This window comes from Phoxinus phoxinus (assembly GCF_949152265.1).
Source record: "Phoxinus phoxinus genome assembly, chromosome: 24".
Taxonomy (NCBI): domain Eukaryota; kingdom Metazoa; phylum Chordata; class Actinopteri; order Cypriniformes; family Leuciscidae; genus Phoxinus; species Phoxinus phoxinus.
The window spans coordinates 24,698,194-24,764,514 of record NC_136899.1 but is presented as its reverse complement, the minus strand read 5'-3'; the positions used below and the strand labels follow the sequence as shown (position 1 = coordinate 24,764,514).

At 38.5% G+C, this 66,321-nt stretch overlaps 4 protein-coding genes across 5 annotated transcripts; 2 read left to right on the top strand and 2 right to left on the bottom strand.

Annotated features, from left to right (window-relative positions):
* Positions 1-5,647: 5,647 nt before the first annotated feature.
* On the bottom strand, positions 5,648-9,237 carry ly86 (lymphocyte antigen 86). 2 transcript variants are annotated; one of them, XR_013796364.1, is made up of 6 exons: positions 8,979-9,207; positions 8,082-8,168; positions 7,871-7,999; positions 6,976-7,028; positions 6,527-6,886; positions 5,648-6,033 (listed from the first exon to the last, which is right to left on the bottom strand). XR_013796364.1 is itself a non-coding variant. In XM_079602184.1 (5 exons), the coding sequence occupies exons 1-5, from the start codon at positions 9,097-9,099 to the stop codon at positions 6,803-6,805; spliced, it is 474 nt and encodes a 157-aa protein (XP_079458310.1). In that variant the 5' UTR covers positions 9,100-9,237; the 3' UTR covers positions 5,789-6,802. The 2 variants fall into 2 exon arrangements, 1 of the variants encoding a protein (XP_079458310.1); XM_079602184.1 differs by having other exon boundaries at positions 5,789-6,886; positions 8,979-9,237.
* Positions 9,238-13,265: 4,028 nt separating this feature from the next.
* Positions 13,266-23,676, top strand: LOC306992268 (coagulation factor XIII A chain-like). The gene is made up of 15 exons (XM_079600960.1): positions 13,266-13,314; positions 13,487-13,644; positions 13,743-13,925; positions 14,064-14,315; positions 15,070-15,188; positions 16,529-16,636; positions 16,751-16,928; positions 17,065-17,203; positions 17,398-17,501; positions 17,583-17,671; positions 19,586-19,739; positions 20,398-20,676; positions 20,790-20,953; positions 21,797-21,933; positions 22,233-23,676. The coding sequence occupies exons 2-15, from the start codon at positions 13,515-13,517 to the stop codon at positions 22,369-22,371; spliced, it is 2,175 nt and encodes a 724-aa protein (XP_079457086.1). The 5' UTR covers positions 13,266-13,314; positions 13,487-13,514; the 3' UTR covers positions 22,372-23,676.
* A 4,760-nt stretch (positions 23,677-28,436) lies between these two features.
* Positions 28,437-37,517, bottom strand: LOC306992267 (coagulation factor XIII A chain-like). The gene is given in 16 exon segments (XM_079600959.1): positions 28,437-29,347; positions 29,616-29,752; positions 31,145-31,305; positions 31,419-31,697; positions 32,841-32,994; positions 33,352-33,440; positions 33,522-33,625; positions 33,815-33,953; positions 34,193-34,370; positions 34,480-34,587; positions 36,010-36,105; positions 36,109-36,128; positions 36,472-36,723; positions 36,846-37,037; positions 37,127-37,290; positions 37,463-37,517. Coding segments are annotated over 15 exon segments (2,193 nt in total). The 5' UTR covers positions 37,263-37,290; positions 37,463-37,517; the 3' UTR covers positions 28,437-29,199.
* Positions 37,518-48,801: 11,284 nt separating this feature from the next.
* On the top strand, positions 48,802-65,989 carry f13a1a.1 (coagulation factor XIII, A1 polypeptide a, tandem duplicate 1). Its single transcript, XM_079600961.1, has 15 exons — positions 48,802-49,019; positions 52,289-52,440; positions 54,137-54,322; positions 57,626-57,877; positions 57,966-58,084; positions 58,163-58,270; positions 58,518-58,695; positions 58,801-58,939; positions 60,653-60,756; positions 61,681-61,769; positions 61,904-62,057; positions 62,140-62,418; positions 63,208-63,368; positions 63,462-63,598; positions 65,336-65,989. The coding sequence occupies exons 2-15, from the start codon at positions 52,317-52,319 to the stop codon at positions 65,472-65,474; spliced, it is 2,169 nt and encodes a 722-aa protein (XP_079457087.1). The 5' UTR covers positions 48,802-49,019; positions 52,289-52,316; the 3' UTR covers positions 65,475-65,989.
* The last annotated feature ends 332 nt before the right edge of the window (positions 65,990-66,321 follow it).

Here is a 66,321-nt window from a genome sequence, read left to right as displayed (position 1 = left end):
ACAGTCGTAGCGTCTCTAATATGTTTAGGCAAAGTAATAGTTGTGTAAATCTTTGCAAATTATCTCTATTAACAAAAATAATAAATTGAATATCTATCAAAAATTAAAAGATTGCAAATAAATTAAATATATCAATACAAATTATAAGCGCATCATATCTGTATCAACATTCATATCATCAGAACACTGCAAAAAATGTTTTACCGGTAAGTAAAGATTAACAATATTTCCGTCTTTTTACTTAAAATTGTACATTTTATGAATTGTGTGACTTGCAATTTCTTTGTAATTATTTGTAAAAAAAAATTGCAGTTTCTGAGTTAAAGTTGTTTCAAAGTACAATCCACTTGGATGTTTAAGTCATTACATTAAACTGACTTTAAAGATGAGTTGGATATTGTAGCATATAACTTATTTAAAAAAAATGAATTGCTTAACTTATTTTGATGAGTTAAAGCAATGTAAAAACAAGTTGTCATAACTTATTGATCATATTTTTTTACAGTGTACAATATTCAACAAGCATCAAAACAGACTAATGTGCAAAGAAAGGTAATACAAAGATTTAAAAAGATCTTTGCAATTTATCTGTATTTACAATATCCCATGTGACTCACAAAAATGTTAATGAAACAATAACATATATATATATAAACAATAAAAATATTATTATTATTATTGTAAATCTTTGCAAATTATCAACATTAACAGGCCTATCTGGTTTGGAAGACTCATTAATTCAACATCAATAATAAAACAAATACTTTTAAATTAACAAAATATAAAGAATACACATTATTATTAGTTGCACTAGTCTATTTATATTTAGTGTTTTATTGGCACCACAAATAACATAATGGAAAACAATGTAAACAAAAAATACACAGATTAAATGACAAAGAACGAATCACTTTAAAGAATAAGCATAAGTTAATAAGTTAGCCATAATTTGGTAACATGTAACAGTCTGTAATGAGAAATACAACTTTAAATGGCTCAAGAAATGCCCTATGATGGTTTTATCAATCATAATAAGGTTTTGTCTGTTAATTAAAGCTGCAAATTCCTCCTGACGCTGATATCAGGATATTAAAGATACATCAACTCCATCCAGCTGAAGAAAACACACGCTAAAACCAGTCTAGGCTGGTTTAAGCTGGTCTTAGCTGGGCCAAGCTGGTGTTCAACTGGTTTTAACTGTTTTTTTAGCTTGTCTCCCTGCTGGTCAGCTAAAAAAAGTGTCCTAAACCCCTCTAAAACTCAGGCGGTCCGACTGGCCGAACCTGCCCGATTACCCCCGTCTCTGTCCCCTCTCACACTGGATATTACAATTCACTGATTCTGTAATTCTGATGGATTAGTACGCGACGCGACGCCATTTTGTGTCAGCTGATGTGTTTAAACAAGACAAAACTAAAATATGTTTTGTATTCGCCCTCCAGCAGAACAGTTCTGAGTGTGTCCAGAGGTTTGGTTCATGGGTCAATGAATAACTCGTTTGAGAAGTTTATCATTGGTTGTTTCAGTGTTCAAGCAATCTTTGCGGACCGCCTCCAAAAAAGAACAATACTTCAGTTTCACTGCTCAAATATGTTAATAAGCGATTAAAGCTATGGTCCGTCTCTTTCATTCGCATGTAAACCACACGATGGACGACAGGTTGTCCTGAAAGGCCTACAAATCTACACAGCACACAAAGTAAGACAAGATGCAGCGAGACCTCCATCTCCAAACTAGCCGAAACTTGAGAATGATGTTATTTATTGACCGTTGCCTAGGCTTCCAAATGCAACCCTGTTGCTAGGGAACAACCTTTCACAGCAACAAAAGGTTTCCTTTATCCTCAGTGAACGAGCCTGAAAGAATACCTCAGCAGTGCAGTCTGCGGACAGCAACTCAGAGCCATCCCGGCACGGTTTACAGATGAAAAGCTCATAGTCAGGGCCTGTGCTGGACGGGTGACGGCTGCTGCTTTATGATGCTCTTTATGGACGAGAAACAGCCGTAAACAACATGATTTTTGCACTATTGCACTCCGATTTGGAGCAATAATTGACTGAACGTGGCAAAATCAGCATATCTGTGTTTAAAGCAGTTCTTCAGTGAGCACATGTGTGTTCGCAGGGTTCAGCTTCTCCAAAGACACGGGTGGCTGGAGAACAAGTGAAAAAACAGGTTTCCTGAAGGATGAAGGTCGTTTGTTGTGTTGTGTTGCTCTCTTCGTGTTGCTGGATTCGGTTACTGTGGGCGCAAACAATTAGTCCAGTAATCTGTTTATTAATAAACACCATTATTGATTCAAAAATGTCTTGGATTCCCAAAGTAATATTTCAACTAACCTTTTTTTTTTTTTACGGTTCCATGGATGTTAAATGTTCTTTATGGAACCACGGATGCCATTAACCTTTATTATTATTATTTTTAAGATTTGTTTTTATTAACAAAAGCTCTTACAATATGTGTGTAGGAATGATCCACAGTTTGATACATTGAAAGTCATGTTTTACTAAATAAATATACACAAATGTATAATCTTACAGACACACAAGGATGATGATTTTCAATTTTGAACATCAGAAGAGAAACCAAGAAAAGAGAAAAAAAAAGAAACTAAATGAAATCAATACAAAACAAAAACACAAATATTACACAAACTCTTCCCGTGTGGTTCTCTGTTTCCTTTCATTTAAATATATCCAAACAGTCCCATTAACCTTTATTTGTCTAAATGTATAGACATTTATGTATTTATCAGCCACTGAAACGTCTGTGAGTCGTCCTCGTTGTAATATACAGTTGCCTAGTCAACATTTGAAGTGGATCAAAACCTTTCATCAAAGTTATGCATGAATTTTGAACAATACCGCTTCTTGTCTTAGGACAACTTTGATGAACTTTTTTGATCCACTTGAAATGTCGACTAGATAAAGTGACCATGCTTATTAAGCGCATGTGTAATCACTGTTTGATGCTTTACAAAGTTAAACTGTTGTTGACTTTTCAACCTGTTAATCAAGGAAACTATTGTGCTAAAAAAATGAATACTTTACCTTAAATAAAGTTAAAGTATGTAGTAGGTATAATAATATCAGTGTAGAAGTGTAAATGTGCTGTTTCAATACGACTTTTTACTGTATAAAGTATACTACTTTTACATGTACTTTAAACTTTGAGTACGCAAGTTTTTTGTTTGTAGTGTAAAGCGTTTGTAAAGACTACACATTTTTGTTAGTTTATGAAAGTACACTTTGTAGTATACTCTCATTAAACTATAATTTAGTAGTTTTCTTAGTTTAAGTGAACATAGCGTTACACTTATAGTTTCTTTTGACAAAACTTATATTGTTTTTGCACTTTAAGTATAGGCTAGTATTTTCTTATTTAGGTGTTTAATGTTTGATGATCACGTTATTTTACATTCTATTATTTTACATCAGTTTACATCAAAAGTATTTAATATGCTACCAAACACAACTACGAGCCACTTAATTACTTTTAAGTATATCTCGATCAAAAGATCATAGGCCAAATATACTTACTTGTCTCAGTATAAGTGCAATTTTAAATATATTTCTGAGAAGACTGAAAGTATACTTTCTTATTTTAAGTTTAAAAGAATAGCACACTCGACTAAACTTATTTTTCGTAAAGGTTTATTCTTATCATTTTGTTTCCAGGCCTATAGTCTCTTTAAATGGCTCAACACTTTTAAGTTTGATCTTTCTAAATGTGTCATGCTAATGCTAGTTTGACCACATGCAATAGCCTAATGGCCTCGCTTGTTTTACGGATTAAAACAGCTCTGTGATGACCATTAGCTTGTGTTTTCGAAATAAAATTCCCAAGCTGGCCTTACATTTTCTCATTTCAAAATGAGAAGAGTTTACTTTCTAAATGCACGTGATCAGCGATCGCGCAGTCTTTCCTTCTTCATGAGAATATAAGCAAGTAAATGTGAAATGAGGAAGGAGGATCTCATCTCTGAGGACATGAAGACACTTCACACAACCAGATCCCTGTTTAATATTGCATGCATACATTAGGTCTGTATGTCTCCAGATTATCAGGTCACATCACTCCTCATGAATATTCGGCATGTGATGAATGTGTGTGTTATCATCATTAAAGAGCAGAAACTTTGCGGTTTGTGTTGTTTGCAGTTAAATATGGTGTTTAATTAATATTTTGTGAAACTTTCCAATTTTCACTTTAGTTAATTGCATCCGTTGATTGCATCAACTTTGTTTCCATGCATTCACGGACAACATGTTACAACACAATACAATACAACATATAACAATACATATAATGTTTGTTTGTTTTTAAAGGGAAATCCAGAGGAATAGTTCAATAGCAGAGATGTGAGAAGATGTGACTGAAGCCGCAGAAATGAGATGTTAATGTCTCCATCTCTTGGTGAAAGTCAGAATTGCATGTGAAACTTCTGTGTGAAATATATTTAGTGTACTGGCAAAAAAAAAAAAGACGAAAAAAAAAAAAAAATCCCATTAAAGCACCCATGTAGGCCTGTCCCCAATTTATGGTATATGTTTTTAGTTATTTTTAGTATATGTTAGCCTTACCGTTATCTATAAGGTAGTGTGCTCCAAACCAATGCCAAAATTCACATTTAGAAGATATAAGCATTCAAAACATACATATTTTTGATGATATATGGCGTATGCATAGCAGGAGAAGGTCAGGAAACATTTCCAAAGCAGTGTCAGTTCCACCCTATCTCAAACTGTGCATTGTGTTTCATAAATGATATAATGGAAATCATCTTTGCAATTTTTTTTTTCTGTCTAGCTATAACTTCAGAGCAAAAATAAAATAATAATAATAATCACAATAATAATAAAGCATTTTAAGCATCCTAAAAATATAGAATTAAAAAATAAATCCATAATTTGAAGAAATTTAAAGCTTTATTGAAAATAAAACATAATAATTAGGCTATATTCACTTCACACAGGCTATTAATAAGCTTTATTTTAGGCAAAACTGTATGGAAGTAAAACAATGACAAATGTTTTTGAAATAAACAGGCTTGTTTTCATTTGTTTTTAATCCGTTTTTATGAATGAATGAGTCTCTCACCCGTTGTTCTACAGTAATAATAATAATAGCTTCTTCATCAAGAGCCGCGTGCGCCCCCTGCTGGCGAGGACGACTAACAGCTGGAGATCATCAGTCGGCAATCCACTGATATTCCTGCAGTTCCCGGATCATGTCAAATGTTGAATTTTCTGTCGAATTTGAACCACTGAATTTGTGGAAGCGAATTTGTAAAGCGAAATAAAATGGACCGAAAATTGTCTGTAGAATATTATAGGTTGTATTTTTTAACAGAATTAATATTATGGAAGTGAAATCTGAAAGGTGAATATGGAATTTGTAATAATGAAAATTTCTTTGAAATGTTTTGAATTGAAATACTCACAGTATTTAAATATACAATTTAAATATAAATTCAAATAATAATATTAATATATTATTAATGTATTATATATTAATATATATTAATACCATGTTATATTTGAGCCCATATAAATGCAAGCCCTAAAAATACAATGCATTAAAAATCAAGCAGGGTTTTATCAAGTAGTGCAATTCATTAAGCTTTTTTGTTTCAAAAACATTTGTCATTATTTTACTTCCATAAAACTGGCACAGTCACAATTAATGACAAATATTTTCAAAAAAATAAATATTCAAATGTTTGGATTTTTCACTATTTGTATATCTTTCAACTTGTAATATAGACTAAATCTTTTTTTCTTTTTTTGGCATGAAACAGACATGCCTACTCTGACAAGCATCCGAACAAATGACTTGTTCAAGACTTGATTTTGATGGTTGTGCTTTGCTATTGGCTGATCTCATGAGTGACAGGTTATAGCCCCGCCCTCGCCATCAGATAAGAGAAGAGAAGCTGCAAGAGGAACTTATTCTGATTCAAAATGATGAGGAACATGAATTATAATGATGTTTACGGGTAAAACATTTAAATACAATAAATACTGCAATATTCTAGCCTGGCTAACGCCAGACCCAATTCTCGTTGAGACTTGGGTCTGGGAACCACATGTGCATTTTCTCGTATTTGAGGCGTGGTTTACGAATGCCCGGCGCCGTTTATTGGGTGCTAAGAATGTCTATCAAATGCGCCTGTACGCTCATAGCCAATCGTTTCCATTATACCAGATGACGTATGTAGAGACGCCAAAAGCTGCTCTTTTTTCAAAATAAACTTGCGTTCTAAACTACTTAGAACAATATCTAAGGCTGCATCAAAAGGTAGCTTCGCGTGAATCGCGTCTGGTGCCATGTTGAATCCATAGATATAAACAAACTGCTTAGTTGTGTCGCATGTCGTCATCGTCTTGCTGCTCCCTCCCCGTTCTGTGATTGGTTCCCTAAACGAGGCGAAAATCTGGTCCATGGTCTCCAGACTGCCTTTCAGCGTGAATAAAATCGCGGTGCGCAAAGCCAGTTTGGGGAAACCCAGGCTAGCAATATTCACAAAAAAATACGAATTGTTGATTTTAATTCCATAGTGACTAATGGATTTCCATAGGTTTTTTGACAGATTAAAGGTCTAACAAAGGCGAAACAACATAATTATGAAATCATCTGAAAGCATGCTGACATTCACTCAATTCCCATTTGAAGAAACAACAATAATGTCCCAAAGAGGAACAACATAAATAACTTTGATTAAACAGCTTTGCTGAAATAACGTCTGAGCTCAACATGAGAAAGCACTCAGCTGAAGATCAGGTCCTCCAGTTTTGAAGGATCACTGGATGGAAATAGTTGCATTCACGCAGACAATCTGGAAGCCATCTTGGTTTATTGCACGTAGGTTAAGATGAAAATCACCCTGTGGAAGAAACATAATGCAATAAAGACGTTTCATTCCCACGCTCACGATCAAACCATAGATGTTTAAATGAGATGTAAAAGCCAAACCTTTAGAGGAAGGTCAACTTTTGACTTAAATGATGAATCTATGGTGATGAGTTCTGGAGAAATTAAAGTTAAATAAATTGTTCCTAATAATTTCATATTGCATATCATCAGTGTTGGGGAAATGCATTACAAGTAACTTGAGTACGTAATCAGATTACTTTTTCAAGTAACTAGTAAAGTAACGCATTACTTTTAAAATTTACATCAAAATATCTGAGTTACTTTTTCAAATAAGTAACACAAGTTACTTTGTTTTCCCATTTATTGACTGACAGCTCTCCTGTCCTCATGTTGAAACGTGTGTGTGTGTGTGTGTGTGTGTGTGTGAACATGTTTATTGTAGTTCTAGACTAAATGTGAGCATTTACTCATCTCACTTGCACAAAAAAATATTAAATATTCCTCAAAATGAATAAAATCAGTGAAATGCAGAATCAGAATACTATGCAAACCTCCAATAACTAAATATGTTAAATAAAACATACATTTTTATGCATTTAATCTCACTTTATTGACCAATGTATTGCCTCTGACCTTCGATGATTCAGTTTAATAAGCAGAAATGACTATAAATAGATAGAAAGGTTTGCTTGTTTGCTTTCCTCTACTGTACACATTTCCTTCAGCCGGAGGATTATTATTTAACTTTTGCTGAGAAAGGATCTTTATATTTGCCCAAAAGTAGAACGTTTGTGTTATAAAAAAAACAAGCTCAGCCCAGGTGGGAAAAAAGTAACGCAAAATTAACACAACGCATTACTTTTCTAAAAAAGTAACTAAGTAATTGCATTACTTAGTTACATTTTAAGGGAGTAACGCAATATTGTAATGCATTACTTCTAAAAGTAACTTTCCCCAACACTGCATATCATAACCAAAAGCTTCTTGTGCTCACCTCCTCTCCTGCTTCCACAAAAAGTGAAGCGTGGGAACCGAGGAAGACAGAGGGGTTCGTCCCGACCGTATACATAGACGTCTTTTATCAGGAGCTCCAGTGATAAGTAAAGCTCGTCGATGGACTGTCCTGTAAGAGGACACACAGTCACTGCGTCAAGGCTGGATTTCATTCATCTGAAATTATCATATTAATAAAGATGAAAACTCACTCAAAATAAAGGCCAATCTGATGTTCATGGGATCGGTCAATCTGTTAGGACAAGGCAGGAAAGTGAACCCTACATCCTGCAAAGGGTCTGACACAATGATCAGAAAAAAAAGGCAATTTGAAATACATTTTAAGATAAACTCAGGGGTTTGAATTGAATATAAGAAATCATGAGTTGATGTAAATGATTGACATCTCTCAATCAAACAACATTCAGAAATGTGCATATGAGTTTATAAACAACTCAAAAGTTTGGGGTTGTGAGATTTATTATCACCAAGGCTGCATTTCATTGATCAAAAATACATTAAATATAGTAAAAAAATTAAATAGCTGTTTTATGTGAATATATAAACTGTCATTTATTCCTGTAATCAAAGCTGTCAATCAAACAACAGAAAAATAACAAACATTCAAAAATGTGCATATGAGTTTATAAACAATTCAAAAGTTTGGGGTCGTGAGATTTATTATCCTCGAGGCTGTATTTCATTGATCAAAAATACAATACATATAGTAAAAATGTAAATAATATTTACTATTTAAAATAGCCGTTTTCTATGTGAATATATAAACTAATTTATTCCTGTGATTAAAGCTGAATTTTCAGCATCATTACTCCAGTCTTCAGTGTCACATGATCCTTCAGAAATCAGTATAATATGATGATTTGACGCTCAAGAAACATTTATGATTATTATCAATGTCAAAAATAGTGTGAAAACCATGATACCTTTTTATTTTGACTAATATAGTTCAAAAGCACGACATTTATTTGAAATATTTGTAACATACTTTAGTGTAACTTTTTAACAATTGAATACATCCATGCTGAATAAAAGTATCAATTTCTGTTAAAACATCTCACTGACAGTAGTGTGTGTGACACGGATCTCACCGCAGCTTCTGTACGTCACCGTGAGTCTGTCTGAGCTGCACACTGTGTGAAGAGGCCATTGGAGATCCTGAGAGTAAACCCAATTCATCTGAACAATACTCAGAATCAGAACCAACAACATATTATCACACAGACGTAACTTCAGCCGTTCAGCTGCTTTAGACCCAGAATCTGACTAACTTCTCATGAATTGTAGGTGAAATACGCGGAACGAGGAAATAATGTCAGCGTGTCACAAGTTTCACTTCCCCGTGTTCACAAACAAGGTTTTACTGACATGATCTTATAGACACTTCCTGAAATCCAACTGAATATTGTACCTTTTATATATTTGTAATTTTTGGGGAATTATTTGTAGATTTTGAGACGACGAGTGTTTTACTTCCAAAAGGATGCGTGGCACCATTAAGCATGTCATGGGAAACGTAATGGTATTGGGGATTGTATATGTCTGCAAGTCTTCCAGTGAAGCTCAACCTTGGGAGGAACTTAAGGAGGATTGGAAAGAAGTTGCAAAGCTGAAAAGCATGCATTAATGGTAAACGTAATGGTATTGGGGACACAGGTGTTGGGAAGGAAAGTGGACTTTGAAAATGGACTTGGGGATCCTGCTGAACACAATGTAGCCAAGAATAGAGGATCTGTTTTGAGATCAAATGTGTATTTTCCAACATGATAATGATTCAAAATTGTCTTCAACTCCTCAGTCCCTTGACCTTAAAGCCTTTAAAAACATGTGATACATCATGCAGGTCTTACAATGAAGCTCAACTTTGGGAAGAACGTAAGGAGGATTGGAAAGAAGTTGCAAAGCTGAAAAGCATGCACAATGCCCAGCAGGAGAACGGCTGCTGTAATCAAAACACGGGAGAACCAATAAAATATTAATAACTAATTACATATAGTCAATGTACGTTTTTTTCCCTTGAGATTTTTGTTTTCTGTGCCTTTTTTTGTATAATAAAATAAAACACATATTTAATTGTATGCTGGAGTTTGCCTTTCTTATCAAATTATTTTGTCAGTTATTTTTTTGTCAAGTATTTTGTCATTTTAACTCAACAAAACATACTCTTCATATTTTGATTGTTTAATAGAACCTTAAGTGTCATTAAAAGCAAATATTGTGCAAATATCCTCTCCGGACATCACTTTTGGCCATTACTGTAGGCCCATCCATCCATTAAATCCACAACCAAGTAAAGTCACACACATCCCAGCATGTTGTTGTTGTTCCAAAACACTTTCTTAAAGCGCCCCTGTGGTGATAATCAAGCGCTTTTAATGTTGTTTATATGTTTATGTGGTGTTTTTAATATGCTTTAAGTATTTTCTCCTTAAAGGAGAACTCCGGTCAATTTTAACATTGAGCTCAATTTTTAGTAAATTTGGAGCGCTGTCAATACAGAGAACAACGACAAAAATCGGTGTTGCCTACACCGTGTTATCCTATTTTTAAAATGTGCATCCTATTGACTTGAATGGGGCAAGTTTTAAACCTGCTTTTAGCCTCTTAACATCCTTAATGTTTCATTACAAGTGCCCAGCCATGTTGAGTGATTCCTTCAAAGTGAACACGAGTGAATCTGACTGCAGTAGATGTGAAAGATATGAATAAAAATGATGTTATATCAGCCAGCGCACAGACCTGTATTTAGTTCCTGTTTTCGGTCGAAGTCCAAAGTAGTCGATTGTCGAGTTCACGCGCGTGATCTAAGCAACTAAACCTATGCGCTTCAACTCGACAATCGACTACTTTGGACTTCGACCGAAAACAGGAACTAAATACAGGTCTGTGCGCTGGCTGATATAACATCATTTTTATTCATATCTTTCACATCTACTGCAGTCAGATTCACCGTGTTCACTCTGAAGGAATCACTCAACATGGCTGGGCACTTGTAATGAAACATTAAGGATGATAAGAGGCTAAAAGCAGGTTTAAAACTTGCCCCATTCAAGTCAATAGGATGCAAATTTTAAAAAGAGGATAACACAGTGTAGGCAACACCGATTTTTGTCGTTGTTCTCTGTATTGACAGCACTCCAAATTTACTAAAAATTGAGCTCAATGTTAAAATTGACCGGAGTTCTCCTTTAAAACTGCAGTGAACCAAAGACAGTCTCAAAAACACGGTTTGAAATCGCTGGTGTTTCTGACGTCACACACTACCTTGTAACCAATCAGATCAACGTGTGATCGTCAACCAGTGGATCTCTGAGATGAGTGAGTGAGTGGAGGCGGGGCTCATTTGCATATTCATAGAACGTGCTATACTAAATGAGGCAAGGCTGTCGAGTTACATTCAAGATATTTTAAGGCATGAAGAATTTTTTTTCAAGGGACCCTTTTTTTAAAGGGGTGCAATGTCCATTTTTACAAGATGTAAAATAATGATGTCCGATGCCCCCAGAGTGTGTATGTGAAGGTTTAGCTAAAAAAACTGCGCAAATAATTTTTTATAGCATGTTAAAATTGTCCCTTTTTGAGGGTGAGTAAAAACACGTTGTTTTGTGTGTGTCCCTTTAAATGCAAATGAGCTGCTGCTCCCGGCACAGGGGGCGGAGCTTCAACAGCTCGCAGACACGCACTAAAATCTCAGAAACTGTTCTGCCTTTTATGTTCAAACCGAAGTCGGACAATAATGAAGAGAGTGACAACATGTAGAAGCAACAAGACGTTTCTGAATGCCTAGTTGATTAATTTATGTAGCTGATGTGGAGTTAACTATTTTCAAGTAGTGAACCGGGAACACTTCCCATAAGTCCTGATGTACTCGTTACATCAGAAGAAGGATGGCGTCTTACGCTAATTTTAGTTTCTCTGTTTATCCCAAGTTTTACAGCAGTCCGTCGGATCCAGGCCGTATCCAGACCTGATGAAGGCCCTGCGCCTGGACACGATGACAACGCAGTCATAAACGCGCACACCTGTAGACTAAACACGTAATACGCAAGTGTAACGGAGGCCAGCTAGTAGTCGCGGTGCGAGTAAACCTCACTCCTCTGACCTCAATAGGCGCTCTAGCGACAGACGCTAGAGGCTGCAGTCTTTAGCCTCCTTGTTAGAACGCCTGACTCTCATGCCGCAGACCCGGGTTCGAGGCCCGCACAGAGCGGGGCGAGTAGGTCCCGGGTGGAGGGGTTACACGTGCACGCCTCCAGCATTTTCACAGGCTTGCGTTTATGAAGTTTGCACAGAGAAAAACATAAAAAACATTTTTTTTCAAGGTTTGCGTTAGAGACACCAGACACTGTTGTTGTGCGGATGGGCGGGCCGGAGCGCGTTAAGGGTTTTCTGATAGAACGGTGTCGTGTTAGCGGTCCCTAAGTTAATGACTAATGATCTTTGCGCCGGATGTGAATCAATCAAATCTAACTTTAGCTGGAAAATAACTTTATCTCTGTCAAAAGTGAAATCATATTCAACCACCCCTTTACATATGTCATTTTGGTGATCAAAGATTAATTCGAAAGGATAAAATGATTGACTACAGTGATCTAAAGCTTATTTAGACTGGTGTGATAAAGCTTATAATTCTTGACCAACACTTGTTGGCTGATGGAGGAATTGCTATATGTGAAGAATTGTTTGGTTTAAAAATGCAAAGGTCATATGTATTCATTTGTATTTACACTCTTAATGATTTCAATCTCAATGCATTTTTGCTGTAAAATGTCACTATCATTTGTTTAATTGAGATATGTCAATAATTTATGTGAACTGTTGATGATTGATTTCTGCAAATCACATTATTTTATTTTATTCTCAATGCAAACACCTCATTTCAACGTACTGTGTGTAAATCTTATCATTAACGCTTTGGATATATCTTCAAAAGACCTTAAGGACTCACTTCATAACTATTAAACATCATAGGAATTGCTATGATACACACTCTAAAAAATGCTGGGTTGTTTTAACCCAATTTTGGGTAAAATATGGACAAACCCAAACGTTGGATCAAAAATGCAATTAAAAAAATTAACCCAATGGCTGAGTTTGTCCATATTTGACCCAAAATTGGGTTAAAACAATTTTTAAAAAGCTAACAAACAATTTTTTTAGAGTGCATGAATGTTATAATCTCATCTATATGTTATTGTCTGGAATAAGCTGCTGTCATCAAGAATCAGAAGCAAGGTCACAGAGTTGTATGTCGGACTGACCTGATCTTGGGATCATCTTGACTTCGGACGCTCTGGTCCATGGATGTGTTTTTCTCCAGTGGAAGAGGAAGTCCTGAGCCTTTATTAATCAGCATGAAGCTCTTCATGAGCACATCAGCCTGGAGCCTCCTCACCTCAGCAGAACATCGACTCTTCTACACACACCGTGAGTTCAACGCTTTTAATGACTGAACTCTTTAGCATTAATACAAAACTTTGGTTGTGTTTTAGTTGTGCTTTCCTCTTGCCATGTCTCACCTGATAGATATAATATGTTTACCAAATGGGCAGTCTATAATGTCAATAGATTTCTAACATTAAAATGATCTGTCCTCCAGAAAAACATCAAAGCATCTTGTATACATCATGTTATTACAACCCAACCCCAACTCGGTAAGCGGACGTATTCCCTTTGCCAAATCAAATTTAGATGAGTATAATCCATCTGAGTTTGTGGCTTTTGATGCTTCGAGGCCAAGGGGACCCACGGATGAAGGTAAAGTCTTACCTGTGTTTGCATTTAAACATGCCCTAACCAAAAATAACTTACCACAGTCCGTCAGCAAGTCTTTTTTTCTTCTTCTAAAACACAAGCTGCAAGTCTGTCAGTATTGAGCGTTGACATGCGTGTGACGGAGAACAAAAAAGACCACAACACTCACAAGTACGTGAACTCCAACCTCATCGTGCGCAGGAATAAAGAGTTCACCATCATCATCAAATTTAACCGGGACTTTAATGAACAGCAGGACAATGTGGAGTTGGAGTTCCTGATTGGTGAGCTTCTGCATCCAATAATAAATATCAATACATGATAAAGTACATCTGTAATGAAGAAGCAGTACATTACATTGATACATTAAATATATCCATAGTCTAACACAGTTCATATCTGCTGTTCTGCTCATTTCACAGGCAGTTCGCCTGCTGCAAACAGAGGCACCTACATCATTTTGCCCATCGGTAAAGAAAAACCTGAAGTGCGCTGGAAGAGTCGTGTGGTGGAAACACAAGGGAATTATGTGACCGTGGGCGTAACACCAGACGCCAGCTGCATCATTGGCCGGTTTCGAATCTTTGTTGTAGTTGTAAGTGATTTGGGAAAACAGCGCACTGCGAGGAACACTGACACCGATGTCTATGTGCTGTTCAACCCTTGGGACCCCGGTGAGTAAAACAGTAACACTAAAGCAATAAGCCCTGTGGAGCCATGGTTTACAGTGATGAAAACCCCCTTAGCTGTTCTAAATACACTACTGTATAAACCATGACTTCACAGGGCTTATTGCTTTTATAAAATGGTTAGCCTATAAAAATATAATTAGAATATTGATGTAATGAGGTCACATGTCTATGTTTGTAGAGTAATTTACAACGCCTTTGAACGCGGCTCAACCAATAGAAATCAAGAGGCCCCTTTTTGATCCTACATTTGATCTTATGATCATTGGTGAAATTGTGAGCAACTGAATGGTTTCAGATCCCCGCCTTGTAAACGGCACCTAATTAATGTCATTAACATATAAAACAGCACCAGTCAACGTCCAAATCCTTTACTTGAGAACGGCGAGCGGCAACAATTGCTTAGATTTCCAAATACTTTCATGTAGCTCAAACACCAGGGAAAGCAAGAATTGATAGGAATGTGAATGTGTGAACCTTGAAATGCAATGTAAGTTGTTTTGGATAAATAAAGTGTCTGCCAAATGCATAAATGTAAATACTCTCCACCACAAGGAAAAATGTGTACATTTGCTTAGACCCTGACATTGCACTAAGCACTTTTCCACGTCAAAAGCGTTTTTGTAAATATGGATGTTAGCGTGGATTTTAGTGCACACATCCAGCAAACGTACATTTTTTGAGCACTGACCTAAACAAATGCTTATGAAGGATGTATATTGTATGTTTGTCTACCCAGCGGATCAGGTGTACATTCCCAGAGGAAGCGACAGACAGGAGTATGTGATGAATGATGTGGGGATCATCTACAATGGAGAATTCAATAACTTTACCTCCCGTTCATGGAACTTTGGACAGGTTGGCAGTAATCCAGTTTTTTTTATTTTCTCCTATTGAGCTCATGTCCATATGCCATCACTAAACTCTTTCCCTGCCAGAGGTTTGTGTTTAAGTTGCCAGTCAGTGCCAGCACTTTTGATCATATTCAAAAAAAATTATAGATCCCAGAATATTTTATTGTATATGTAAACATTGAATACTTCAAAAGAAAGAACAGAGCTTCTGCTTTCAAACAACAACAAAAAACATTTTATTCTAAGCTTCTTTCAACACTTGAATGTGTGTACATTTAATTAAAAAACAACAATTCGCACAAAAAGCTGAGACAATCAAATTTTTATCAAAGACTTCATCTGGATTGGATTCAGAACAATGAACAAAACATAAACTTAAAAATCGTGCCTTCGTAGTACACATTCCAGGGTATGAAGGCATCAAGACACGTCCGAATGCAATGTTAGCTTCACGTCCTCTCTCCTGATATGCCTTCATCTGATCGATTTTAGAAGGCAGCATAGATGTATCCTTCGCTACCTTTGAGCCCACAATCCTGTGCTTTCCAGTTTGTGACGGCTGAGCTAAAAAATACAAATTGTGAATGCTGATCAATCTGTGTAAATGTAAAATTTTCACCGTTTTTCACTTCTGATGTCATTTTCGGCGACAATATTCATTTAATATTTGTTTAATTCTCACCAAAGCTCATTAAACTGTTACGCTGCCTCAGAAGTTTCGTGAGGTGCCTGTGTGAGCAAACGCTGCCTGCAGAGTCATTGCTTATTAGGCAGCGAGGCAACAAGTCAGCTGCCTAAGTTTTCAGATGCAGACATAGATGGAGTAATTCAAGTCCATCAACAGTCCCAAAACCTAATTAGCTGATCCAGATGTGTTTGATTAGTAAAGCTGAATCCAAAAATCGCCCGCTTTTCACCACTTGTAGTGGTGTCCGAAACCATAGTGGACGTTATCGAGTGCACTCATCCTATCCCACATTGCGCCGACATAACAAGTGTACAGCCGATGTGCACTCAACGGCTGTCCGAGTTCGCTCACTCATTTTCATTCACTCCTTCAAGTGAACTGTATTATTGGACTGACGTAGGGAATAGCGATTAAGGTTTATAGGGGGCAATTGGGACTGTCCATTCATTAAACGATAAGCTGAAAAAATATTCACATTAAATGTGAAGCCTCTCCTCCATTGACATCCATAAAAAAAAAACAGCCTCTCCTCCACAGCATTACACTATTTTCTGCTGACCTTGAAGGCTTGCCTTAAAGCCGCTTTGGCTAAACTCTGGCCCTCCAGGATCAGGATTTGACACACATTAATTAACTTCTTATGTGTTTTCCTGTAGTTTGAAGAGGGGGTTCTGGATGCCTGTCTTTTTGTTCTGGATTCTGGGAAAGTACCACTAGTTTTCCGTGGAAGTGCCACTAAAGTTGTTCGGCAAGCATCAGCTCTGGTATGATTTGATTATAGTAATCAAAGTGTGAAATTTTCCACAAACCCATTTTACATTAATACACATACATATAATACATGTTGTTTATTTAGGCTTTTTGGTCTTATATTTCAGATGAACGCCAATGACGATGATGGTGTCCTGGTTGGCAACTGGAGTGACGATTTCTCCGATGGCACATCACCGACTGCCTGGACCGGAAGTCCTGAAATCCTGCTCAAATATGCTAAAGAAGGTGGTGTGCCTGTGTGCTTCGCTCAGTGCTGGGTGTTTGCCGGCGTGTTGAACACTCGTGAGTATGGCCACTGCGCGTTCTTTGGGGAGTCCGTTTGAGAACTTTTTCTTCATGATAGTTTAAAACATTTTCAGATTGAAGTAATTTTAGGCTTGTGACATTTAACACATTTTACCTCGTATTTTCCACCCAGTTATGCGCTGTCTCGGGATCCCAACACGGGTCATCACCAACTTCTGCTCTGCTCACGACAACACGGGCAAACTGAATACAGACATCGTGCTGGACGAATTTGGGAGATTTGACAGAAGCCGAACAAAAGATTCAATCTGGTGTGATTCACAAATAGTGTTATATTCAAGTGGTCCTTACTTCTATACTGGAAAAAATTGGTTCCTTGGTTAATATAATTTGCAGTTTTATCTCAGACATTGCATGATTTTTTCAGTATTGAGTTATTGTACTATAAATCCAATGTTATAAAACTGACAGGTTGATTAGTAATACAGTTTAGTTTTTCTTAAAGGAACTTCCACTGCTGGAATGAGGTGTACATGAAGAGGCCTGATCTGCCGGAAAAATTCTCTGGCTGGCAGGTGATCGACTCCACCCCTCAGGAGACCAGTGATGGTATGATCCTTGCCATGACTTATGGCACATCATAAATATACCTTAAGTTATGTACAAGTTATTTTTTCTTCTCTCATTCAGGTCTGTATCGATGTGGCCCAACGTCTGTCAATGCCATCAAAGAGGGAGAGCTCAGCTATCCGTTCGATGCAAGGTTTGTCTTTTCAGAGGTAAGAAAGATGTAATTTAGGGATGTGCCTGAAGCCTAAATCCAATTTTGGAAAGGCACGGGAAATGAATAGCGTATTCTATGGAGCCCCTAAAGGGACATAAGGGGACAGGGACATGGCTTACTGCGGTAGTCGGTTTGATTTCACTTATTACGTGAAGATTGTAGGAAGAGATGATTGACAGGACGTTGTCGAAGGATTTGGTGCACAACAGATCTTATCTTGTAAAACGTGTGGTCAGTACCGCCGCTCCCTATACACAGAGTACGCATGATCACACATTAGAAAGCATGTGAAAATAGAGACACCAGCCACCAGTCACATGTTTGCCGGGAGCCAGAGCGCCTGACATCAAAAGCAAATTTAAAAGTGTTGGCTAACGCTAATCGTAAACTCTCTAAGCTTAATATTCACGTCGGCACTAATGATGTTAGACTTTGCCAGTCGGAGATCACTAAAATTAGCATTAAAGAGGTGTGTGAACTTGCAAGTACGATGTCAAGCACTGTAATTTACTCTGGCCCCCTTCCTGTCCGCAGGAGTGATGAGATAGTTAGCAGGTTGTCATCACTCAATGGCTGGCTGTCTAAGTGGTGTCCGCAAAATAATATAGAATTAACAGACAATTGGAAAAGTTTTTTGGGCAGACCTGACCTGTTGAAAAGAGATGGTATTTATCCCTCCTGGGATGGTGCTGCTCTTCTCTCTAGTAATTTGGCACATTCCACAGTCCTAGAGCTCAAACATGACAATCTGGGGCTCAGGTCAGGAAGCAGATAGACTGGCTTAACCGACCGTCTGCTAGCTGTCTCACGTCACTGAGGTCAGATAAATCCCATCACATAGAGACTCTTTCACCTAGATATCATCATGTATAGACTGTGTCTGTTCCCCGAATCAGGAAATTTAAAAACTTCCAAACCCATCTATGGGTAAAAATGTAATTGATCTTCAACATATAAAAAACAGATATAAAACAAATGAACAAATGATAAAGCTCGGGTTGCTGAATATTCGATCCCTTACTAATGATATGATTACAGATTATAACCTAGATGTGCTGTGTTTGACAGAAACCTGGCTAAAACCAAACAATTACATTACTATAAATGAGTTCACCCCCCAAGATTACGGTCATAAACATGAACCTCGTCTGAAAGGCAAAGGGGAGGTGTTGCTGTAATTTATAGTAATATTTTCAGAATTAGCTGGACAATAACTTTAATCTAGAGCTGCTGTAAAGCCAAAACAATCGCTGTTACTTCAATTTCCTATTATCACTGTAAAGCTGCTTTGATACAATCTATATTGTTAAAAGCGCTGTATAAATAAAGGTGACTTGACTTGACTTGACTTCAGTCAATATTAGGTAGATATGTTTTTCACTTTAGAATCCAAATATGTAGTAACACTTGAGTCATTACTAGTGGGTTACCGTTACCTTTTATTATAAATTATGCTATTCATGTTAATTCTGAACCTGTACCTAGTACTTATCTGGGAGGTATGAAAAAATATAGTAGTTACTGATTAGCTAATACTGATTAGCTAATAGAGTGCTATTACTTACTAATTTGTTAATCAGAGTTTCTTTTTAGTTAATATTAGGTACTTGTATGCTAATAGTGTGTTACTCACGTGTTCCTTCCTGTGTAGTTATTCATTAATGAAGGAACAGCATTCTAAAGTGTTACCAAACGTTGAAAAATTATTTTCCTCCCATCTAATTTTTTTTTTCATCACCATGTAGAATACGTCCTTTCCTTTCCGAAAATAGTATTCAGATTCTGTCACATCCCTAATGTCATTTCTTGTTGATATTTATACCTTTAGATTTAATTTACAAGACATTAAAATCTTAGCTATACTGTACAAGCAAATGGACATGAAAAAATAACTTTCTCCTGTCTTCAGCTGAACGGTGATGTGATATACCATCGGTCTGATAACCAGGGAAAACTGAAGGCTATCTATGTGGACACTGCGTATATTGGAAACCTCATTTTGACAAAAAAAAGAGGCAGTAGCGTCTATGAGGACATCACTTCTACCTATAAATATCCAGAAAGTAAGTTTCATTCCATACCAGTCTACATAATTAAAAAGTGTTGTGACATTAGATCAGGAGTCATTAGATCATTGTAGCTATGTGATTCTGTCTCTGATACGACTGACACTCCGCATGTGAACTCGATGTCACGGTAGTTTACAGGGGTTTCCTAAGAAAAATTAATCCTTAAAGTGTCCTTTAAATTTGAACACAAGTCTTGGAGAAGCTACAGTTTACCATTGTATTAGTGACTGGGAAGTGATTAAAAAATAATACTTTACCCTGCTTGACAGGCAGAATTCAGTTCAAGGGCCTTGGTTTATTAATTTGGTGGGTTTACAGACCTTTTGTTTTCAACCTCATTTGGTCTAAAACATCTAGAAAGCCTTGCATGTTTATCTATCCATGGGTAATTTGATATTCAAGGGCAGTCCAAATAAATAGTGTTGCCTTCTGGATTCTTGGATCGGCAGTTTAACACAGCTGCTTTCAATAACTCAAAAGCTCTCTAGAGTCACTTAGGAGACTCAGCAGAGTCCTTCAGTTATTTAATTATTCAACAGACTTCAAGGATGCCAAACACCCTATGTACATGTGTACCAAACAATAGTGGTTTGACTTATGTGGGATGCAGTGGAAAATCCCAACAATTTACCTTCAAACCTTCTGACTCTAGAAACTGTCAAGGAGAGAGAGGTCTGGCAAAATGCAGAGCGTTCCGGCATGCCTGCCAGGGATTACTTACCACTCACTGAAGCAGGAGTGACCATCGAGCTCCAGGCCGGTGCCGTCAAAATGGGCGACAACTTCAAGCTGACGCTGAAAATTAAAAACCAGACCAGCCAGACCTGCACCATCAATGCCACCATCACTGGCTGTGTGGCGTTTTACACGGGCGTCACCAGCATGACCTTTAAGCTTGAAAACAAATCTGCAACTGTGGAAGCCTCGAAGAGTGAGTCACAACTGTTTCAGTAAAACCACACATTACTTTGAGATTGAGCTCTAAGAAACTCTAGGAACACTGTTAATGGATTAGGCTACAGTGTGATCATAATATCTTTACAGCTCAGTCCCTGACGGTAGATGTCAATGCTTCGGAGTATACACCATACCTGATGGAAAAGGGCAACCTGCTCTTTGTGGTGTACGGGCATATTGAGGAAACCGACATGTCCCTCTCCACGATGAAAGTAGTCACTCTCCAGCCTCCTAAACTCACAATAAAAATGGTAAATGTCCAATGGTAAAAAGTGTAGGGCTTGATTTTGATACAGATTTCAAATTTGATTAAAATTCAGATTCAAATTTGATATTGATTTATTTAGAAATAGTTAATGTATGTGTAAATTTTTCTTAATGGGATAACCAAAAAATGAGCATTCTGTCATAATTTACTCACCCTCAGTGTTGTCCCTAACCTATATTTATTTATTTATTTTATTAAAAGGACAAATAATGGTTAAAAGAAGCTAAAAAAATTTTACTATCATTAAAGCTTGGACAGATCAAAGCGAACTTTGTAAGTTAATTTGTCCTTCATGTCAGAAAGAGGTCAAGCACATTGAGCACATTAGAAATAGGATGTGGCATGAGTTTACTGTCATGGATTTGTCATGTTGCGCCACATGCAGTGTGGAAAGAAACAGTAATTATAAAAGGTTGCTTCACTCACGTCTATTGTAGACACTTGTCAGTTGCCATCTGCTTGATGGGAGTTGCGTGAATAAAACTTAACGAAAGTTAACTTATTTTTAGCGCATTAACTGAAAAAAGTACTGATAAAAACACAATAAGGGCTCGTTCACACAAAACGCGTTTTCGTTTTTAAAAACGCGATACGCGGGCAGTGGAATGGGGAAAAAAAGAGGATGTCTCGAGAAGCGTTTTTTTTTTCAAAAGTTTAACTGATTTTGACACTATGCAGATTTGGCTTATTTTATGTAATCCTGGTCACATATTTATTATGTTCTAATTTTAGATAAGATTTTCCAAACTTACCTGTGTACATGTACAAAGAGCTATGTAAAAGCACTAAACATTTGTTGGTGCTCTACATTATAATTCATCCACAGATGTCTGGAACTCCCCAAGTTGGCAAATTTCTCATGATCAGTGTGGATTTCCAGAATCCCTATAATTTCATCCTGAAAAATGTTCAGCTCCGCCTTGATGGACCTGGTCTAATACCAACCACAATAAAAAATTACAGGTAAACTTCATATTTATATCACACTGGCTGGTGAAATAAAGCAAATGAATAAATAACTGTCTTGTCAACTATTCCACCACACACCCATAAACATGCCCAGACATATAATGCATACAAATGTATTAATTTTTATAGATGTCCATAAACATTTTCCATATCTTGTTTTATTTATAATTATCATTTTGTGTGAAAGATCCTGTATGTTGCAATCACAAATGGGCAGTACATAAAGTACAAAACTAAATACACCTTTGGCTGAATTCCCAATATGTTTTGACTCTTATGTCTTCCACATGCAGCCAGATATTACCTGGTGGCTCAGTGAAATATATAGTGTCGATGGTCCCTCGAACTCCTGGAAAGAAGGTGCTGATGGCGTCTCTAGACTGCGCTTTACTGAGACAGGTCACCAATCAGCTCGAAATCGAAATATATTGAAAGCTGAATGACGCCAAGAGTGACCAAGAGAAAGAAGAGGAAAAGAAGAGAAAGAGTTTCCAGCTGTTTTGCTTTGCTTTATCAATGTTGCTTTGAAAGAGATTCAAATAATCAAATGTTACATTTTATTTAGAGCAAATTCCTCCACCTCACCATACACGGTTTTCTTTTTCTTTTTCTGTGGACAATACAGTTATTCATAGAGGTTTTTGGTGACTTAAAAACTTTTACATCAGCAAGTGTGAGACTGTAATAAATAGTGACAATCATTGAAATCTGTAGCGATCATTAACATATGTTTTGTTTGGGTTAGGTTGCCTAACAGTTTAGCATGTAATAGCCATTTGCATTGTCTGTGAAAATCTTGAGCATTTTATTGGAAAAAAAGTTGCAGAGACAGGTGACACCGTTTTAGCGGCTGCATTGCTGTATTATTGGAATAGTTGGCACAATCTCATTACTGCCCTGTTAGCTTCTATGTTGCACTTCTTGCTTTTTGAGTGACTAAATTTCTAAATTATCATTCATGCCTGCAAGTGTTTGACCTTGACCATCAGTCTTGCATCTTATAGCCTCCTTCAGCTCTCGCCAACGAGTGTAAGCCAGTCCAGATGTTCCCTCTAGTTCGAGCTCTTACTATATCATGCTCCCGTTTTCTTTTCTTTGCCTCCTCCGACATTACACCCTTCCTATGTAACAGTCTTGAACTGTCACATTAGTTTCCATTTGGTATGTATGCCTACTACCTGGCACTAGGGGGAGGTAGTGTGCTTATTGCTCTAGGATATCAGTAAGGCAATGATAGGAGTTAGATTTGTTTGGGGACGAACAGCATGGCGTGCCACTCTTAGAGTCCAGACTGGGAATCTATGGGATTTTCTGCTCAGTCAATAAGGACTCTTAAGTCCTTCCTGATAATATCCAGGAGGATTGTACATCAAAAGGACTGTTTAACCCCAGGATACCTTACTTCTATTCTATTCTATTGTTATCCCCTGGGTCGATGTACAAGGAAAAGGCTTGTTGCTGCCTGGTTCATGACGGATTATATCGGACTGATTCCGGCTATTCCGTTTCAGACTTTCGTGCACTTGAGTACAGCAGAAAGGACTTGGTCATTCCTGCCTATCCAGATAAGAACATTTGCACTGCTTTTGTAAATAATGTTGTTGATGTGTGACTTTTTCCTTCTATCTTGAAATGCTTTGACTCTGGTTATTATACGTGTGATTTTCTATCATGTATTGATGGTCGTATGTATTCTTTACCTCTTTCTTTTGTGAATAATAATCACTTTTGCATCTATTTCTTGTCTTTTTGAATATTTTGAATTAACACAGAACATAGCCGGTGGTTCCCTCCCTAATATCCCAATATCCTCCCTAATAATGTCCTTCCATGGGGCATGCATATAACACCTCCAATAAATAGTCAGGTGCTGTTTACTATTTGGCAAAGCATTCATACTCTAAATTTACCTTAAAACTTGGGCCTTAAACCTCTCTAGCCACAAACTCAAGTCACCAATGCATGATTTAGTCAAAAACATTGGCATTACAAGAGCTTTCCTTATATGATGCCTCCAGCCTACATTTAGTAGGAGCTCTAATTAAAGTAATTGGCCTGGCTTCTGGGATGCAAATGACAGAGCCGAGGTGGGTTGGGCTCTTCAAGGATGGCTGTCAGACAATTGCTCCAAGCCAAACTGACAAAAGTGACATGCACTTTAAAAGCAAACAGATATTGCATTAAACGACTGTTAGTTTCACTGTTCTTAGGCTTGAATCGCTTTTAGAAAGGGAAAGGATGAAAATATAAAAGTTCTTCCTGAGCAGTACAAGGCTAAAAATGGGGTTAGTTTGCAAAAAAAAAAAAAAAAAACGCTTTGTGGTTAAATTGAGAAATAGTAGAGAGGTCTGCAATGAGGCGAGGGGGTTGAGATTGCAAAAAAATCCAGTGACCATATGTTGGCTGTTCATTACAGCCTTCAGTGTCTTCCTTAACATCACAGCGCTCAAAAGGAAACAGAAGAAGTGCAGAATCTCTTGTGTGAAATAAGTAGTAGCTAACACAGATAGACGAGGCAGTAGAGGAAGGAAGCTACACTCCCGGATCTAAACATCCCGAGATCGTGGTAAAACATAGAAGAGTTTCAGAGTCGCCATTCTCTCCCACCGCGCATCTGTCCTCCCTACCAATCATTATCACATGATCACATGAGTGACTCAATCTGGGGCCTATTGAGCCAGAATCTTGTCCTGACTTGCCAGACCGAGCTTCACAAATCCTCTCACACAAACTGTGACGGATTGGGTTGAAAACGCTTAACCACTCCACTCGAACCATTATTCTGCTATGTGCAGAGATTGGAGCAGAGCCTTGCCCTCTGTTAAATATTTCATTTCACTTGGAAATACTTCACAACACTGGAGAAAAGTCGTTTGCAACTTCCAGGTTCATGTGGACTTTAAAGGGATACTTCACATTTTAACATTTAGCTTTGTATCAGTAGAAAACCTGTAGTATTTTCAAATTACCGTGCTTCCCTCCCTTATATCCCCCTGAGACAAGAGATTTATGAATTTTTTGTCTGTAAAAAAATCCTCAGATGATGCAAAAATCATCACTTTGCGTCATCGGAGTATTTTTTGGCCAGAGGCTAAAAACTACAGCCAGTAGAAGGCGCTAGATCCGCATGTTTTCAACCCGCCCATAGAGAGTGGGATATCACTCACAGAATGTACAAATAGTGTCAGTCATCTTTATTTGAAAGCTAAGCTAACAGGTTCTTATTCTGTGGAGAAAGCTGAGTAGTAGGGGTCACCATCCTCTTTTTCCCGTACATGTCCGGCTGTCGAGATCGTCCAAAATGGATTCGGCTTTTGCTTTTTGCAGTCGCCATTCATTGTTTACATGCACACTTTTTGTTTCAACTGAATTCATTCCGATTGGTGAATCTGAATGTAGTGTTTACATGAACACTAAACAAGTGATCGGTTAATGTGCATTTTAACATTGCTAAGAAAATTCCCGCTCCTCCGTGAGAGAAACGAGACCGGTGCGTCTCACAGGCGGCGCTCATCAGTAATCCCGCCACCGGCCTCGCGTCGTTCTCCCGCGGCCGTCAGTCTCGTCCTGCTCGCCACAGTAAACATGATGAATGGCGACTGTAGAACGCAAAAGCCGAATCCCGGACATTTTTGGCGGTCTCGAAATCCCGGGCAGACTCGTCACGGAGACTCACTAGTAGCCTAACCTTGTTGTTTAACTGCGTTCTGTTACCGGTAGACGTGGCATGGTCGTGGCCTCGTAGGGCAGCGAAGCAAGTGCATTCTGGGAGTTGTTGTCTTTTATCCACATGAGCCACAAATACATTTTCTGGCTTTTCTCAGTCTAGAAGGCTCCGAATTAAAAAATTATTTCACATTTCTATTACATAAATGACCCATTTTAAATACACATTCATCTTTACAGAGGTGAAGTATCCCTTATTGAAGCACCAAATTTAGCACACAACTTAATAAAACATAGCTTGTACAGACAAGCAGAAAAATATTAACTTAAAATGTGCAAAGTTTCACATCTAATGTTTATTTTTTTTAAAAACACTTAAAGGTGGGCCAATGTTGATATTTGAAATGAACCCAAACAAATACACCCCTTCTTTATTGCTCCGCCTCCAAAATTCACACTCTAATCCCAACAGCCCTGCTCCGAGTCGGTCTCGAACACAGATCCCCTGCAAGCCAGTCGAGTGCACAACGCAACACTCGCAATCCAAGAGAGGATGTTTGTTTATCATAGCAGAAGCGCAACAGAATAATGCTTCACAAAAATAAAGCGCAGATGATCAACGGATGACAAGGAAGCGCAAAAAATGAAAGTAGGCTAGAGTACACAATAATAATTACAAACTAGTGTTGTTAGTTGTCAACAGCACAGCAGCTCCAGACAAACAATGACACTGTTACTCACGTGTGTAACCAAAGCAACACCCGTGTGTTTTCAGGCATTCCCACTCAGCTCTCTTCAGCGCTGGACAGCTTTTCTAATATTAATGCGGGTCCTAAAGCTCTTGCCCTTGCTTATTTTCCAGTGATTTCTTCAGAACATTTCTCTTTTGTATTATGTCTCATATCTATTTCTGCTGTCTTTCTTCAGTTCAAATCTCCCTCTTGATCGCTCTCTCTCCTCCACCGTCATACGCCCCCTGCTGATTGGTGCTAATGCTGATTGGTGCTAATTCTGATTGGCTACACGTTTGTTGTTGTGTCGGTCTGACTAACTTCCAAACAGCATATTAAAAAAACTACTGATCCCACCTTTAACACTAATGCAGTAAGACAGTAGGCTAACATTCAAATTCCAAACTCGGCAAGACTGTTAGGCCTACCTTATTAATAAAGCATAGCCTACTTTGTACAGCCAATCAGAATAAATCAGATTGATTAAACCAGGTGAGGCATTTTTCTCCCATAGGGTTAGAGGGTTAGGCCCTGTCCCCAATGGCACACTTTATATGCACTTTCGGTCTTGTGGACTTACAATGGCTGCCGCGTGCGCGTGTCTGTTAAGTCTGTGAGACCGTAGAGTGTCCCATTTGTCATTTTTGCTCTTTTTTCCTCGGTCAATTTGTGCCCTCGATGCGCACTTTTGCCAAGCCCGCACTGATGAGGACTCCGCAACAGACTTCTTCCCGACAGTCAAAGCGAAAGTGAAAGTGCGGACTCAGAGGAAGACCATGAGTGCTTACGGTGCCATTTGGAACAGGGCCTTAGAACTTCAGAGGAGAATTTGCAGGCTGAGAGCATTAAAGTCCCATTCTTTTTTGTAAATGTGTCAGGCTTGGTGGTTAGCATCAGGCTGATCATCCTACAAAAGGCTGTAGAGGCAGTCTACAAACAAAGAACGAGCCAAAAGTGAGAACCTGATGCTAGATAATTCAATTCTCAAATATGACGCATTTAGTTGCCATTTCCAACATTTCACTTGAGAAAAGGGGTCAATTAAGCTTTTACCTGAAGAACCAAAACATTTTTTTTTTCTGTCAGTTCTTTTCTGTCTATATTTCACCGTATTGAATCTCCATTGAAGAAGCGTCTTACGTCAACAGCGTCACTGCGGAGTCGTGAACATGGATTGACAACAGACCCGGAAGACAATACAATGCTGAATAAAGTCGTAGTTTCTGTTATTTTTAGACAAAATTTTTTCCGATGCTTCAAAAAATTCTAACTAAACCACTGATGTCACATGGACTACTTTGATGATGTCTTTATTACCTTTCTGGACATGGACAGCTACCGTACATACATCTTCAATGAAGCTCTCGGACTAAATCTAAAATATCTTGCACTCTGTTCCGAAGATGAACGGAGGTCTTACGGGCTTGGAACGACGTGAGGGTGAGTCATTAATGACATAATTTTAATTTTTTGGGTGAACTAACCCTTTAAAGACTATCTTTTTCTTTCTGCTCTTCATGAGCTACTTTATCCAGCCACTCGTGACAATGTCCTCAGTCATCTCATTTTACATTTTTCAACAAAATGTTTTATTTTGTGTTCCACACAAGAAAGAAAGTCATACAGGTTTGGAACAACATGAGGGTAGATGACAGAGTTTTCATTTTTGGCTGAACTATCGCTTTAATTATACCTTGGGGAGTGTTGGTCGTCAGAATTTAGCTTAATCTGTCAGAAACTTTATTTGTAAAAGCGTTGGGTGAATCTCACATAAAATTAAATGTGACAACTGACAACCTCCTTTTTGGGGATGCCCTCATTTGGAAAAATGTCATAAATATATAGTATATAACTTTTTTTATTGTAAAAATGCAGAAAGTTGTATGTAGGGTTTGGATAAGTCTATGGAATGTCTTCATTTAGCTAAGGCAACGTGTGTTTGTGAATAATATAATAAAAGGGGTAACCTTCCCACATATGGGCAAGCAGTTATTAAAACAGAACCCATTCTGTTTCAGTTCATATTATTATCCTCGCAAATTTGAGGTGGGTGGTGTTCAACTGAAAATTTGCAATATAAATAATTCCATTTATCAAAAAAAGCTTTAATGCTAAATGTTTATTGTAATTTTGCTTTAGTACAGCTTATAGTCCATGGCATTATAGCAGAGAAAATTAACAATATATAGTAATTAATACAGTTACTCACCCATCAAACATAACACATGTTGAAGATCGCTACAGATTTCAATGGATGTCACTATTATTATCACACTTGCTGATTCAAAAGTTCAGTTCACCAAAAACCTCTATGACTAATTATATGGACCAAAAACCATATACAAAATATTTTTTCCACATACAAAAAAAAAAAATCAAGTTGAAATCATTTTTGAGTGAACTATCCTTTCATTTCTTTATGGTGAAAAGGAGGAATTTTCTCTAAAGGAAATTTCACGAGTTCACACTTACATATAATTTGAGGGGGTAAAGTGTAATGCGTATTTGGTGTGCTGTCCAGGGGGGAGGGCTCAGAGTTCGGCCCGAACCCAGAGTACTCCCCCCTATGTAAGTGCTTAGGACTAGAAGTGTGGAGAAGGGGTGGAGGGATGCTGCAAAACTGTCAATGGGATGAGGTGAGACTGCTGAGTGTATATATACCTCTTACCATTGATTGCTGAGTGCTCTCCACTTGTGTTAATTATCTGACCGTGCTCCTCCCGAACTTTGTTAATAAAACATGTAATATTTGATCATTTGATTCTCTTTCAAAACAAAATTGGTGAAGCAAAGCAAAGCAACTGGAAACTGCAATTTAGTTTTTTCTTCCTTCCTTCTTCCATCTCTTGTTCACTCTTGGTGGTCATTCAGCTTTCAATGTTTCGATTTCGAGCTCATTGGTGACCTGACTCAGTAAAGGGCAGTCTAGACACGCAATCAGCACCTTCTTTCCAGGAGTTCGAGGGACCATCGACACTTTATATTTCACTGAGCCACCAGGTAATATCTGGCTGCATGTGGAAGACATAAGAGTCAAAACATATTGAGAATTCAGCCAAAGGTGTCGCAACATAAACAGGATCTTTCATACAAAAATATCATTATAAATAAAACAAGATATGGAAAATGTATATGTACATCTACAAAAATAAATAAATGTGTCTTTGTATATGTCTGGGCATGTTATGGGTGTGTGGTGGAATAGTTGACAAGACAGTTATTTATTCATTTGCATTTGCTATATTTCACCAGCCAGTGTTATATAAATATGAAGTTTACCTGTAAGTTTTAAGTTTGATTGGTATTAGACCAGGTCCATCAAGGCGGAGCTGAACATTATGCAGGATGAAATTATATGGATTCTGGAAATCCACACTGATCATGAGATCTTTGCCAACTTGGGGAGTTCCAGACATCTGTGGATGAATTAAAATGTAGAGCCCCCAACAAATGTTTAGTGCTTTTACATAGCTCTTTGTACATGTACACAGGTACGTTTGGAAAATCTTATCTAAAATAAGAACATAATAAATATGTGACCAGGATTACATAAAATCTGCCAAATCTGCAAAAAGTTCAACTTTTGAAAAAACGCTGCTTGAGGCCTTGCATTTGTTCCCCCATTGCACTGCCCGTGCCTCGCGTTTTCTAAAGAAAAAACTAATTTTGTGTGAACAAGCCCTTATTGTGTTTTTCATCAGTACTTTTCTCAATTATTGCGCCAAAAATAATGCTTTAAGTTTTATTCACGCAACTCCCATCAAGAAGATGTTTCTGAGTTATTGGTAAAGCAGAAAGAAGCAGTCAAGCAACAGGAGGTGACAGTAACTGTAAGTGTTTTGTATCCTTTTCTTATTTGATTTAAGTGCAGTTGTAGTTACAAGGAAACCATGTTTGTTTACTCTGCTCACAAGCTGAAATCTCGTTGGCGAAGTCTCGTTTGAAAAGAGCACACGTCATTCCTCTCCTCACAAAATTGCACTGGTTGCCAGTTGCCGCTCGTATCAAATTCAGGTCACTGACTTTTGCCTACAGAACAACTACTGGCTCTGCTCCCTTTTACCTAAACTCATTACTTCAGACGTACGTCCCATCCAGAAACTTGCGCTCTGCAAGTGAACGCTGTCTTGTGGTTCACTTGCAGAAAAAAATCTCTTTCTCGTTCCATGCTGGTGGAATGACCTGCCCAACTCAACCAGAGCTGCCAAGTCCATGGCCATTTTCAAAGAAAAGGGCTGAAGACGCATATTTTTCGGCAACACTTGATCCATTAATTCTAACACTTTATCTTCTATTCTATATCTATTATCTTTAAAAAAAATGTTTTTTAAAGTACATGTACTGCGTTAGATTAAACTGGGAAGGGTCATAGCACTTGCATATTGTTGTCCTATTGTTAGTTTAACTGCTAAGTCGCTTTGGATGTGACACAACATGACAAATCCATGACAGTAAACTCATGCCACATCCTATTTCTAATGTGCTCTATCCTCTTTCTGACATGAAGGACAAATTAATTTACAATGTTCGCTTTGATGCGTCCAAGTCCAAGCTTGGCTGATAGTCATGTTAGCATCTTTCTACAATTTTTTTGTTCTTTCAATGAAAGTCAATCAATCAATCAATCAATAATTATAGGTTTGGGACAACAAGGTATATAATGTACTCGGTGTACTAAGTAGGTACTCAGTAGGGTGAGTACATTATTCTTTTTTTTTTTTATCGTAATTTTAATCAAATTTGAAATCAGAATCAATACCAAGCCCTACACACGAGTTCCCTTAAGAATGGTTATTGAGGATATTTACCATTATTGTGAGTTTAGGAGGCTGGAGAGTGACTACTTTCATCGTGGAGAGGGACATGTCGGTTTCCTCAATATGCCCGTACACCACAAAGAGCAGTTTTCCCTGCTCCACCAGGTATGGTGTATACTCCGAAGCATTGACATCTACCGTCAGGGACTCAGCTGTAAAGATATTATGATCACACTGTAGCCTAATCCATTAACAGTGTTCCTAGAGTTTCTTAGAGCTCAATCTCAAAGTAATGTGTGGTTTTACTGAAACAGTTGTGACTCACTCTTCGAGGCTTCCACAGTTGCAGATTTGTTTTCAAGCTTAAAGGTTGTGCTGGTGACGCCCGTGTAAAACGCCACACAGCCAGTGATGGTGGCATTGATGGTGCAGGTCTGGCTGGTCTGGTTGTTAATGTTCAGCGTCAGCTTGAAGTTATCACCCATTTTGACGGTGTCGGTCTGGATCTCGATGGTCACTCCTGCTTCAGTGAGTGGTAAGTAATCCCTGGCAGGCATGCCGGAACGCTCTGCATTCTGCATTACCTCTCTCTCCTTGACAGTTTCTAGAGTCAGAAGGTTTGAAGGTAAATTTTTGTGATTTTACACTGCTTCCCACAAAACCAGTCAAACAAATTTTTTGGTACACATGTACATAGGGTGTTTGGCATCCTTGAAGTCTGTTGAATAATTAAATAACTGAAGGACTCTGCTGAGTCTCCTAAGTGACTCTAGAGAGCTTTTGAGTTATTGAAAGCAGCTGTGTTAAACTGTCGATCCAAGAATCCAGAAGGCAACACTATTTATTTGGACTGCCCTTGAATATCAAATTACCCAGGAGGCTTTAAAGATGTTGTAGACCAAATGAGGTTGCAAACAAAAGGTCATTAAACCCACCAAATTGGTAAAACAAGGCCCTTGAATTGAATTCTGCATGTCAACCTTAGCAAGGTAAAAGGTTATTTCTAATCACTTCCTAGTCACTAAAGCCATGTTTCCTCCACAGGAACTTTCCCCAGGAACTAGGGACTTTGGGGTGGTACTCGGTATGTTTCTACCGCAGGGACCAGGGTCTAAATGAAGTTCCTGGTAACCTCCCCCTCAGAAAGTCCCTGCTTGTGAGGAAATACTTTTTCAAAGTTCAGGTACTTTCGGGTGGGACTTGGGCTCTGAACATGCTGATTGGTTGAGTTAAGGCAGCATTTTGATTGGTTGTCTCCATGCAGCATTTTATTTCAACCACCATTGTTTAAATCTGTTGCGGTGCGTGCAGTATGAGTTGTTTGCTATTCGAATCAACAATGGAGTTAATTTAATGGGTTCAAGCTTTATTAAGCTTATATGCGGAGGACGGAATCTAGCAGGAACTGGAAAGTTACGTGCAGTCCTACGTCACCGGACTAATCTTCACGGTAGTTTAGACCGTGATAGAAAGGCAGACAGCAAAAGGTCTGGGGGAAAAAAGTTCCTGTGACAAATTGTTACGGGTAATTTCAGTGGAAATGCGGCTTATTACAATGGTAAACTGTAGCTTCTCCAATTTAGTTTTCTCAGGAAACCCCTGTAAGCTAGCGTGACATCCCAAAGTTCACATGTGGAGTGTCAGTCGTTTTAAGAAACAGAATTGCATTGCTACATTGAATGCAGCTTTCCTGATCTAATGTCACATCGCTTTTTTATTCTGTAGACTGATGTGAAATGAAACTTACTTTCTGGATATTTATAGGTAGAAGTGATGTCCTCATAGTCGCTACTGTCTGGCTTTTTTGTCACAACGAGCTTTCCAACATAAGCGGTGTCCACATTAAGAATCTTCAGTTTTCCCTCCTTATTACACTGATGATATATCACATCACTGTTCAGCTGAAGATAGGAGAAAGTTATTTTTTGGTTACACTTTATTTCGATAGTCCACTTTAGACATTCTACTAACTAGAAGTAACTTTTCAACTACATGTCAACTAACTATCATTAGAGTATTAGTAGACTGTCAGTAGACTGGTAGGTTATGGTTAGGTGTTAGGGTTCGGGTTAGTAGAATAAGTTGACTTGTAGTTGCCAAGTTACTTTTAGTCAGTAGAATGTCTGTTGGGGGACCATCAAAATAAAGTGTTAGCAGATATTATGCAGACAGTCTACTAATCCTCAAATGACAGTTAGTTGGCCTTTCCGAATTTGGATTTATGTTTCAGGCACATCCCTAAATGACATCTTTCTTACTTCTGCAAAGACAAACTTTGCATCAAACGGATAGCTGAGCTCTCCCTCTTTGACGGCATTGACAGACGTTGGGCCACATCGATAAAGACCTGAATGAGAGAAGAAAAAATAACTTGTATATAACTTCAGGTATATTTATGATGTGCCATAAGTCATGGCAAGGATCATACCATCACTGGTCTCCTGAGGGGTGGAGTCGATCACCTGCCAGCCAGAGAATTTTTCCGGCAGATCAGGCCTCTTCATGTACACCTCATTCCAGCAGTGATAGTTCCTTTAAGAAAAACTAAACTGTATTACTAATCAACCTGTCAGTTTTATAACATTGGCTTTATAGTACATAAACTCAATACAGAAAATGTCTGAGATAAAACTGCAAATTAACCAAGGCACCCATTTTTCGCTCCTAACTCCAGTATAGGAGTTTGGACCACTTTAATGTAGCACTATTTGTGTATCTCACCAGACTGAATCTTTTGTTCGGCTTCGGTCCACTTTCCCGTCTTCATCCAGCACGATGTCTGTCTTCAGGTTTCCCGTGTTGTCGTGAGCAGAGCAGAAGTTGGTAATGACCCGTGCAGGGATCCCGAGACAGCGCACAACTGGGTGGAAGGTTGAACAGAAATTGGAAAATATGAGGTGACGTCCTGCCAAGTCGGCGACGGCCGGCTTCGTCCACTTTGGGCTTAAAAAATGCTCCTCAGAAACACTACGGGTGACGTCATGGACACTGCGTCCATATTTTTTTTAAATGTGTTGTTAAATGTCACAAGCCTACAACTTGTTCTCAAAAAATGTTCTCAAACGGACGCCCCAAAGAACGTGCTGTGGCCATACTCACGAGTGTTCAGCACGCCAGCAAACACCCAGCACTGAGCGAAGCACACAGGCTCACCACCTTCTTTAGCATATTTGAGCAGGATTTCAGGACTTCCAGTCCAGGCAGTCGGTGCTGTGCCTTCAGTGTAATCGCCACTCCAGTTGCCAACCAGGACACCATCATCGTCCTGGGCGTTCATCTGAAAATATATACCACCAAAATGCCTAAATAAACAACATGTATTATATGTATGAGTATTTGTATAAAATGGAATTGTCCATACTTTGATTACTATTATAAAATCATACCAGAGCTGATGCTTGCCGAACAATTTCAGTGGCACTTCCACGGAAAATTAGTGGTACTTTCCCAGAATCCAGAACAAAAAGACAGGCATCCAGAACCCCCTGTTCAAACTACAGGAAAACACATAAGAAGTTAATTAATGTGTGTCAAATCCTGGTCCTGGAGGGCCAGAGTTTAGCCAAAGCGGCTTTAAGGCAAGCCTTCAAGGTCAGCAGAAAATAGTGTAATGCTGTGGAGGAGACCAGAAGATGTTTTTTTTATGGGTGTCAATGGAGGAGAGGCTTCACATTTAATGTGAGTATTTTGTCAGCTTATCGTTTAATGAATGGACAACCCAGCATCGGCTAATCTTCAATATGTTTGCTATTTAAAGTTTGAATTGTATTGATCTATTTTTAGAGTTTACACCGAATAAATGCTGTTTTAGAGAAGTCACGGACAATTCCACTATAGGTCGGATTCAGTTTACTTCTCATTCAGTTCTATGGTATCCGCAAATAGTTTTTGACTAATGCACAACTCTGAATGAAATTCAATGACACCAAGGCTGTAATGTGATTGGTTATCAAGGCACACGTGATCAAAGTTAGCCAATTGTCCACGCTTTGTCCAATGGTAGAGCCACGAATCCTCGTATCTCCCAATAATTAGACCATGGCTGAATCCAAAGGCCCCCTAAACCCTTAATCACAATTCCCTACATTAGACCACTAATACGTTTCACTTGAAGGAGTGAATGAAAACGAGTGAGTGGACTCGGACAGCCGTTGAGTGTACATCTGCGATTTTGGATTCAGCCCATCTTTAGCTTCAACACTAATCAAACACACCTGGATAAGCTAATCAAGTTTTGGGGCTGTCGATTGACTCGATCTAGTCCATCTATGGCTCCATCCGAAAACTTAGTTGCTTAGACTTGTTGCCTCACTGCCTTATAAGCAATGACTCTGCAGGCAGCGTTTGCACACGAAGGCACCTCACGAAACTGATTTTAAACAGACTTCTGAGGCAGCGTAACAGTTTAATGATCTACAGCAAAATAGAGTGAGCTTTGGTGAGAACTAAACAAATATTTAATCATATTTAACGCTGGTCAAAAACTTACATTTTGAAAACGTAAGTTTTCAAAAACGTACACAGAAATTGACCAGCATCCGCAACCTTTCAGACGGCATCTGTATTTTTTAGCTCACCTGTCACAAAATGGAAAGCACAGGATTGTGGGATATCAAAGGTAGCGAAGGATACATCTATGCTGACTTGAAAAATCGGATGAAGGCATCTCAGGAGACCGGAAGTAAAGCTAACATTGGATACAGACGTGCCTTGATGCCTTCCTTGTTTTACATATACAACAATATGTTTGGGTCCATGAAAGATTCGGGAATATGATTAAAAATGCTGGCACTGACTGGCAACTTAAACACAAACCTTTGGCAGGGAAAGAGTTTAGTAATGGCATATGGACATGAGCTCAATAGGAGAAAATCTGTTTATTTCTGGGGGAAAAAAAACTCTGGATTACTGCCAACCTGTCCAACGTTCCATGAACGGGAGGTAATGTTGTTGAATTCTCCATTGTAGATGATCCCCACATCGTTCATCACATACTCCTGTCTGTCTTCATCTTAGTCCATGTACACGTGATCCGCTGGGAGGAAAAACATCCAATATACATGATGCGTCATAAGCATTTGTTTACAAACTTTGTTTCTGTCAGTGCTCAAAATATAAAAGTTTGTTCCCATTGGTTGAGCCACGTTCGAAGCCGTTGTAAATTACTCTACAAACATAGACATGTGACCTCATTACACATCAACATTTAAATTATATTTTTATGAACTATCCATTTTATAAAAGCAATAAGTGAAAAAGCCCTGTGAAGCCATGGTTTATACTATACAGTAGTGAATTTAGAACAGCTAAGGGGGTTTTCATCACTGTAAACCATGGCTCCACAGGGGTTATTGCTTTAGTGTTACTGTTTTACTCACCGGGGTCCCAAGGGTTGAACAGCACATAGACATCGGTGTCAGTGTTCCTCTCAGTGCGCTGTTTTCCCAAATCACTCACAACTACTACAAAGATTCGAAACCGGCCAATGATGCAGCTGGCGTCTGGTGTTACGCCCACGGTCACATAATTCCCTTGTGTTTCCACCACACGACTCTTCCAGTGCACTTCAGGCTTCTCTTTACCGATGGGCAAAATGATGTAGGTGCCTCTGTTTTCATCAGGTGAACTGCCTGTGAAATGAGTAGAACAGCAGATATGAACTGTGTTAGACAATGGAGATATTTCATGTATTAATTCTTACATGATGTACTATATCATGGATTGAGATTTATTATTGGATGCAGAAGCTTACCAATCAGGAACTCCAACTCCACATTGTCCTGCTGTTCATTAAAGTCCCGGTTAAATTTGATGATGATGGTGAACTCTTTATTCCTGCGCACGATGAGGTTGGAGTTCACGTACTTGTGAGTGTTGTGGTCTTTTTTGTTCTCCGTCACACGCATGTCAACGCTCAATACTGACAGACTTGCAGCTTGTGTTTCTAGGAGAAGAAAAAAAGACTAGCTGACGGACTGTGGTAAGTTATTTTGGTTAGGGCATGTTTAAATGCAAACACAGGTAAGACTTTACCTTCATCCGTGGGACCCCTTGGCCTAAAAGCATCAAAAGCCACAAACTCAGATGGATTATACTCATCTAAATTTGATTTGGCAAAGGGAATACGGCCGCTTATCGAGGGCCAAGTGAGGCTGGGTTGTAATAACATGATGTATACAAGATGCCTTGATGTTTTTCTGGAGGACAGATCATTTTAATGTTAGAAATCTACTGACATTATAGACTGCCCATTTGGTAAACATATTATATCTATCAGGTGAGACATGGCAAGAGGAAAGCACAACTAAAACACAACCAAAGTTTTGTATTAATGCTAAAGAGTTCAGTCATTAAAAGCGTTGAACTCACGGTGTGTGTAGAAGAGTCGGTGTTCTGCTGAGGTGAGGAGGCTCCAGGCTGATGTGCTCATGAAGAGCTTCATGCTGACTAATAAAGGCTCAGGACTTCCTCTTCCACTGGAGAAAAACACATCCATGGACCAGAGCGTCCGAAGTCAAGATGATCCCAAGATCAGGTCAGTCCGACATACAACTCTGTGACCTTGCTTCTGATTCTTGATGACAGCAGCTTATTCCAGACAATAACATATAGATGAGATTATAACATTCATGTATTATAGCAATTCCTACAATATTTATTTATGAGAAGTAAAGTTATGAAGTGAGCCCTAAACGTATTTAAGGTCTTATGTAGATATCACTAAAGCATTAATTAAAGCATTAAAGATTTACAAACAGTATGTTGAAATGATGTGTTTGAATTGAGAATAAAGAAAAATAATCTTAATGTGATTTGCAGAAATCAATAAAAATCATCAAGAGTTCACAGAAATCATTGACATCTCTCAATTAGACAAATGATAGTGACATTTCAGAGCAATTTTTTTTTTTAAACCAAATAATGCCTCACAAATACAGCAATTTCTTTAGACAACACGTGTTGCTCAAGAATTATGAGCTTTATCACACCAGTCTGAGGCCCCGTTTACACGATGGGAAAACGCATATATTTCTCTGAGTTTGGGCCTGTCATTTACACGAAAACGCCGTTTTTATACCAGAAAACGATTATTTCTAAAAACTCCGGCCAAAGTGGAGATTTCTGAAAACTCCGGTTATATGTTGTCGTGTCAACTGGGAGAAACGGGGTTTTAGGATCTCTCTTGTCGATTCTGAGGATTCTGATTGGCTTGCATGGCTTTATCCTTCTCCCTACACTGCCACCCATAGGTTTGGCATAGTTATGATGGCGCTCGACGGCATATTTATGCGGGTTGTGTGCACGATGTTATTATTGAAAACGGAGGGGGGGGGGAATATTTGTTTCTCTAAATACCCGGCTATGTGTAAATGTGGCCTAAAAGCTTGCAAGATTTTAAAATACCCTGTAGTCAATAATTTTATCCCCTAAAACTCATCTTTGATCACCAAAATGACATATGTGACCCTGGACCACAAAACTAGTCACAAGTCGCAGGGGTAAATTGGTGGCAATAACCAACAATACATTGTAAGTTTCACAATTTGGCTGATGAAGCAGACAGACAAAGCTTGATTCCAAAAATATAACAAAGCTTTAATGTAAACAGGCAGGTGAACAGGACGCAACAGCGTGCAATACATGGACACGAACAATGACCAACTGAACGGGGAGAATATATACACAGGGTAAACGAGGGAACTAACGAGACACAGGTGGATAAAGGTTAACTAATAAGGGACTAACAAGAACAGGTGCAGACAAGACAAGCAGAACATAATTGTGACATTACGCACCCTCGGAAAGGCGGGATGATAACAGAACTTCAAAAAAACAGAAAACAGGGCGGACGTTTCGGTGGAGGCGTGGAGCTGGGGACACACTGGACCCTGGCAGTGTCAGCCACGGGCACCATGGTGGTACAGACGGGGGGATGAGTCAGGGTGGAGTTCAGACAGAGGGGGCGGACGAAACCCTGGGGCCGATGGGTGGAAACATAGAGAGAGGTGGAGGAACCAGTGGAAGCGAGTGGCTGACGGACCATAGCGCACACTGTAGACCCGGAAGACGGGAGCTGAGCTGCTGACCTGTGGGAGTGAGGCGGTGACGTGGGGACGGATGACCGGGGTGATGATGTGGTGAGGGAGGCTGACGGGTCAGAGGTAGGGAGGAGTCCAGGGGTGCCGAAGGGGTGCAGGGTGAAGGCGCAGCCCGAATCCCGGAAGTCCGTGGCTGTAGGCCGCTGAAGGCCGACCTGGAGTGTCGAGCGAGCCCAGTGGAGCTTCCGGGCAGACTGACCACGGAGGCGATGAAGGAGTGGTGGGTCGAGGTGACAGGACGAGGTGGTGGTGTGGGCCTGGGGGCCCAAGGTGTAGCCGGGGACTCGGCATCTAGCCGAGCTGGTGGCAGGGGAGCCCGAGGCGCGGAGGACGAGCCGCAAAGAGTGAGCGGCGGTGGCAGAGCCGAGGAGCTACACGACACCAGTGGTGCCGACAGATCCAGGGGGCTGGCCTTGACCAGCGATGGAGACGGGACGAGGACAACAGGCAAGGACACGGGCAGAAGACTTCCGGACGGGACCGGCGAAGAGGATGATGATGTGAGGGTGGGGACTTGAGTGGGAATAGGATCCGCGGACCACAGATCTATCAGGTCATAGTTCGCTCCAGGCTCTGCGATGGACTGACCCGCCTGCGTCGACTTCGGGGATGGTTCAGCAACAACCTCGGTGGGCGTTTCGGGCTCGCTGGCTGTGAGGGAGAGGTCGCCATTCCGGATCATCCAGGCCAGGGAACCCAGATTAGAGGATGGATACCCGACCCGAGCCCGACGGGACCCGCCGGTACCCGACGGGCCGGGCCGGGTTCGGACAGATATTTAGAAATGATGTTCGGGTTCGGGTCGGGCTCGGTCACATCAGCGCGATAAGGCATTTGAACATTTTAAATTTAAAACAGCTTATTATGTAGGTAGCCGATGTGCCTGATGCTTTCACTTGATGCAAACGTTCGTTTTTGTGATTAAAATACATGTAAAATATTACCATAACATCCGTCTTCCTGTGTGCGGACATTTGTTTATGTAGCCGTGACAACGAAACGCGTGCATAATGTGCGCGCGCCTGTGTTAAGAGCGCTTGTTGCTCTGCGCGCTGATGCGCTTGTCCTGTTGACATTTCCGATTGCCTTCCTACAGTTGCTTAATAAAAGCGGGCTTTCCACACAAACAAACGTACAATTGTCATTAGTATGAGAAAAAAAATGGGATTTTAACTGTCGGGCTCGGGTCGGGCTCGAACATAAATATCTTTGTGCCTGTCGGGCTCGGGTCGGGTTCGGTTACTGCTCTGTCGGACGCGGGCCGGGCTCGGACTGAAAAAGTCGGCCCGATCCGCACTCTAACCCAGATAGGGCCTGGTCTCCCGGCGGAGGAGAAGCTGCAGCGTGGGTGAGTCCATCAAGATCATCTTTGTTTGGTCGGTTATTCTGTCAGGCTTTGGCTGATGGAGCAGACAGACAAAGTTTGATTCCAAAAATATAACAAAGCTTTAATGTACACAGGCAGGTCAACAGGACGCAACAGCGTGTAATACATAGAACCGAACAATAACCGATAAGGGACTGAACTGAAAAGGCTTGATTTTCACCAAAGGGGGACTTTAAGAAAGTGTTTTGGAACAACAACATGCATTGCTGAAATGTGTGTGGCTTGACTTGATTGTGGATTTAATGGATGGATGGGCCCACAGTAATGGCCAAAAGTGATGTCCGGAGAGGATATTTGCACAACATTGACTTTTAATGGCACATCAGCTTCTATTAAACAATCAAAATATGAGGAATATGTTTTAGTGTGTTAAGGTATTAAAATGACAAAATTATATTGTAAAAAGGGTATAAAAGGGTTTTATTTTATTATGTAAAAAAAGGCATAAAAAACAAATAGCTCAAGGGAAAAAAATTGACTACAATGTAATCAGTTATTCATATTTTATTGGTTCTCCCATGTTTTTGATTACAGCAGCCGTTCTCCTGCTGGGCATTGTGCATGCTTTTCAGCTTTGCAACTTCTTTCCAATCCTCCTTACGTTCTTCCCAAAGTTGAGCTTCATTGTAAGACCTGCATGATGTATCGCATGTTTTTAAAGGCTTTAAGGTCAAGGGACTGAGGAGTTGAAGACAATTTTGAATCATTATCATGTTGGAAAATACACATTTGATCTCAAAACAGATCCTCTATTCTTGGCTACATTGTGTTCAGCAGGATCCCCAAGTCCATTTTCAAAGTCCACTTTCCTTCCCAACACCTGTGTCCCCAATACCATTACGTTTACCATTAATGCATGCTTTTCAGCTTTGCAACTTCTTTCCAATCCTCCTTAAGTTCCTCCCAAAGTTGAGCTTCACTGGAAGACTTGCAAACATATACAGTCCCCAATACCATTACGTTTCCCATGACATGCTTAATGGTGCCACGCATGCATTTGGAAGTAAAACACTCGTCGTCTCAAAATCTACAAATAATTCCCCAAAAATTACAAATATATAAAAGGTACTATATTCAGTTGGATTTCAGGAAGTGTCTATAAGATCATGTCAATAAAACCTTGTTTGTGAACACGGGGAAGTGAAACTTGTGACACGCTGACATTATTTCCTCGTTCCGCGTATTTCACCTAAAATTCATGAGAAGTTAGTCAGATTCTGGGTCTAAAGCAGCTGAACGGCTGAAGTTACGTCTGTGTGATAATATGTTGTTGGTTCTGATTCTGAGTATTGTTCAGATGAATTGGGTTTACTCTCAGGATCTCCAATGGCCTCTTCACACAGTGTGCAGCTCAGACAGACTCACGGTGACGTACAGAAGCTGCGGTGAGATCCGTGTCACACACACTACTGTCAGTGAGATGTTTTAACAGAAATTGATACTTTTATTCAGCATGGATGTATTCAATTGTTTAAAAGTTACACTAAAGTTTGTTACAAATGATTTATATTTTAAATAAATGCCGTGCTTTTCAACTATATTGGTCAAAATAACTCTGAAAAAAGGTATCATGGTTTTCACATATTAAAGGGTAACTCTACCCCTAGAGCCTGACTTCACCCACTGGCAATATTTGAAAAATGAAGAGGGCAGCACTCGTTTTCACAGCATATATTGTAGAATTAAAACACTTCATACCCAAATGTCAACAAATTTACTTGAATCAATGAACCGCATTAATAAAGCCCCAGTCTTACAGATCATTAACTTAAAAAAGGGTTTTAGTTTTAGGGTTTAGTTACCCTTTAACTCTTTTCGACATTGATGATAATCATAAATGTTTCATGAGCAGCAAATCATCATATCAGAATGATTTCTGAAGGATCATGTGACACTGAAGACTGGAGTAATGATGCTGAAAAGTCAGCTTTGATCACAGGAATAAATTACATTTTAGGGTATATTCACATAGAAAACAGCTATTTTAAATTGTAATAATATTTAATTTTTTTACTGTATTTAATGTATTGTTGATCAATGAAATGCAGCCTTGGTGATAATAAATCTTACCAACCCCAAACTTTTGAATATGGTGTATAAATGCTGGGGCTGTTTAGGGTCTCCAAAAATGCATGGGAAAATACTGCAAAATATAATGTGATTTATTACATAATACATTTACATATATGGGAAACTAGTGCTTATATTTTTTTACTCAGAACTATTCAGAATATTCAGTTACTCAGAAATGTGCATATGCATTTATACACCATATTCAAAAGTTTGGGGTTGGTAAGATTTATTATCACCAAGGCTGGATTTCATTGATCAACAATACATTAAATACAGTAAAAAAAAAATATATTATTACAATTTAAAATGTACAAATACAATTTAGAATGTTGTTTAATTGAGAAATGTCAATCTTTTGTACATCAGGCTTTACGGGAAGTGTTCCCGGTTCCGGCTGATCTAAACTATGCAGCCTAACATTGAATTAAGTCTATAATGTGTTATGTGTATGCTAGGCCAAAGGGATGTGTTTTTAGTCTAGATTTGAACTGAAAAAAGTGTGTTTGCTTGTTTTGCTTCCCGGACAATGTTAGAAAGATTGTTCCAATGTTTTGGTGCTAAATGGGAAAAGGATTTTGTCACGGTTCATGAATTCACTCTCTCTTTCTGCCCTTATGTCTGTGTGTGTGTGTGTGTGTGTGTGTGTGTGTGTATGAGGGTGATTGCCAATCACCTTAATTATCTGCGCCAGCTGCTTTCTATCAGCCACGCCTATATATGTTCACTGTTTGGTGTCTTGTGTTGTCAGATTGTTGTGAGAGTTCCTGTTCACCTGTTCACCTGTTCACCGGTTCACCGGTTCACCGGTTCACCGGTTCACCGGTTCACCGGTTCACCTGTTCACCTGTTCACCTGTTCACCTGTTCACCTGTTCACCTGTTCACCTGTTCACCTTGCTTCCTTGCTTATGTTGGATTCTAGTCCCTGTTGTTCTGCCCTGGGATTACTGCTCATCTGGAGTTTATTGCTTCATGCCGGATTTCTCGTGGATTCTCTCTTCACTTCTGACATCACCCATCGGGTTGTCTGTCGATGTCCCTGCGTCACTCAGAGCGACCATTCCTGCACCAGACTCTTTTGGACCCTACACTTCATTCACCAATAAACTGTTGTTACATGCATCTTGTATCCTTCATCACTTATTATGACACAGATCTACCGCCAGCAGTCGATTTTGATATTTTAGGTATCATCAACTGGCTGGAATTTTGAGATTGCAAAAGACTCGTTAAGAGTCTTGCGTTAAGAGCTCGCTCAAGTACTGCGGAGCTAAACCATTTAGTGCTTTGTAAGTAATCAGCAATATTTACAAATGTATACAATGTTTAATAGGGAGCCAATGCAGTGTTGACAGAACATGGCTAATATGGTCATACTTCCTGGTTCTGGTAAGAACTGTAGCTGCTGTGTTTTGAACTAGCTGTAGTTTGTTTATTAAGCGTGCAGGGCAACCACCCATAGTAGTATAATTAGGGCCTTAATGAACAGCACACAAGGGTTAGGCCTAAATAAAGATGTGAAATATACGAAAGTATTTCTAACACTTCCTTTAGATCACACTTGAAACCAACAATCCACCTCTAATGGCAGCTTGTACATGTTCTTGTGCTGCTGGAAGAAGTCCTGGTTGCATTACTTTAGGGGGTACACTGGGGCTGTTTAGGGTCTCCAAAAATGCATGGGAATATACTGCAAAATATAATGTGATGTATTACATAATACATTTCCATATATGGGAAACTAGTGCTTATATTTTTTTATATACTGAAATATATGCATTGACCATGTATGGCTATCTATTAATAGATTCATAAATGAAGACAAAAAAAAATATTCACAAAGTTTTATCCTTTACTGTAAATATATTGCACATGTTCCTATTTAAATGTGAATGTACAGGTATATGTAAGGTTGGCCGAATACCATTAAGACTATAATTATTATATTTAGAAAGTAATGGCTGTGCACTCCTCAGCACAGTGATATTATCTTGGCTAAATACTTTAGTACATGCAGGTGTGCTTGTGTTTTTAATAACTACTTTGAAAATATTAAGCATTTATAATGTAAATAATTAAAAAAATATTATAAATATATTACATTATATACAGGTGAAACTCGAAAAATTAGAATATCGTGCAAAAGTTAATTTATTTCAGTAAATCAACTTAAAAGGTGAAACTAATATATTATATAGACTCATTACATGCAAAGTGAGATATTTCAAGCCTTTATTTGTTATAATTTTGATGATTATGGCTTACAGCTTATGAAAACCCCATATTCAAAATCTCCGAAAATTTGAATATTACATGAAATCAATAAAAAAAGGATTTAAAATACAGAAATGTCTGCCCTCTGAAAAGTATAATACTCAGTACTTGTTTGGGCCCATTTTACATGAATTACTGCCTCACTGCAGCGTGGCATGGATGCTATCAGCCTGTGGCACTGCTACCCGGATGCTTCAATAGCGGCCTTCAGCTCTTCTGCATTGTTCGGTCTCATGTCTCTCATCTTTCTCTTGGCAATGCCCCATAGATTCTCTATAGGGTTCAAGTCAGGCGAGTTTGCTGGCCAATCAAGCACACAGTAATCCCATGGTCATTGAACCAGGTTTTGGTTCTTTTGGCAGGTTGGGCAGGTGCCAAGTCCTGCTGGAAACTGAAGTCAGCATCTCCATAAAGCTTGTATGCAGAAGGAAGCATGAAGTGCTCTAAAATGTCCTGGTACATGGCAGTGTTGACTCTGGACTTAATAAAGCAAAGTGGACCAACACCAGCCGATGACATGGCTCCCAAACCATCACAGACTGTGGAAACTTCACACTGGACTTCAAGCATCTTGAATTGTGTGCCTCTCCATTCTTCCTCCAGACTCCGGGACCTTGGTTTACAAATTAGATGCAACATTTGCTCTCATCAGAAAAAAGGACTTTGGTCCACTGTGCTTTATTAAATCCAGAGTAAACACAGCCGTCTACCAGGACATTTTAGAGCACTTCATGCATCCTTCTGCAGACAAGCTTTATGGAGATGCTGACTTGGCACCTGCCCACACTGCCAAAGGAACCAAAACCAATGGCCATGGGATTACTGGGCTTGATATTAACATGTAAGACCCGGATGTTCGCTCGCGCGTTCTAAACTCCGCCTGACTTTTTTCCGTTTTTTTTACCCTGTCAGTGCTCGTCTACGTGCCAAAATAAGTATGAATTATTCTCATACTGACTTTTTGTCGAGATGATCGACCCTCATATTCAATCCTTGCATTTTAGCAACATTTTCAGAGGCACTGGACGGGTTTTTAATTGCCGAGCGTTTATACCCACATCTACGAAAATCTGACTTCCCAGGCTACGTGCGCCCTCATGCGGGGATCTTCTGTTACTGCATCTACTGATGCATTGTTCTGTGTCAGACACTGTCCTATCCAGCTTCCTCTCTACTCAGAGTATCTGCAGAGTTTATAAAACTTTTTTTTTTTTTTTTTTAAAGACCAGCAACATATGACAAATTATGAGATAAGGATAAAATAAGTCATAATTAAGACATTACATGTCATAAATGATAATGAGATGTACAGTAATTGTGAATTGGTCAAATTCGACATGACTCTGGAACCATATACTGTATAAGCAAAAAGTAAAAGATAAAAATTCATGTACGTGTTATGTCATATGTACAACTTTTCATGTCATAATTTTTGACATTTTTTATTTTAAATAAATAAAAGTTTATTTCTTATAATAATATTTTCTCGCAGAATATATATTTTTAAGGACAACAAATATATTTGTGATTTAACATTCCTGTTCTTCCATTTGTGTTTATTCATAGTTTTGATGACTTCACTATTATGCTAAAATGTGAAAAATGGTACATTTTGGTAAGTAATTATAAAAACAAGTGGCTAGATCCAAACTTAATGATGAGTGGGTATAGGCTACACATAAATTATGAATAAATACACTACATTACTTGGACATGCATTCAGGCACAATGAATATAATGTGCAAATTTTAAAGAGCACAGCTTGCAACACAATCCAAAATGAAGAAAACACATAGTAATTATTGTAAGGCCATTTTCACTAATGTTTTCCATAACTTTGGGGTGTGTTGGGGACACACAGACCTAACTGACTGCAGCTCTACGTATAGCTTGTGTGTTTTCAGTCTGATGTCCAAACTCTTGTGGAAACAGATTTTCCTTTTGCTTCTACATATTGTATTGCAGCAAAAAGGGTGTTCATAATATGCAGTTAGGAATTCTTAGAAAATCTCTCTTTTTTATTTTTTATTTATTAAAATGCCAAATGTGACTGAGCAGTGGGATGATGAGAAGAGTTAATGGTCCATCTTTGCTGAAAATGTTGATTTGGTGGAAGTGTTTTGATCAAGGTGTATCACGGCCGGACTAACCACATTAACACACATGAAGGACTTTAGTTACCGTTCTTTACGTTGGTTTCCTTTAATTCTGTAAACCGGTTTCGTGACGCAGGCCTCTGACTCTGAGCAATGTCATTCCCAACAAATGTGTCTTTAGGTTTCTTTGGAACCAGATTTTTTAAAATTGGATAAAAAAAAAATCACAAACATGGAACAAGGCAACTTAACTTCTCATGCGGGTCAAACATCTCAGATCATGTCACAAGTTTCATTTCCCTGTATTTTCAAACGATGCTTTTTTAACATGCCCTCAGAGACACTTCCTGATATCCAGGACAAGATATATTTATGCAATTAGGTTGTAATAATAAATTATAATTGTAATAATTTTATAAGAACAGTTTCTCACACACTCTGACCCCCATTCCATCCATTTTAAAGGCATGTTTGACAGAAATTCTCTCAAATGTTGTGTTTTTCTTTTATAACTTTTTTATTTGCATGTTTGATATTAATGACTGCTATTGATGACCATCACCAGTTATGACATTACCGTGTATTTTCTTTTTAATCTATAGTTTGCACCCAAAGTAATCTCAACTGCTCATGTTTTATTCTCTTATCATGCTTTCGGCCTCTGCCATGTTTTTAAAATGTTTGATGGCTTTCTGACCACACTTGACATTGATATATTGATATGGACATAACTGACAAACATATATGTTTAGTTTTTGTATTCTTTTTAGAGTATTATTTGCTATTATGTGTATGTACTTAATCACCTTGAACTTTACTGACTGAAAAAACGTAAGAATTATAGGAGATAAAATGGAATTTGGGAAATTTATGATTTTTGTTTTGTTTTATTGATAACACTTTACTATTTTGTTAACGTTAATTAACTATTATTTAACATGAACTAACAATGAACAATCCTTAATGGTAACACTTTTCAATAAGGTTCATTAGTTATCATTAACTAATGTATTAACTAACATGAACTAACCATGACCAGTATTTATTAATCTTCATTAATGTTAGTTATATATATTGTATAAAAATACAGCTGGCCATTGTTTGTTCATGTTAGTTTACATTGCATTAACTAATGTTAACAAATACAACCCTATTTTTATTTTTATTTTATTTTAATAATGTATTAGTCAATGTTGAAATTAATATTAACTAAGATTAATAAATGCTGTAGAAGTGCAGTTCATCATTAATTTATGTTAAGCCAACTAATGTTAACCTCATTGTGTTACCGTATTTATTCTTAATATTTATCTCAACATGAACTAATACATGTTTATGATCTAAAGTATCTGTTCACATTAATAATGCACTGTGATCTAACATGAGCATGCACACTTTTATTAACTAACATTAAGGTTAAAAAATGCAGTCAAAATATATATTTCTCATTGTTAGTTCATGTTAGTTAGTGCTACTTATTTATTTTAGTTTCATGCCTCAAAGGTAAACCTTATAAAATAAGGGACAATTGGAAATTGCATAATAACTCGACCAGTCAAATTAAGTGAATTTGAAGAATTGACCATTAATTATTGTATTCTTCTGTCAAATAAAATAGAAATATGGAGTTCTTTAACAAGAATGAATAACCGTTATGGTTCATAAATCTTTAAATTAGTATCATAACATCTTCATATTTTCAGTGATTATGCTTTATTGGTAAAACTTGTTTATTTTGAGCACTTTAATTGTCTGAATGTTTGTCATATGTTATTTACAGTCTGGAATAAGCTGCTGTCATCAAGACTCAGAGCAAGGTCACAGAGTTGTATGTCGGACTGACCTGATCTTAACTTCGGACGCTCTGGTCCATGGATGTGTTTTTCTCCAGTGGAAGAGGAAGTCCTGAGCCTTTATTAATCAGCATGAAGCTCTTCATGAGCACATCAGCCTGGAGCCTCCTCACCTCAGCAGAACACCGACTCTTCTACACACACCGTGAGTTCAGCGCTTTTAATGACTGAGCGTTCAGTTAGGAATAACTTTCCTTAAGTTTTTAACTATGTGGGCTCTAACTAAGTTCTGCATATTTCTATGGCATTACCAAATTTAAGTGCACGTTTGAAATACGCATTAAACATTTCATTGTATAAATTCTGTTACAAAGAAATGTTTACCAGATTTCTGCTGGGAATCTTGATTTGCATATTCAGTGTTACCGTATCAGGGTTTTATGTATACATGCATATTAAAATGGACACTTTGTAATGTTCATCCAACTCATTGGTGATTTATTTCAGTTATTGAGCTTTTTTTCCCTCATTGTTCCCACTTTAGATACACATAACTTGGGATTTGAGACTTTGCCAAAAGTAATTGCTGTTAAGCAAAACATTTTACCAGTGGTGGGGAAAGTTATTTTTTAAAAGTAATGCGTTAAAATATTGCATTGCTCCCTAAAAAAAGTAAATAATTGTGTTACTTAGAAACCTTTAATGGAAAGTAATGCATTATGTTACTTTTGCATCACTTTTTCTCAGTTGGGCTGGGCTTTGCTTGTTTGCTTTCAAGAAAAGAAAAATAGTAAAAAAGCAAAATATCTATTTTTTGGCAGATTTAAAGGGGTCATGACATGGTTTTTTTTATTTTATTATTATGTTCCCTTAGGTGCAATTATAGTATTACTATAGTTTTTTTTACAAAAAACTTTTAAAATGTAGTGATTTATGACCTTTTCCCACCCTGTTTCTCATCCTCTGACTCACACAGTCTGTTTTGGGGGTGTTTCCCCTTTAAGAGTTCAGTGTTAACGCCCACTGCTATGATTGGCTAACGTCAGTGCCCATGCATCAATTATTAACGCCCCCAGCCAGAACATTTGCGGATTCGGCGTAACTGTTTAATAGCGGGTGATGCATGCGAAGCGATGGCTCTTGCAATGATAAAACCTTATTATGTTTGAGCCGGAATCAGATGAGGAATCACCACAAAATGAAGCATCACCACAACAACGAAGACTGGATCAGCCCGTGTCCACATGGAAAGTGAAACTATTTTGAATTAATAAAAAAAAATTAACCCGAGACACTTGAAAACGGATTATTGTTGCATAATTATCTTATAGCTTCATTTGCTAACAGTTTAACATTATTTAACTAATTCCAATGAAATGATAGGGTGTGCCACGGAAAAAAATGCATGCACAGGCCATCTTTGAAGATGCAGCATTGATAAAGGCAACATTTTTAATTTTCTATCACATGTAACGTTAGGCCTACTAGAAAGGCGACATATTTTCAAGATTCTCTTATACAAATGTGTTTATATTAGCCATGGTAAAAAGTAAGTTTTCGTCGTCGTCATTGAGCCCATAGTCGGCACGGACTTATCTTTGAGCAACAGTTTTCTGGCAAAGCCAATCATCATATTGGGATTTTTTCCTCAAAACAGTCATCCTTCAAATGTATAGAACACTGCCGTGACTGGGACGTCCGCAAAAAATAAAGTGCATCCATTTTTCCCTGACGACTGGATCTTTCAGCGTATTTAAAAAGTAGTTTAAAGTTTTAAATACATTACTTACAGTTTGCGTCGTCGTTGTTGAGCCCAGAATAGACGGCACAGACTTATCTTTGAGCAACAGTTTTCTGGCAAAGCTCAAAACAGTCTCAAAACAGTCATCCTTCAAATGTATAGAACAAACGCTTAAATTAACACTGCCGTGACTGAGACGTCCGCAAAAAATAAAGTGCATCCATTTTTCCCTGACGACTGGATCTTTCGCAGCGTATTCAAAGATGTAGTTTGTCCACAGCCAGGAACAGCACATCTGCGGCGTCGTAATCTCCCTGTACACAGAGCAGACACACTCGCTGTCCGTCGACTGAACACTTGTGAGGCGCGCGGCGCGCGGGCGCGACAACGATACGAAATGAGCGTAGTTGCCTTGCGCTTAAAGCGTAGTTGTCTTGTGCTGGAGGCGGTCATATGCAAACGCTGGTACGTCACTTCGTACCGTGACGTCACTTCTTACCATGGATCCAGAACGAGCTGTATTTAGAGCTTGATTAAATAAATGATTCGTTTATAATGGGGAGGACGTCTTAAGCTATGAAACTTGCAGGACGTTTTAATGGTTCAAAGACCTCTTATATACCAAAAGATCAAGGCAAATTTGGTTTCTCATGTCATGACCCCTTTAAAGGCCCTTTCACACCAAAAGTGAAATGAATAAGGAAATGCAATTCCCACTTGTACAGTAAAGATCGCAGAAGAATCAGACTTTAGACAATTAAACACAAATGTGATGTCAATTTTGCTTATTAGAATTGTATTATCAAAGGTCAGCCACAAGGACATTGGTTAATATAGTGAGATTAAATGTATAACGTATAGTTGTGTAATTTAACATATTTAACTATTGCAGGTTTGCATAAAAAGTTTGCATACCACTGTTTTCATTCATTTTGAGGGACACTGAATCTGTTGTGTGTGCAAGTGAGAAGAGTAAATGACACAACGCCGCTGCACTTACTCACGATTTATCTCAAAATAAAGTTACTTGCATTATTTGTTTGAAAAATGTATGTTTTGTTGTAATTTTTAAAGTTATGCATTACTTTAGTTACTTGAAAAAAGTAAGTTGATTATGTAACTCACATGTATTCAAAAATGTTTCTTGATTTCTGAAGGATCATGTGACACTGAAGACTGGAGTAATGATGCTGTAATTTCAGCTTTGATCACAGGAATAAATTACATTTTACTATTTATTCACATAGAAAACTGTCATTTTAATTTGTAATTATATTTCCCAATGTTACTATTTTTACTGTATTTTGGATCTAATAAATGCCACACTGGTGATTTTTTTTATTTTTTTTATTTTTTTTTATCGTACCGACCTGAAACTTTTTGAATAGGCACTGTTTTAGAGAAATGTTTTATGACGAGTGTATGACAGAAAGGCTCTTCTGCTGCTGCCACATTGCTGAGCTGAGAATGATATTTCATCAGTGCTTTATGATTCTCACAGTTTCACTGAGACTGTGCTTTTCCTAAAATAGTCTAACACCACATTGCATCAGTATCTTCCCACAGGGGAAGACAGAAAGAAATAGATAAAGTCTTGATCATTCAACACACATGTACAGTAGACGCATAAACACACACCTACTATCTGTCCTTTCCTCTGCATATCTCAGACACACAAACTATCTGTATTCTCTGTGTTTTCAAATCTAACATTAACATGATCTGTCCTCCAGGCAAACATCAAGACATCTTGTGTCCATCATGCATAAACTCATTGGGTCCGCTGGAAGGGGCCGTGTTCGCTTTGCCAAGTCAAACTTGGATGAGTATAAACCCCTGAAGTTCGAAGCGTTTGACACCAAGCTTGTGACACCAAGAGCACCCAGTAAAGTTATATTTATATTCTTATTCATTCATTTCCATTGAGAGTTTTGCTATGTGAATCAAGCGTTTAGATGCCAACACATGTGCGGGTCAAGGTGTACTTTTTCCTTAAATCACGACACACTCTTACAATGTTGAACCCAGCTGAGAGGACAATATCGCTCTGTTGTCTTTGCTCATGTCTGTACACAAACTGCCGAACCGTGCCTAGCTAACCAGGGGTGCGTTTCCCGTACAACTATATCGCTCGCTGCTGAACTACCACAGCTAGCATACCATAGCATTGCCTATAGCTAACCAGGAACGTTCTCAGGAACTTGACTAATGTTCCAACGCTATCTCACGACCAATTCGTACGAATTTGTACGAGTGATTAAAAGGTGGCTAATTCGTACGAATTTGTACGACCTCACTCGTACGAATTTGTACGATTTGTCTAAACCCACGTGACGGTTGGGTTTAGGGGCGGGGTCAGGAGTAGGTCATTCGTATGAATTCATACGATTTTGGCAAATCGTAAAATATGTACGATTTAGCAAAAAACGTACAAATTCGTACGAGTGAGGTCGTATGAATTGGTACGAATTAGCCACCTCGTAAAATTCGTACGAATTGCCGTGAGATCGGGTTGAATGTTCCGACAAGTTATGAACAAATGTTCTTATCATTAACAGAACGTCCATAGTCTTTAATAATGTTCTCAAAACTTTGACACAAACACATTATTCATACCTCGTTCATGGATTTATTTTATTTTATATCAGTTAGATGTTTGTCTAACTTATTAACACTTTACAATAAGGTTAATTAGTTACACTCTAAAAAATGCTGGGTTGTTTCAACCCAATTTTGGGTCAAATATGGACAAACCCAGCCGTTGGGTTAAATTTGTACATTACATTTTTAACCCAGCGTTTGGGTTTGTCCATATTTTACCCAAAATTGGGTTGAAACAACCCAGCATTTTTTAGAGTGTAACTAACGTTAACTAAGATCAAATATAGTAACAAATGTATTGCTCATGGTTAGTTAGTTAATACATTAACTAATGAACCTTATTGTGTAAGGGTTAATGCCCGACGAGGTGTCCATTGTCATGTATTAATGGACGACGGCGAGGCGTGAACCGTCCGACACGCAGCGGAAGTCCATTAATACCTGATAATGGACACCTCGTCGGGCATTAACCCGCTTATACCATGTTCACTTGCCAACTAACACATTTTATAAACATTAGTTTATATTTTAATTAGTTTTACAATCGAAATCTAACAGTTTTAGAACTCCTTTACTAGGTGTCCTACATCACAACTTATTTAAATGTTACAACTTGTTTCGGAATGTTCAGAGAACATTCAAAAGTAACATTCCCAGAATGTTTGCAGAATGATCCAATGGAATGTTTCCTTAACATGTGCACAACCAAGAACGTTTTGAAAACATTTAATAAACGTTCAGAGAACATTCACTAATAATGTTTTTATAACGTTAGCCAAATGTTCCTTGAACATATTTTTGTTAGGTGGGTAGATGCTCATCTATTGTCATTAACCAATAAGATTAGAGAAAGGATGCCTTTAAATATCACACCATTTATTTAAGTCGATTTTTTTTTTCTGAAACTATTAGTTCAGATTCTGTTCAGATAATGTTGGTATTCAAAAGATCATGTACAATTTTTTTCACATTTTTTGCAGCAACGCATATTCTCTCAGTGTTGGATGTTGATATGCGTGCAGCAGAGAACAAGAGAGCCCACAACACCACCAACTACAAGAACACCAACCTCATTGTGCGCAGGAATCAGGAATTCCTCATCACCATCAGGTTTGACCAACCCTTCAATAACCAGTGGGACAATGTGGAGATGGAGTTCCTGATCGGTGAGCAGATCTTTTAAACCAGATCATTTCCAACCCTCATGAGAAAACTATTTCGCATGAATTTGTATGGAAATTGTTGGTAGGATAAAAGGACAGCAGAGAGCCGCTGTGCCTCTATAAGGGATAGTTCACCCAAAACTCACATGTCTTTACAAACCTGTATGACTTTATGATATTTTGAAGAATGTTGGTAACCTATTGAATTTTGGTGACCATTGACAACAAACTTGAATAATCTTATTTTACATTCCACAAAGTAAGTCATACAGGTCTGGAACAACACTAAGGCTGAGTCAATTGACTCTTCGCAGGGAGCTTGATTGACAGGTGATCTGACCAATCATACTTCGCCATCCGCCATTTTGTCCGACAAAGCAGTCAGGAGAGTTAGTAGATTAACATGGGAGGATTTGAGCTTGAGAAGCGGAGTGTACTGACGTCTTTCCGCGGTTAAAACAACATTCCTTCTGATGTTCATTCATGTTTATTTGATGCTATAAATGAACTAGAAGGAAGAGATGATCGGTTCACGAGCGGCTTTAACTGAGCTCACAGCGATCTAACACACACATTAAAGAGCCACAAAACTATTTATTGTTTAAATTTTTTTTTTTTTAAAGACCAAATTTGAAAGGTGAGACTTTGTTTAATATGTTTAATAAGAAAAGTAAGCTGGTCTGTGTCTGTCAGTGTGTTGTCAGTGTCCTCTCTGCTCCGCTATGTGTTTTTCACTGCGTGAGAACGTGTGTGTGTGAGAGCGGCGTAGCTTGTCGGACATAGCGACAGTAACTAAGGGGGGCGGGTCTTTACGAACGGTCAATTAAGACAATTTTCATTTTAGAGTGGACTATCCCTTTAAGAAAAGAGAGAGTGGTGACCCATATTGTGTCTACTTAACATTGAACCTGACAAAAGCTGTGGAGGTGCCCACACTGCAGAGGAGGAGGAAAATAATGACAACAAGACATAGATAGGCCTCAATGACTTGGCTAGAAATTGTGAACCAGAAATAAATTTACTATTTTACTATACTACTATTTTGTAGTAAATAGTATAAATAAACCTGATTATTTTAATTTCTTCTATGTAAAGCACTTTGAATTACCATTGTGTATGAAATGTGCTATATAAATAAACTTGCCTTGCCTTGCCTTGCCTACTAACCCTCATGAGAAAACTATTTCGCATGAATTTGTATGAAAAAAAAAAAAATTATCCACTGTAATACTATAGTAGGATAAAAGGACAGCATAAGGGATAGTTCACCCAAAACTCACATGTCTTTACAAACCTGTATGACTTTATGATATTTTGAAGAATGTTGGTAACCTATTGGATTTTGGTGACCATTGACAACAAACTTGAATAATTGAATTATTTTACGTTCCACAAAGTTAGTCATACAGGTCTGGAACTACACTAAGGCTGAGTCAATTGACCCTTCGCAGGGAGCTTGATTGACAGGTGATCTGACCAATCATACTTCGCCATCCGCCATTTTGTCCGACAAAGCAGTCAGGAGAGTTAGTAGATTAACACGGGAGGATTTGAACTTGAGAAGCGGAGTGTACTGACGCCTTTCCGCGGTTAAAACAACATTCCTTCTGATGTTCATTCATGTTTATTTGATGCTATAAATGAACTAGAAGGAAAAGATGATCGGTTCACGAGCGGCTTTAACTGAGGCGACACAGCGATCTGACACACACATTAAAGAGCCACAAAACGGTATATTGTTTAAATTTCTTTTAAAAAATGGCCAAATTTGAAAGGTGAGACTTTGTTTAATATGTTTAATATCAAAAGTAACCGAAAAGTAACATGGTCAGTGTGTTGTCAGTCTCCTCTCTGCTCCGCGATGTGTTTTTCACTGCGTGAGGACATGGTGTGTGTGTGAGAGCGGCGTAGCTTGTCGGACATAGCGACAGTAACTAAGGGGGGCGGGTCTTTGCGAACGGTCAATTAAGACAATTTTCATTTTAGAGTGGACTATCCCTTTAAGAAAAGAGAGATTGGTGACCCATATTGTGTCTACTTAACATTGAACCTGACAAAAGCTGTGGAGGTGCCCACACTGCAGAGGAGGAGGAAAATAATGACAACAAGACATAGATAGGCCTGAATGACTTGGCTAGAAATTGTGAACCAGAAATAGATTTACTGAGATGAAATTACATCTGTGATGTTTTTAATGCCTGAGAGGAACATGATCTTACAGAGGACACAGCATTAATGGACTGGACGTAACTCTCAGACAAACAATGATACATGAGAAACATCTGCCTGTCTTCATTAGAGACTTGCACACGTACATCAACCAGAACGTAGTGCCATGCTGCAGTTACGTCAAGCTGAAGGATTGAAGCGATGCTCCCTTGGCTGTCGCCGCACCATTTAATGCAGTCTCAATGTCAGCTTTGCGTTCATTATTGCCGGCTCAGTTGCTGTCCTGTGGGAAGACGTCCTCGTGAGATTTGGGTCCTTGTTACTGGAGGCGATCCTGAGAGCACCATTGTTTTTTGTGTGTGTTTTTTCCACCGAAACCAGATTTTAACTCCGCTTGCCCAAACATATCAGAGCACTAGGTTTTTTTTTCTTTTTTCTTTTCATACAATCAAAGTCAGTGAGATCCAGTGTTGTTTTGGACCCTGCTGACTTTTATAGTATGAGTAAAAACAGTTATAAACTACTTTAAAATGCCCTTTTTGTTCCACATAAGAAAGAAAGTCAGAAATGATGACAGAATTGTCATTTTTGGCGGGTGACCTATCCTATAAAGAAGCCATATTACAAAGTTTTGATTTGGTTTTTGAACAGGTTTTTATGCTTGAATGTTCATAAAACATAATTTTTTCCCTTATTCTCCATTGTTGCGGCTCCTCTCTTCCCAGTCTGTCAGTAACGCTCTGTTTACTTCCCGTCTCTATGAAGCCCCTCCTTCTGAAAAGCACACTGTGCTCTGATTGGTCGTCTGGATCAGTGTGTTGTGATTGGTCAAGTGCTTCGAGCGTGTTTGGGAAATGTCCCGCCCCTTACCCTAACCGCCAGTTTAACACACTACTAACTCACTCAACCAGGCCACGCCCCTTTATTCTGCGTATTAATTATTTAAACGAGGAATATTGTGACGTGTTCGTTCCCGGAAGAAAACTCGGAGGCGTTTCAGGAGTTCAGAAACACTGACTCTGATATAGAGAATAACTCTTGACTTTTTAGTGCTCAAACAGCAACATAACACACTATAAGAAAGCTGAAGATGCATAACAGGATCTCTTTAATACTAGAATGTGTGTGTCCTCACAGGCAGTACGCCCGATGAAAACAAGGGCACCTATGTCGTTTTGTCCATCGGAAAAGAGAAAGTTAACGCGCGCTGGATGAGTCGTGTGGTGGACATACGAGGGAATTACGTGACCGTGGGCGTAACACCAGACTCCAGCTGCATCATTGGCCGGTTCCAAACCTTTGTTGTAGTTGTGAGTGATTTTGGAAAACAGCGCACTGAGAGGAACAGCGACACCGATTTCTATGTGCTGTTCAATCCTTGGGACCCCGGTGAGTACGAGTACAACACTTGCTGCGCTCTCATTTAATATTTTTGATGATGATTATAATGCATGATCTTGTGTATGTTGCATCACAGCGGATCAGGTGTACATTCCCAGAGACAGCGACAGACAGGAGTATGTGATGAACGATGTGGGGATCATCTACAATGGAGAATTCAACAACATTTCCTCCCGTTCATGGAACTTTGGACAGGTTGGCAGTTTTCCGGAGTTTGTTCACAGACTGTTCAAACTGACACCGTCATTGAACATTTTATGTGTTTTCCTGTAGTTTGAAAAGGGGGTTCTGGATGCCTGTCTGTTGGTTATGGATGTTGGAAAAGTACCACTAATGTACCGTGGAAATGCCACTCAAATCGTTCGGCGAGGATCAGCTCTGGTATGATTGACAAAGAGTTATTGTTAAAATGTCAAAAAAGCTTGCTGACTATCACATTTAGTTATTACATAGGAATTATAAAAACAATATATAACAAATATTATAAGTTTATAGGATATAAAAATTTTTTGGTTTGTTTCTGATTTTTTTTAATACATTTTCATTTTCCGACATACTTCATAAGCAGCTGGTCTTATATGAATGCACATGGCGTGTATATTTAGGCTTTTTGGTGATATATTTACAGATGAACTCCCAGGACGATGATGGTGTCCTGGTTGGCAACTGGAGTGAGGATTACTCCATCGGCACAGCACCGACTGCCTGGACTGGAAGTACTGAAATCCTGCTCAAATATGCTAGAGAAGGTGGTGTGCCTGTGTGCTTCGCTCAGTGCTGGGTGTTTGCCGGCGTGCTGAACTCTTGTGAGTATGGCCACTGCGCACTTTTTGTGTTCATTTTGTTGGCTCTGAGATTCAGGCTAAAAAAAGACTGTGGCGTAACCATAACACTGTGATGGTCTTAAATAGTTATGCGCTGTCTCGGGATCCCAACACGGGTCATCACCAATTACTGCTCTGCTCACGACAACACTGGCAACCTGAAGACAGACATCGTGCTGGAAGAAGACGGGAGAGTGGACCGAAGCCGAACAAAAGATTCAGTCTGGTGAGATACACAAAGCATATCCTACTCTACCTTCTCGGAGGCGGCATTTGAGCCCGGGTCTCTGGCGTGGGAGGCAGGCGCGCTAACACGACGCTATAGACTTTAGCCGCTCCCATTGCTTGAGACTAGGGGAGTGAGGTTTACAAGCACAGCTCTTATTGCCCTACGTCCGTTACACATACACAGTCTGATACTGTAAGTAATGAGGTAACACGTTAGAATGCCGTTCCATCATCATTTTATACAGTAACTACACAGGAACAAAAGAGTAATGCTCAATTAACATTCTAGTTACTACTATTAACTAACAAGAAACTCTGATTAGTGAACTAGTAAGTAATAGCACTCAGTTAAATGAGGTAGTTCACTATTAGCTGATTAATAACTACTATTTTTTTCCATACCTAATGCAAAATGTATAATTCATTCTAAAGTGAAGATCATGGTAACCCATTAGTAATGACACAAGATGGCCGAATCCTTCAGAAGGAATTACTAATTATTTGGATCAGTATTCAAAAGTGAAAAACATGATAAATCCTGAATATTGACTAAAGTCATTGCAAACTTTGGAGGGGTTTGTAAAGTATTGGATAGTAATGACTCAAGTGTTAGGCTACTACAGTACATCCTTCTAAAGGAATGACTAATTATTTGGATCAGTGATCAAAAGTGAAGATCATGGTGATCCACTAGTAATGACTTAAGCGCAACCAAATCCATTAGAAGGAATTACTATTGAAAACCTTACAAAAACCTCAAAAGTTCACAGTGACTTATATAGTAGTTCTTGGTAGTAGTCTGGGAGGAATTAAAAAAATAGTAGTTATTGATTAGTTAATAGTGAACTACCACATTCGGCTATGCACTACTTACTAGTTCGTTAATTAAGACGAGTTTCTTGTTAATAGTAGTAACTAGAATGTAAATCGTGCGTTACTCATTTGTTCCTGTGCAGTTATAGTGGCTCGGTTCCATCGCAGATTTGCGCAAAACTTTTGCGAGATTTTCTAAATGTCGCTAAAAAACGATTGCGAAATGACGCCGTTTCTATTAACCGATGTTTTTCCCCTCTCTTCCAAAAATCCTTGTACATTTCAGAGTACATTAATTCTAAAGTGAAGATCATGGTAACCCATTAGTAATGAGGTTAACATGATTCTGGAATTAGGTATATTGATGGGTTTAAGTATAAACCCATGTTGGTGGATTTAAGTATATTGCTGCCACCGCACTCGCCATTATTTTTAATCGAAGGAGACATGTTATCCAAGCATTGATGGCAAGGGAAACCTCTTATACTCGGGAGCGGCACTCATGTCTGCTTCAAGGTCTTGATCAATTGGGGCATTTCTTTGTTGTTTATGCAGTATTTCCGTGATTCTTTTGTCTTTTATGAGTTTAATAAAGAACTCGTAACTCGTCTTCTGTCCAAACATACCGCGCCATCTTTAAAGAATGATCAACTTTTACGTACACCAGGTGACCTGTAATTGCGAAAATAAAACTGTTTCCATTGGAGTTTAGCGAAAAAAATTTTTTTTTCAGAATTGCCTGAAAAACCACCTCATGCGAGCGTAAATTTAATTTTTTTGTGATATATGGGAGTTTTTGCGAAATTGACGTGTTTCCATTGGGAGTATTTTCAATTGACAATTTCAATTTGCTCAATTTAAAGGGTAATGGAAACGCCAATGTCATTGTATTTGACAGGAACTACCACTGCTGGAATGAGGTGTACATGAAGAGGCCGGATCTGCCCGACAGATTCTCTGGCTGGCAGGTGATCGACTGCACCCCTCAGGAGACCAGTGATGGTATGATCCTCTACACACACAGGCTTTCCTCTAACCTTAACTCATACAGTTAGGAGACACTATCCACCAATCGCTTAGAAAACTGGGGTCCTATTACTTCTTACGTCAGGCAATAAAGGCACACATTTTGAAAGCTGACTGTATCCATTACACTCTAAAAATGCTGCGTTGTTTCAACCCAATTTTGGGTAAAATATGGACAAACCCAGCCGTTGGGTTACATTTTTACATAAAATTTTTAACCCAAAGTTTGGGTTTGTCCATATTTTACCCAAAATTGGGTTTAAACAACCCAGCATTTTTAAGGTGTCAAGGTGTTTTTGGACCAAATGAAACTTACAATGTAGGGTTGTAGGGTTGGGTAAAGTAAATTTTACCCTGTAAAAAATCATGGGCATTTTAACCCATATTTGGGTCAAATATGGACAAACCCAGCCATTGGGTTACATTTTTTTATTAAAAATGTTAACCCGACGGTTGGGTTTGTCCACATTTGACCCAAATATGGGTTAAAATGCCAATGATTTTTTACAGGGTAAAATTTACTTTCCCCAACCCTCCCCTTGCATGGCTTGGGACTCACACACACCTTAGCCATGGCTGTTTTTGGATTATATATATATAACTTAATAATTTAATAATACACTCTAAAAAATGCTGGGTTGTTTAAAAATCTAACCCAACGGCTGGGTTTGTCCATATTTGACCCAAAATTGGGTTAAAATAACCCAGCATTTTTTAGAGTGTATATATAACTTAATAATAATTATATAACTTCACTTAATATACACATGATGTGCATGTCATGTATGTCATGGTAAAAAATATGGTAGTCATGGTAATAATATATATAATTTCCTACCTGTTATATATATATATAGAACAAATAAACAAATAAAAAGTAATTTTCCTTCTCTCATTCAGGTCTTTTTCGATGTGGCCCGACGTCTGTCAATGCTATCAAAGAGGGAGAGCTCAGCTATCCGTTCGATGCAAAGTTTGTCTTTGCAGAGGTAAGAAACATATCAATTCTCTTTGATGTTTTTACCTTTAGATTTACAAATCACTTCTTTAGTTTTTTAAGATATTAAAATCTCAGCTGCATATTGCGCTTACAAAATGCAAAAACTCTTTCTTCTGTCTCCAGCTGAACAGTGATGTGATTTACCGTCAATCTGATAAGTATGGAAATACAAGCGTCCTCCATGTGGACACGGCGTATGTGGGAAAGCTCCTTGTGACTAAAAGGGTGAACGCTAACTCCTATGAGGATGTCACTTCTAACTATAAATATCCAGAAGGTAAGTTTCATTTGGTCCAAAAACACCTTGACAATGGGTTACTTACACTAGTGAAATCTTTCCACCTTCTTCCTGACTCCAGGCAGTGACAGAGATAAGCAGACCATGAAGAATGCAGAGAACCGTGGCGTTCCTACCAGGGATTACTTGCCACGGCCAGAAGCAGGAGTGACCATCGAGCTCAAGGCTGACACCGTCAAAATTGGCGACAACTTCAAGCTGACGCTGAACATTAACAACCAGACCAACCAGACCTGCACCTTCAGTGCCAACATCACTGGCAGCGTGGCGTTTTACACGGGCGTCACCAGCACGACCTTCAAGATCGAAAACAAAGTGGCAACTGTGAAACCCCAGAACAGTGAGTCTGACTTTTCAAGATTGTTGTCGCCTTTTTCACCTTTGTCTTTTGGCTTGCTTAGTTGGGGACATTTAATTTAATATTCAACAATAATATTGATCTGCCTGTATTGACTCTATTATATGAGAACTGAACTGAGCTGGACGATGACATCTCGGTTTTCTCCAGAGCCGCTTTATACAGGTCAAACTCGACAAATTACAATATGGTGCAAAAGTTCATTTATTTCAGTAATTCAACTTAAAAGGTGAAACTAATATATTATATAGACTCATTACATGCAAAGTGAGATATTTCAAGCCTTTATTTGTTATAATTGTGATGATTATGGCTTACAGCTTATGAAAACCACCTTAAAAATAAGAATATTGTGAAAAGGTTTTCATGAGCTGTAAGCCATAATCATCAACAATTATAACAAATAAAGGCTTGAAATATCTCACTTTGCATGTAATGAGTCTATATAATATATTACTGTCACCTTTTAAGTTGAATTACTGAAATAAATTAACTTTTGCACCATATTCAAATTTTTCGAGTTTCACCTGTATATATATACAGTATATAAAATAACTAAATTAATAACTTTTTTTACAACAAAAATAAACCATCACTGAACTCTGACGCTATTTTCTTCTAGAAACAAACTTTGTTGGATTATTATATCTCTGTAAAGCTGCTTTGAAACGATCTGTATTGTAAAAAGCACTATATAAATAAAGGTGACTTGACTTGACTTTAGGGCACATGCATTGTTTCTCAGTGTAATTTCTGAAAATCATTTCACAGCCTCAAAACTGCTGATCGATGTTCAGGCTTTGGACTACATGCCCTACCTGGTGGAACAGGCCAACTTGCTCTTCATGGTGTACGGGCGCGTCGGGGAAACCGGACAGACCCTTTCCACGATGAGAGTGGTCACTCTCCGTCCTCCTGAACTCACAATAAAGGTATGCGTCCTTCATAACCAATTGTTGAGGAACACGAGTGATACATTTGATCCTTACTGCTAGTTAACAGCTGTCATTATAACTCATCGACAGGTGAATGGAATCCCCCGGGTCGGCAAGGATCTGATGGTCATCGTGTCGTTCCGAAATCCCTATACTTTCATCCTGAAAAACGTGCAGCTCCGCCTTGATGCTCTTGGCCTGATACCGACCAAAATTAAATCATACGAGTAAGATGGCATAACCTGTCACATTTATTTTTCCATTATTCAGACATTACCAGCAAGTTATTAGATGACTAAACATATATTGTAATGCTGCCAGATGTCTATAGATGTTGGTCAAGAAGAGGTAAAATAATAATAAATAATACATTTTATTTATAAAAGATTCAAAAAATGAAATGAAATGTGGATATGTAGATTGAAATAGTTTGGCATAAATTAAACATATCGGTGACATATATGGTCAAAACATACAGTATTATATAAATAATAATCATATACATCATATGTCAATATACTCATTTAATATGGCAAATTTATACATGTTAAAAACCTATATCAACATATATGTAGAGATATGTATATATGTGATAGCAATATATTGTCTTATATTTAGCATATATGACGGTGTCACTAGCGATATAGGGACATATCTGTCATATATTACATTTCCGTATGGGTTTTGAAACAAAGTGTAACCTATAAATGTTTATCTTTTGTAATATTCCATGTGGAGCGTTATGGAAATGTACTGGTGAACCAGTGCTGTCATGTAATCATACCACAACACTTAATACATGTTACCATATTCAGATGCCATGGTATGTCATGGTAAAAAATAGTCATGGTAGTGTTCATGGTTCTGGTAACACCTATTTTATGGGGACACATATAACACAAAGATGTCAATATCCCAAATCCTTGGTGGGACATTTTAAAGCTAGTGACGTGAAGGCCAAGTATGGTAACCCTTGGAATTTGTCCGATGCAACCCATCCAAATTAGTGCACACACACACGAGAAGAAGAGAGTGGTGAACATACCCCATAGCAACATAGTATCAGCCCAGATCCGGCACACACACACACCCGGAGCGCTTGGGAAACAATTGACCGTTCGCAAAAACCCGTCCCCCTTAGTTACTGTCGCTATGTCAGACAAGCTACGCCGCTCTCACACACACCTTGTTCTCACGCAGTGAAAAACACATCGCGGAGCAGAGAGGACACTGACAACACACTGACAGACACAGACCAGCTTACTTCTGATATTAAACATTTTAAACAAAGTCTCGCCTTTCAAATTTGGTCATTTTTTAAAAGAAATTTAAACAATAAATAGCGTTTTGTGGCTCTTTAATGTGTGTGTCAGATCGCTGTCGCCTCAGTTAAAGCCGCTCGTGAACCGATCATCTCTTCCTTCTAGTTCATTTATAGCATCAAATAAACATGAATGAACATCAGAGGGAATGTTGTTTTAACCGCGGAAAGACGTCAGTACACTCCGCTTCTCAAGTTCAAATCCTCCCATGTTAATTTACTAACTCTCCTGACCGCTTTGTCGGACAAAATGGCGGATGGCGAAGTATGATTGGTCAGATCACCTGTCAATCAAGCTCCCTGTGAAGGGTCAATTGGGGGTTAGGTTTGTTTGTTTACCTTGTTTACCTCAAATCAGTCAATTCCTGCCGGTATTAACAATCGACCCAGCAAACTTTGTGATATCAGTCTGACACACTCTAATCATTAGGCCACGGCTGCCCCTCATTTTTGTTTGTGATGTTTTTTGAGAGTGTAAAAATGCAGTTTTCTGTGATGGGTAGGGTTAGGGTTAGAGGATAGAATACAGTTTGTACAGTATAAAGATCATTATGTCAATGGAAAGTCCCCATAAAACATGACAACTCAACATGTGTGTGTGTTTCTGCATGCCAACACACACTATATCCATTTCCACTTGCAGTCAGATTCCACCTGGTGGCTCAGTGCAATACACGGAAGTGATCACCCCTCAGACTCCCGGGAGGAAGGTGCTGATTGGCTGTCTGGACTGCGCCGCACTGAGACAGGTCACCAATCAGCTGGAAATCATGGTGCTGTAACGATTACTGATGCCACGAGGGAACGAGAGAGAAAAGACAGAGGAGAAAGAGAGAAAGGAAGGATTGGAAAGGGTTCCCAGTACCATTTTGGTGTGTTGCTTTGCTTTCTTCACTTATATGATCAAAATACAAACTAATGTTCTTTTTCTTTTCTTTACTAAACAATCATACCTGTACCTGCCAAGACTGGATTGGTAAAAATAGGGAGATTTTGAATGCATTTTAAGCCAAATCTCAGGAAGTTAAATACCGACAATCAATCGTGCAAAAGTTTTCTCGCGTGCACGTCAAAATCTGAGTGTGTGAGAAAGTAAGCGCTATGAAATATAATGAAGGACCATTAAAAATGTGATTTTTTTTTTTAAGATTCTCTAAAATTGTTGAATATGACTTGTTTTGGTTGTGTAACTTAATTAACGCACTGTGTATTAATAACAATATACTTCTGATTACATCTGCTATAATGCCATGGAATATGTTTTACTCATGTAAACTAACAATAAACCTTTAGCATGAAAGCTTTGGATGTATTTGTTATTATACTGCACATCTTCATTTAGACATTAACTCCTCACACCATGATATCATGTTCATTCTCACTGTAAAGGACGCATTCAAAATGTTAATGACATTCTGGAAAAATGATTCATTTTACTTTATGTATTTCCTAGTGAAACGGTGGAGTACAACTTCATTTACGGTTACATTCATGCATTTGGAAAACGCGTTTATTCAAAATGATTTACGTAGCATTTAGCAAACATTTTACATGCACTCCCGAATCAAACCTTGACCTTGGTGTTGCTAACAACATGATGGAGCAACAAGCAAGAAGAATGTACATATA

Bases quoted from the DNA above. Each gene is read 5' to 3' on its own strand.
- ly86 (XM_079602184.1), bottom strand. From the start codon at position 9,099: ATGTTGTTGGTTCTGATTCTGAGTATTGTTCAGATGAATTGGGTTTAC. The intron at 8,169-8,978 runs GTGAGATCCGTG...TCATTGTGTCAG, and splicing joins GGTGACGTACAGAAGCTGCG to ACCCTTTGCAGGATGTAGGG. The intron at 6,887-6,975 runs GTTTGGCTTTTA...TTTCTTCCACAG, and splicing joins AAGTTGACCTTCCTCTAAAG to GGTGATTTTCATCTTAACCT.
- LOC306992268 (XM_079600960.1), top strand. From the start codon at position 13,515: ATGTTATTACAACCCAACCCCAACTCGGTAAGCGGACGTATTCCCTTT. The intron at 17,502-17,582 runs GTATGATCCTTG...TCTCTCATTCAG, and splicing joins CCCTCAGGAGACCAGTGATG to GTCTGTATCGATGTGGCCCA. The intron at 19,740-20,397 runs GTAAGTTTCATT...TTCTGACTCTAG, and splicing joins TACCTATAAATATCCAGAAA to AAACTGTCAAGGAGAGAGAG.
- f13a1a.1 (XM_079600961.1), top strand. From the start codon at position 52,317: ATGCATAAACTCATTGGGTCCGCTGGAAGGGGCCGTGTTCGCTTTGCC. The intron at 58,085-58,162 runs GTTGGCAGTTTT...GTTTTCCTGTAG, and splicing joins GTTCATGGAACTTTGGACAG to TTTGAAAAGGGGGTTCTGGA. The intron at 63,369-63,461 runs GTATGCGTCCTT...ACTCATCGACAG, and splicing joins CTCCTGAACTCACAATAAAG to GTGAATGGAATCCCCCGGGT.